At 38.7% G+C, this 54,580-nt stretch overlaps 4 protein-coding genes across 7 annotated transcripts; 1 reads left to right on the top strand and 3 right to left on the bottom strand.

The window, feature by feature from the left end:
• Positions 1-11,980: 11,980 nt before the first annotated feature.
• On the bottom strand, positions 11,981-13,273 carry LOC115680850 (uncharacterized). Its single transcript, XM_030604692.2, has 2 exons — positions 12,936-13,273; positions 11,981-12,436 (listed from the first exon to the last, which is right to left on the bottom strand). Exons 1-2 carry the CDS (start codon positions 13,102-13,104, stop codon positions 12,204-12,206), a joined length of 402 nt encoding a protein of 133 aa, XP_030460552.1. The 5' UTR covers positions 13,105-13,273; the 3' UTR covers positions 11,981-12,203.
• Positions 13,274-24,836: 11,563 nt separating this feature from the next.
• LOC115680803 (uncharacterized) lies at positions 24,837-25,951 on the bottom strand. The gene is made up of 2 exons (XM_030604639.2): positions 25,686-25,951; positions 24,837-25,263 (listed from the first exon to the last, which is right to left on the bottom strand). The coding sequence occupies exons 1-2, from the start codon at positions 25,852-25,854 to the stop codon at positions 25,031-25,033; spliced, it is 402 nt and encodes a 133-aa protein (XP_030460499.1). The 5' UTR covers positions 25,855-25,951; the 3' UTR covers positions 24,837-25,030.
• Positions 25,952-34,699: 8,748 nt separating this feature from the next.
• LOC115680799 (L10-interacting MYB domain-containing protein-like) lies at positions 34,700-38,216 on the top strand. Of its 4 annotated transcripts, none has more exons than XM_056311251.1 (3): positions 34,789-35,188; positions 36,613-36,930; positions 37,011-37,936. In XM_056311251.1, exons 2-3 carry the CDS (start codon positions 36,613-36,615, stop codon positions 37,614-37,616), a joined length of 924 nt encoding a protein of 307 aa, XP_056167226.1. In that variant the 5' UTR covers positions 34,789-35,188; the 3' UTR covers positions 37,617-37,936. The 4 variants fall into 4 exon arrangements, 2 of the variants coding, with proteins under 2 accessions (XP_056167226.1, XP_056167227.1); XM_056311252.1 differs by having other exon boundaries at positions 36,610-36,930; XR_008816542.1 differs by lacking the exon at positions 36,613-36,930 and having other exon boundaries at positions 34,700-35,188; positions 37,891-38,216.
• Positions 38,217-47,031: 8,815 nt separating this feature from the next.
• Positions 47,032-48,286, bottom strand: LOC115680802 (uncharacterized). Its single transcript, XM_030604637.2, has 2 exons — positions 47,969-48,286; positions 47,032-47,447 (listed from the first exon to the last, which is right to left on the bottom strand). The coding sequence occupies exons 1-2, from the start codon at positions 48,135-48,137 to the stop codon at positions 47,215-47,217; spliced, it is 402 nt and encodes a 133-aa protein (XP_030460497.1). The 5' UTR covers positions 48,138-48,286; the 3' UTR covers positions 47,032-47,214.
• Between the last annotated feature and the right edge of the window lie 6,294 nt (positions 48,287-54,580).

The following is a 54,580-nucleotide window of genomic DNA, read 5'->3' as shown; positions in this document are numbered from 1 at the left end:
CATGTCATCTTCATTTCTATCTTTAACATCCTAATATCACTTGCGACCTCAACTACCTCTCTTCTTCTTCTTTTCTGTTTGTGTCTACCAGGCTTCATTCTTGTTGGAAGTGGTTCAAGTGTCTTTTCCCAAAAAATTTCTCCTTGAATGGGCCGCATCATGTTTTGATATGTAGCTAAGAGCTTGGTTTTTTTTATAACACTCATCCACATAGTCATATGTATCCTCTTCTCTGTGATTTAAAGTAGAAATGGCATAAGGACAAGGGATGCTAGTCAGCTGCCACCTCCTACAGGTACTCTCTCTCAAGAACTCATCTACCACATATTTGTCACCCTAATCCATCACCTCATAACCAGTATCACCATTCCATATCACCTTGCAATAAGTTGCACCAAGTTTATTTCCTTCCAACTTTCTTACAATTCTTGGATCACAGTCCTTCTCCACCTAGCACATACATCACTTTGTGTATGCATCATTATCATCAACATTGGCCTCATTTCCTCCAACATACTCTAAATGGACTTACACATGGCATCTCTTATTCTTTCATTAAATGCCTCGTATAAGTTGTTGTCAATTATGTCACATTTGACATCAGTAGTGAAGAAAACCCAGTATTAGTGCTTTGGCTTAGTTTGAACCAAGTCATAATATACAACATGACTGATTTTCTTCGATGCCTGAGAATGTTCGTCATAGTACTGCTCATAGTACACTTCCAAAATAGTCTTTACATCTATATCTCTTTATACTTCTTGCCCCAATTGGCATAGATGTGTTTGGCACATATCCTATGCTTAGCTACATGCAACAAGTTAGTCACAGCTTGTATAAGGCCCTGCAAAAAATGATTTCCAAATGCAAATCATACACTACGTGTGCTATTGGAACTTACCGTTTGCTTGCCACTGATTATGACCCAACATTGTCCATATGTGTTTATAATTTGGAGGTCCAACTTCAAATTCATGAAGAACCAGGTCTAGATTTCTGTATTCTCAACTGTAAATATTGCCTAAGTAATTGGATACATATGATTGTTTGCATCATTTCCAATAACACAACATCTTCTGTTTAAGAAGCAACCATCTAGCCCCATAACTTTCCTACATCCGTCAAGGAAGCCTTTCTTACATGTAACAAAACATAGTTACATTCTCTCAAATAACGCCTTAAATTGCATATCATGTTTTTGAACATTCACTCAAATAGTACTTCTTGAATTTGTCTCCCTAAGCTCATCTGCATAATCCCACAACTTTGCATATTCCTTCCTATAGTTTCCCATCAAAACTCTATAGGCAAGCAACTTAGCTTTTGTACCTTGATCCATAATTACATTTAAGGCCAACTGCTCCTCGAAAAGATCTTTCAAAGTAAGAATTTTAATAGTTGGCATTACTCTGATTGTAGCAAGATAGTGATTTGCCAACCAAGAACTTGTCATCTTCTTATTTTTGAAGCTAATGGTACATGTATGTTCATCATAGTTCGTCTTCACGTGGAATGATCTAGTTCTAACATCAAAGAATGCATAGATCTTCCGATGACAAATTTTATCAACACATTTTGCCTTGATATATTTCTTTTCATTCTTGATAAATTTTATCTCTTTACGCTCAATCGCCGAATATTTTATGAGAGCATCTTTGAATTGTCTATCATCATCAAGCCTCGTAATGTAATAAACATAGGCACTGCACGATCAAGATCATACCTTGGAAACCTGCTTCTCCTTCTTGTAACAACATCCGCTTCTTCACCTATGTCAAATCCCAAGTTTTCATCTACATTAGTTTCATAGTATTCTGTCTGGTAATCGGCTTCAACAATAACCATATCAGATTGCTGGGAATTAGATGATTCAACTTTTGATTGTTAGGATGGTACAAATCCCATGAATGATTCCTGATTTGAGCTTTTGTGACCCTCATGTCAAATTCTCTGATATTCTTCTTTTCTTCCATAAGGTCCACATCATTGTTATCATCATCATCAATCAAGATTCGTACATCGATTTCTATATCATCATCAGTCACTACCTCATTACCTAAACCAATACCCTCACCCTGACCAACACCCTCACTAATGCCGTCATCCTAACCAACACACTCACCAGCACCCTTACCAATGCTAGCTCTCTAACTAATACCCTCACCAGTACTCTGATCATCACATTGACCAGTTTCGTCACCCACCTCATCGTCAACATATTCTTTATATACTTCAACCAACCCATGATGCAGATAATAGAAAACTAGATCAATAACAGTGCTATCATTCCATATGTAGCTCAACCCATCTTCTGGACATTTTCTAGGAAATTTAAAATAAACTTTTCGAATTTACCATTTATCCCATTCTCAAGATCTCTAATGAACACTTCATAGCTAAGTGGTTTGATATCTATGTGTACTAAGTCCATATTCTCCCAACATATTCTGACATTGAGCGGCAGACAAATTTTTCACCATGGAAAATGCAAACCAATGATGTGTTGTCGCTCATCTCGACCCTACACAAAAAAGGCATAATGTAGATGCATAATGTAGGGACAACATAATAACACACATGAAAATAACAAGCAATGACACAAAAAAATCTAATATGAGTATGACTCCAAGCAATGGATCTGCGAAGATGATTTTCATGTGGTCAAATTAAAGTTCCTTCTATATTGTTTCCCACAAAATTTTGGATTATTCCCGTGCTCCAAACCCATTTCAATTGCCTCCAATTTTACATATTCTCCTAAACAAAGCCTTAATGCTGAAAGACAAAATTCACTTTACAGCTTTAGTGAAGTTTTCAAGCATATATTCATCTTGACATGTATTTTTAAGTATCTGCATTCCACTTTTACACCAAGAGGGTCTTCTAGAGATAAGGAAAGAACTTTTTAGGGAAGAGTATGATGAATGAGCTTTTGTATTAGGTATCTTATGTTCTTATCTATAATGTGTTGCATTTGCTAGTTGTCTTAACCTAAGCTTTGTCTGCTATAAGTCTGTGTATATTCTTATTTGTTAATAGAGGCTTAATGTCCCCACTCCTCTCACATTTTAATTCAGGTCGACACAAAGAACATCTCAATGAAAGAGGCATGTTTTGATGATTAACTACATTTATGATCTGCCTGTTTGATCTGTCTTAGTATCCACCACAAACCAACCTACCAAATAGATTATACTTTCACGTTCAACAACCAATCAACCTCAAATGCCCACCAACATCTTCTCTCTCTAGTATTAAAAAAGCATTGAAGAAATTTCTCTTCGGGACCACGAGTCAAATGGATTATACTAGACACACTTAGTTCGGGACCATAAAAATATGCCTTTTTGTCATGTTTGCTAAGTGCCGACAACATAAGCAAATCGGGACCATAATATATCGTGTTTGCATCCAGGGATTTTTCTCCCGTTAATGTATTATAATATGGAATCTCGAGGTCGAATTGGTTCTCGAAGGGGTATGGGTGAATCGGGTTTTTGTGTCGAATTGGATCTCAATGGGTACGTGATAGGAATGTGTTTTGAGTGATAATATGATTTTTGATACATTATAATCACCACCAAGGCAAAAGTACAAGCCACCAGCCAAGGATAAAAATTGGAATAGATGAAGTTCACCACCAAGACCTAAAGAAATATCACCAGCGAATGATAAAGGACTTCAGACAAATGAACTTAATCACTAAGGCATATAAAGAACAAGCCATTAGTCAAGGATAAAAGACTTTGAAATCAGAAAAGTTCGTGACCAAAGCCTAAAGGAAACCCACTAGCTAAGAATAAATGACTTCTTGGTTCACCACCAAGGAACTTGAATAAAGAACCGAGATTAAAATTCGCTCACTTGAGTAAATCTCACGTATTTATCAAATTGAAGTGTTGTCTGTTGTACAAATGAGATTATACCTCTATATGTAGAGGGATTCCACTAAACAAAAGAAAGTGACTCTTGAAATCCTAGAAACTGAAATCGCTCTTGGAGCATTCATATAATCAAGACTTTTGAAACTGACATCATAATAAAGACTCATAAAACCAAAAATTGAGGTGCTTAATAATTAGGACTAAATACATTTAACTAAGATTAGATGTATTGTAACATGACCCTCCAAATTTATCAACAGGTCTAGGCAGTCGAAGAGCCACCTTGGAAGATTGACAAATAGCCATGGAAGATCAGAACAACCTCTAATCATTAGGTAGTTGATCAACAGCTTTAAAGTCGACGACAAACTTGTAAACCGTTATCTTGGTACTCGATCGACAACCATGAAATCCACAATTAGTTTTGCAAGTTGACAACAAGCACGTAGACTTGACATCTTTAAACTTGAACCTATCGAATCAAATTGTAGTTGAAATTAGTATTTGCTTGCAAGAATAAGGATTGGGTTGGATCAATCGATAAGAATTGTTGAGCTTGAGAGTTGATCGATAAAATTGGAGGCTCTACATCAACCTCTCTAGGTTAATTGAGATTTGACCTCCTCATTTTCGAAATAAGGAGAAAGGTCTCATATATTGAAAGTTGCCGAGATACCATATTTTCTTAGGAGATCAACTCTGTACACATTATCGCTAATTCTCTTGAGTACTTTGAATAGGCCATTAGTTCTAGGCATGAGCTTGATCTTTCACCGAAATGGAAAGCTCTCTCCTTTCAAGTGTATCCACACAAAATCACTTGGTTGAAACTGAGCCTTCTCCTATGCTTGTTTGCTTTCTTTTTATAATAGTCATTTGCCGATTCTCTCGAGTACTTTGAATAGGCCATGAGTTCTAGGAATGAGCTTGATCGTTTGTCGAAATGGAAACCTCTCTCCTTTCTCAAGTGTACCCACACAAGATCACTTGGTTAAAACTGAACCTTCTTCCTATGCTTGTTTGCTTTCTTTTATAATACTCATTTGTCTTTTTTATCTTGAATCGAATATACTTAGGAAACTTCTTTATCGCTTTAGCTCTTTCTTTAGCTTCATAGTTGACTTGCGAGTTGGATGGAATGAGAATCAAGTCGATAGGTATGAGGGGGTTGGTTCTTTACACAACTTCAAAAGGTGATTGAGCAATTGTATAACTTGGTGATCGATTACAAGCAAATTTAGCATGCGCAAGTTTTAAGTCCCAATCCTTCATAGTCTTACTCATAAAACCTCGAAGGATAGTAGTGAGAGTGTGGTTGGTTACCCTAGTTTGATCATCTGTATATGTATGACAAGTTCTATTGAATAGGATTTTAGTGCCAAACATTCTCTATAGGGTCTTCCAAAAGTAACTCAGGAATTTGGAATCTTGATCCGACATAATGGTCTTAGGAACCCCATATAGACGAACAATCTCCTTGAAATATAGCTTGGCCACGGGAGAAGCATCATCCATCTTATGACAAGAAATGGAATGTGCCATCTTCAAAAATCGATCAACAACCACCATAATGTCGTCTTTCTTCCTGTGAGTTCTTGAAAATGCCACAATAAAATCTATACTCACATCTTCCAAGGGTGTGTTGGAACTAGAAGTGGAGCATAAAGCCCTTGATGGAAATGACTTTTTGCATTTTAGCACGTTGAACATCTGGAAATGATTTCATGTACATCTCCATTCACCTTCGACTAATAAAAATTCTCTTGAAGGATTTCAAGAGTTTTGTTGATTCCAAAGTGGCCCGTCAGTCCTCCACCATGAGCTTCTCGAATTAATAGCTCTCTAAAGGAACTCTTTGGTTTATGGAGTTTGCTTCCCTTAAAGATAAATCCACCCTGGATCGAACAAGCATCATGAACGTCATGTTTGTAGTTGTCAATGATGGGCGAGAATTTTGGATCTTTAGCATACAATTCTCTCATCGTATTGAAGCCAAGGACCCTAGAGTCCAGAACAACGATCATTGACTACCTTCTCGATAGCGCATTTGCTACAACATTAGTCTTGTCAGGTTTATATTTCTAGACAAAGGGAAATTTTTTTTGAAGGAATTCCATCTATTTGGCGTGTCTCGAGTTGGGTTTGTGCTGGCCGCTAATATACTTCTGAGCCTCATTATTGGAATGGAGAACAAATGGCTTAGGCCTTAAATAGTGACTCCAATGATTGAGTACTCTCACAATTGCATAAAACTCCTTATCATAGGTAGAATAATTCTTTCTTGACTCTGTCAGCTTTTCACTGAAAACATGCTAGAGGTCTTTGGGCTTGGGTGAGAATAACCCCGATGCCAACTCCACATGCATCACATTCATCCCCAAACACTTTATTAAAGTCCGGAAGGGTAAGGACATGAGACTCACAAAAACTTTTATTTTATGAATTTAGAAGTATTGTGGACAGCCTTAGTCCATTTGGAAAGTTCCCTTTTCATGCATTCCGCAATTGAAGCCATGACGGTACTTAAATTCTTTACAAAATGTCGATAGAAAAATTAAGTCCATAGAAGCTCCTTACATCGGTAATCAATTTTGGAACCGGCCAATTCTTGATTGCTTGCATTTCGGACCAATCGACAGAGATCTCATCCTTATAAACTACATAAGCCAAGAATATGATGCTTGCAAAAAGACTGGCATTTCTCTAATTTTGCATAAAGCTTATGCTTTTTCGAGACTTCAAAGACTTATAAATGGATACATGCTCCTCCTCATTCCTGCCATAAACAAGAGTGTCATCGAAATAAACAATAACAAATCAACCATAAAGGAACAATGGGCTCCTCCATGAGTCTCGCAAGGTGTTGGGAGCATTCAACAAACCGAATGACATGACTAGCCACTTATGAAGGCCTCCGTTAGTCTTGGAAGCCATTTTCAATTTATCTTCTTATTTCATCCAGATCTAATAGTAACCACTCCTCAGACTGATTTTGGAGAACACTGTCGATTCATGCAACTCATTGAGCATGTTGCCAAGTCTAGGTATGGGGTACCTATATTTTTTTTCGGCCGAAATGGAATTCCTATACTTGATTGTGATATTTTTTGATGGCTTGACTTTGACACACATTCTGAAGGAACCATCCTTCTTAGGCACGAGTAGGGCTAGAACCGAGTAAAGACTCATGTTTTCTCGTACATATCCTCTAGCAATTAACTCATCAACTTGTCATTACAATTCCTTAGTTTCCTCTGGGTTGCCTTGATTAGCGGCTTTGTTAGGTAAAGAGGCACCAGGAATCAAATCGATTCGATGCTCAATTCCTCTTATGGGAGGCAATCCAGGTGGCAAATTTGCCAGAAAAATATCTTCAAACTCCTCCATCAGGGGTAGCCATTTGGGTGTTAGAGTTTCTCTATCTTACTTTTTCCAATTTCAACCATAAACAAAGCAAAAACATTCTTTTGTTTGCAAATAACTCTCTTCACCCATGTTTCATTCAAGAACACATTTTCCTTCAGAGGGTGATGTTGAGCAAAAAATTGCAGTGACTTAGCCCAATACTCCTACTAGAGATGGCAAATGGGCCAAGTCAATCCTGGCACGACTTGGTTCCATGCGGCATGTTATGGGCTAATCCAATAGAGAATGACCTAACTCATGTTGGGCCGATTGGACCCCGTTACCCAACTTTTGGCCAAAATCATAATGCTACGGAAATCATCAAGACTATAAGGGAGAATATATGCAATTTATTTCATCTTAATAAGGTCTGGCATTCCCCACCCAACCCAACCCAACCCAACCCAAGAGGATTGTCTAGGAATCACTAACTCAAATCAACCCAACCCAAGAGGATTAACATGTTTTTATTATTAAAATGATTTGTTGAAACTCTTTTTATGACGCAACAATAGCATACTCTCCTTGAATATCCATCGGGAAATCACTAAAAAAGTTCTAACCCTATTGTATGGATCCAATTTAGTATTAAAACTTTCAATTTGACCAATTGAGTCCTAAACCTGTTAATAATTTTCCAATATAATCTTTCCAGCCAATTTTTTCTGGCAATCATTGATGTGGACGCCAACCGTTTTACTTAGCACAACCGATGCTAATATGGACGGTTTTTAAATTTTTTCATAATTTTTTTCTTATCTTTTTTTTTCCTTCTTCCATGGCCAGCAACTAGCCGTAGGCGAGGGTCAGCCTCCAGAACCTCGAGCGAGTCTCAAACTCGTCAGCCATCACAAGGGCTTAGTGACCAGTGGAGGAAGAAGGAAAAAAAAAATAGAAAGAAAAGAAAAAAAATAAAAATCTCAAAAAAGTAGAAAAAATTAAGAAAAAAACAAATTCAAAAAAATTGTCCAACATTAGCACCGGTTGCGCCACATAGGACAACCAATTTCTACATCAGTGATCACTGACAAATATTGGTCAGAAGGATTACATTGGCAAATCAGCAAATGTTTTGGACTTAATTGGCCAGATTGAAAAGTTTTGGATAAATTGGCATTCGTACAATAAATTTAAGATGTTTTTTTTTGGTAATTATCCCATTATCAATTGATTGTTGTGGCGTTTCAATATCTTCTTTGAATTAGTAAATTTTTTAACAGATATGATGGTTACAGAAAATTTTCAGACCTACTATGCATATAATGAATGAAAGATTACAAAATATTTGGCAGAAATTCCCCTTGGTATTTGTTGCCTGCGGTGATGGATCCTACAACCCAATTACATTTGGTAAGTTTTGTTTTGGAAGCATACTATGAGAATTTAGTATTCGTTGATAATCCAAGGGATGGGTGTAGAGACCCGACTAGCTATAAATCATGAAATACCCTACAATTTACATGAATGAGTTTAGTCAAGTCATTTGGCCTGTGTAGATGACCCTAACTCAAAATAATTTGCATATAATTGGTAACATTCGAATGGGTGACCTTCAGCTCCTAAGATGAAAATCCCCCAATGCTCAACAAGCTGATCAAACCTTGGGGTTGGACAGATAGTTCTTTAAGAATAGTCATTGTAGCTCCACCAATGTGCAGTGGATTTGAAAACGTTGTCCCTTTGCAAGATTAAAAAGTCTAAATGACTTGAATGACCGGCAAAAGAACAATTACTTAGAGTTTGTTTGGTATAACTGCAGCTTAATTGTAGTTTTATCGTGATGTGACTGTGCTACATAGTGTCAAGACTTTTATATTTAGTGAAACACGTTCTAAAACCCCACGAGAACTGTTTAGAATGGTTTATTAACTCCGGCAATTATTGAGGTGCGAGCTTGCCAAACATCTTATAAAAACTATATTACCCCTTTCAAGTTTTATGGATAAGCCGTATCAGATAAACTCTCAGGAGTTAGTCATTTGTCTTCCGCAGTGTTCATCTCTTTGAACATTACTTTCTAAAACATTTATTATCCATAACGCATGAAGACATGAATCCCACATACTTATACTGAAACATATAAAAAACTGCCAAGTTCAATAAAAGAATATTACAACTTTGAATTTGATTTGTTAGGATTAATTGACATTACACGTAGAAGAGGATATTAATTAGAAAAATAGGGACTATTTTCATTAGCTAAATAAACTAATAGTAATAATTTTTTTTTTCAATATAAATGACTCTACTTTAATATAACAGTTATTTTCTTCACGATTGATAGTAGGGCGCGCATGGTAACATTTCTGTTACAAAAATCAATTTATGGCCAGAAATAAATTTTTCTATTTCTATTTCGTGGACGAGTTTCTGAGCAAAAATGCGTGTTTGATAATGACACAAAATTTATGTTTCCGAAATAGAAATTCGTTTGATAACGACACAAAATTTCTCCCTTCCGGGTGGCCGGTGGAGGACGGCAAGTGGCGGCGAGGGGCGGAGGTCGGTGGCCAGTGGTGGGAGGTTGCCGGCCGGCGGTAGCGGATGACGGCGGCCGGCGGCGATTGGCACCGGGTGGCGGCCGGCGTCGGGTGGTGGAGCACGGCGGCGGAAGGCGACTGGAGGCGGCCGGCGTCGGGCGGTGGAGCACGACGGCTGGCGGCGGAGGACGGCGGTCGGTGGTGGGTGGCCGCCGGCCACATGATGAGCGGTTGGCGGCAGGAGGCGACCGACGGTGGAGGGCGGTCGACGGTAGGAGGCGGCCGACGACGGAGGGCGGCCAGTGCTGGGTGGCGGCCGGCGTCGGGCGGTGGAGCACGGCAGCCGGCGGTGGAGGACGGTTGCTGGTGGAGGCCGGCATCGGACAGTGGAGGACGGTGGTCAATGGCAAGACGCGGCCGATGGGCGGGAGGCGAGCGGTGGCGGGAGTCGGCTGGCAGGTGGCGGCGAAGGACGCGGGAGGCGGCGGTGGGTGGGTTGCGGCCGGTGTTGGGCGGTGGCGAACGACGGAAGATGGCAGTGGGAGGAGGCGGTCGGCGAAGGACATCGGCGGTAGGCGGTCGACGGCAGGAGGCGGCCGGCGGTGGCAGGAGGCGTCCGGCGGCAATAGTGAGAGACAAGGGGGTGGCCGGCTAGTAGCGAGGACGAGCGATAAGAAGAGTTTTTATTTCTCATTTCTGTTTCAGAAATAGAAAAGTAAATTTTTTTTACTTCTGATTTCTATTTCAAACCTATTTCTGAAATAGAAATTTGTTTCGGAAATAGAAAAATGAAATTGCGTTACCAAACGGATTTCTGTTCCAAACCTATTCCTGGGAACAGAAAAATAGAAAAATAGAGAAACAGAAATGATTTCATGCGCGCCCTAAATAAACATTGCGTAGAAATATCTGTAAATGAATCAATATATGTTTCGTTTCCTCAAGTCAACTTTTATTTCTTTCAATATAAAATATATTACGTACGACGAAAACAACACTAAAATAAAAAAAATTAAGTGAGCTTAGCATCAGTTGTATTTATTATAATGACATAATAAGTTGTGAAAGTAAGTGAAAATAAAATGCTAATAACAAGACTTACTTTTATTAATAGAACAGAATTGTTCGCAGTGGATATATTCTCAAAGAAACTACGTATGAAATGGGACTTTGGGAGGACACATGTCATTCGCTCTATCCTTTCCTTCACTTCTCTTAATTCGTATTTTACTAAAATTTCCTTGCAGATGACTCCTTCCTTCCTTAATCCTTTCCTGTTCCTTTTATATTTCTCTCTCATTATAGATTTACCTTATTAAATTTTTTGGCATATACTGTACTTTCTATCTCTTAAAATTATTTCGTTCTCATGATTCTTTCTTTCTCTTTTAAATAATAAAAATGAATCCTACTTGAAAAGAATTATTAGTTTTGTATATAAATTTATTGAATCATGAGAGGACAATGTCGTTTCTTTTTTTTTTTGTACTAGCAAAAATGTACGTGCATTGTGTGTATGAAAAAAATTGATATTTAAAAGATTTTGCAAAATTTCCTTATTAGAAAATTTGTAAATTTTTAATGAATAAAATATTTGAATTATTAATCAGTGGGATGAAATTGTTGACACGATATGAAGAAATTAGAAACATATTTATGAAAAGAAAAATATATGAAAATTTGAACTGTTTTGGATGAACTCATTTATTATATAGAAAATATTCAAGTCTTAAAACTGAAGTACGCGAGAGCCAATATAGAGTTATTAATGTACGCAACTGTCCATGATAGAAGATAGTATAGAATAACTGATCAAAATAGTCTAAGGATGAAAAAACAATTGTGATCCCGTCAAAAGTAGGAAGTATTCTTTGTTTTATAAAATAAAAATATATATGTCACATCTCAAGTAGGAAGAGTTCTATGTTATGCACACTTCAATTATTTTATTCAACACTGTTTTATGATGAGATCATTAAGGTACAATATAGATTTTATTGTGTTGTATTAGATTTGCTCCATTAAAATCAATAGAATTATGAGGTAATCAAGGTGATTTATATATCCTAAAAGTTACACACTTCAATTTAATTTTTTCAATTCATGATATGACTTATATTTATAATGTAATTATTATGTTATGTTTAAAAGTTTTCATTAAAAATGAAATTAATGAATTATTATTTTAGAATAATTCTATTTTGTGTCCGATTATATGGAAGAAATGAAATTTATTCATAATAAAATTATATTCCGCGGCGAACCATGGATGACACACTAGTAATAGAAGAAACAACAAAATACCTTCAGCACATACAATTTATTTTCACCCATGACCTCTCCGGGATCAGTCACACTTTATTCAATTTCTATAATCGCGCAAACCTAATCAAATATCACCAGCTAGCAGAACCGGTCCGATTCTTCATCCCAATCACTTCCAATGCGGAAGCGGCATGGCAAAGAACTTCATCAAGCCATCGGAGCAGTCCTTGTCGTTAGAGGAAGCAAAGTAGTAGAGCCTCCATTGGTCCAGCACGACCTCGAACCCTTCTTCGGTGCCTTCTGGCGCACCGGCGAGAAGCTTCGCACCCTTGAAGTCACACTTGAGGTAGCTATACAGGTTGGGCAGCAAGTACACGTTGTGGGGTGCATCAAATTTGAACACTAGCCAAGAAAAAAAAATAGTTAAGCTTAGGTTATTCAGTTTGATGGTTCATAGTGGCATCGACATCAATTCTTAAATAAAAGAAACTTGAAAGGGTTCTTGATTTCATCCGCAATCCACATATAGCGTCACCTTCCCTCCTAGATCCTGTGTTTATATCACATTAGATCTCATTCAAAGTAATCTGAGGATCACACTCACCGTCATGTTGTGGAGCCTTAGCTGATGCGCATTGTTGAGTTGATTAAGATTCTATTATAGTCGAAAAATCAAATATCCTATACCATCTAAGAGAAGAAAATTGATGTGGCTCTCCAACAAGATAATCGGCATATATTGGAACCATCAGTGACTACTTGTCACGTCTTTTTTCTGAATGATGACCAATTTTTAGGTAAAACTTTCTCAATTATGGGCATTCCTCTATGCAAGCTTCAGCAGCATTAGAGGAAGTAAAACTTCCTAGGCTGAAACTAAAAGTTGGTTGGTCGCACTCACCAAGTTTGTCGCTAATAGAGACGGGACTGCTCTTAAGAGCCCAGTCCGTGTAGTTGTAGCCGAAACGCCAGTTCTCAGATCCACCAACGACGATAGTCCTGGCCTCGGTCATTGCCATGGTCGCCGCTATCACCAGCAACACCATTCCTGCATACCTCAGTCCTGCCATTTCGCTAATATATTCTCAAAAGATCTCTCTAGCGAACTGAAAAACAGTGAAGTTGAATTGTTTTGGCAGTTGAAGTGAGTTCCAAGATTCATCAATGGGGGTTTATATACCCAATTTCTGGCAACAATAGTCGGAGCTGAATTTTCTCAACTTGGTGGCAACAGAGATTGGATTCAAGAATGAAGAGAACACGTTTTTTCCAAGATTTTGAATCGGTAAACTCATACAAAATGCTTCTAGATTACTGCTTTTGGTTCCTGAAATTCTTTTCTCATTCGCCACTTACCTTAGAGCCATCCCACACCTCATTTTGCAGTCATTTTGTTGAAGACTGAACTGACTCTAAGGAAAATGGGTAGCATTAGAATTTCGAAATTTGACTGAGTCCATTGGTCTTCTTCGTTTTGGCACTTATCCACTTGGAGAAGGAAAGGAGGGAAAGGTAATGATTGCGAAGCCATTGAAGTCCATCCCAACTGATGGGTTTTCTTTGTGAATGATGGGCCGCTCATGATGGGCTAACCCAGCCCATGAAAGGAAATAACTGCACTTGGCAGTTATTATCTAGACACAAAAAGTGAGAACACACATAATAGTGTGTGTGGGTTTGCATTTTTATGATCAGAAACTTATTCTCACAAAAGGACAAAAGTAGAAGGGATTTTGTTCAACGATCTAAGGATTGTTCTCTCTCTCGACGTTGCAAAAGGAACATTTAATCCGTGGAAAATAAGGTACGTCCCTCTTGGTGATGTACTTTAACGATCGGTGATTCAAGTTTATACTGGGTACGTTTTTTCGTATACGATTTTTGGGCGATACTCGTTAGTTTGAGTTTTATGTCGTTTAGGAATTTGTTTCCGTCTTTCCGCATTTCTTGGAATCTGTTTCCTTTCATTGGTATCAGAGCGAGTGTTCTTGTTTCCTGATCGTTGCAAGTGTGCATAACACGGAATATTGGCCGGAATTCGTGAAACGGCGCCGACGAACGCTTGGGTACGAAATACCGACACCCGACTGTACTGGTCCGCATTGTTTTTCGAAATTCCGTGCGGTAAAATTAAAATTTAAAACTGTAGGGTCGTAGTACTCGTCGAAACGAGAATTTTGATGGGTGGCACGCCGCAGGGAGGAGCCGCACGCGCCCACACGCGCCGCCGCAAGTGGCGGTCTCGCCGGCACGTGCGTGACGGTTCCTCCCCGCGCGCGTGCACCCTACGCGCCATGAGGGCGTGTGCGGCGTGGCTGACATCACGCTGACGTCAGCCATGCGGTTGCTCAACCGGGTTTTTCAGACCCGACCCGTCCCGGATCCGACTTGACCCGATAGTCCACCCGACCCGTAGATTTGACCCGTTGACCATTGACCGGCGTTGACCACCGTTGACCGGCGTTGACCAGCGTTGACCGCGAAAAAAAATAATAATAATAATAATAATTGTACCTTGGATTATGAGTAATCCTTTTATTTTTCTGCATTTGTTGCAAGAATAATGGTACGAAGATATCGAACCCCTATTATCCCTAGAACCGCGGCTCAAAAGAAGAAGCTTAAGAAACTAAGAATCAAGCTGGCTCTTTACCGGTGGGATGCTGATGATGACATGATGACACACATCATCAAGGTCAACCAAATGATACAAGATATCATTTGGAACGATTTCGTAATGCCAGGGTATGTGATGGTCGGAGCCCTCAAATGCACAATTCCTGATGAGTTGAGAAGAATGATTGATAGGGTTTGGGACACCTTAGAAAGTCCGAGCTATAAGATGATTGTGGAGCAATTCATGATAGAGTACATACGGGTCGGGGCAAGATGGACGTCAACCCTTGCATTGAATCGGTCTCGGCGCAATACGTTGCCCGAATCTAGGGGTTTTTCCGGGTGCCTCCATTTGGATGCCAAAGAAAATAGAATTTTCTGAGAATTTTCATGAGTCATTTCCGGTTTATAGAAAGAAGATCACCACCTGATTGTGTTTATCTATTTTTCGTAAGTTCTTATGGATATGTTCACTATAGGTTGGTGTTAAATATCTTGGGTGGATAGTTCTTTTTATGTTGGTGTTTATGTTTATTTCCTTAGATGGATTCATTCCTTTTGTACATAGTGTTAGGTAAATGAATGTTGATGGATATTCATGTTGTGAATAGTTTATAGTACTATTCTGTTTTAATATTTATCTTATTAGTATCATATGGAGTTGAGTGGGAGTTCTAAAAGTTTTAGTAACTTTAAAGAACATAATTTTACCTTAATGATTACATTAACAGTAATTTCACATTAGTTTTTTTTTATGATGATTGGGAACATAGTGAACTTTCGAATCTAAAGCCTATGTGAAATTATTCATTAATATAATCAATTTGTGTAAAATTGATGCATAAATGAGTGGCATTAATAATTCATGCTATATGTCTGAAATGTTCAGATACCATGGCTTCAGCAACTAAGAACATAGTGGCTGAATTGAACAAATGAGAGAAATTGAACGGCGAGAATTATGAAATATGGCATATGAAAATCCAATATGTGCTGGAAGAGTAAGAGGCTCTTGAAGCTCTTAACCTGGTTATGGTAGAGCCTGAAGACGGAAACATTGCACAACATAAGAGAGATAAGGATGCATTTGCTGTATGGAAAAGGAAGAACTCCCTTGCTCGCATCACGTTGCTGAGTAGCATGAAAAATGATGTCATGCGAGAGTTTAGGCGTTTTGAAAATGCTAAGGAGATGTGGGGAGCATTGGCAGCAAGGTTTGGTCATACATCTGTAACCAAGCTTAGACAGCTCACTATAAGATTTGACTCATATAAGAAGCCACATGGTCAGTCCATGAAACAACATTTAAGGAAAATGTCAAACATGATTAATGAGCTGAAGGATGCTGGCCATGTTCTGACTGATGAGCAGCAAGTGCAAGCAGAGATTCGTTCTTTGCCTCAAAGTTGGGAGCATATGAAGTTGCACCTAACTCACAATGAGAACATCAAAACCTTTGAGGATGCAGTGCGCCACTTAGAGCTAGAGGAGGACCGTCTCCTGGCGGATAAGCCGGTAATTGACATTTACTATGCAGGTTCTAGCTCACAAGGGCCTTCGAGCTCTACGCGCAAGCGTCCTGATTCGTTCAGAAGGTGGAGAGGTAAGAGAGCGAGTTCTTCGGGGAAGAAACCAAGAGATGAACAACACCAAAGAGGAAAGCGTCCTCATGAGAAAAAGATGTCAAGAGTGAAGTGCTACAACTGTAGCAAGAAAGGCCACTTTGCTCGCGATTGTCGTGAGCCAAAGAAGGTTAACTCATCTTGTATTATTGAGAACTTTGTTTATGTATCAAGTTCTATATTTCTAACTGAATCAAATCCTTTGTGGACTGTAGATTCGGGAGCAACAGACCATGTAGCGAAGGATAGAGAAGCCTTCGTAGAATTCCGACGAGTTCCAACGGGAACTAAATGGATTTATGTAGGGAACAACTCCAGAGCTGAGGTTAAAGGAATTGGCACCTGCCAGTTAATTATGCGTGGTGGACGCACTTTGTTCCTACATGATGTATTATATGCTCCGGAAATTCGTCGGAACTTAGTGTCTGTTTTAGTGTTGATTCGACTTAGTTTTAATTTGAACTTCCATAATAATGGTGTACACTTGTATTTAGGTATGAGTTATTATGGTTGTGGTTATTTTCTAGATGGTTTTATTGTACTGGATGTTGATTCTGTAAATGTCAATGTTTGTTATTCCCACTTCACGTCTTCTACTTCGTGTGATAATGATGTGAACGTATGGCATGCTAGGCTTGGCCATATAGGCCAACAACGAATGAATAGATTAGCCAAAGAAGGCTTAATGGGCAATATTGAAAAAGTCGATTTGCCCACTTGTGAACACTGCCTAGTTGGGAAAACAACAAGGAAACCATTTGGAAAAGGAACAAGAGCTGAGTTCCCTTTGCAGTTAATCCATTCTGACATTTGTGGTCCAATGAATGTGAGGGCTAGACATGGGGCTGTTTATTTTATCACATTTATTGATGATTATACTCGATTCGGATATGTCTATTTGATTTCTCATAAATCTAAGGCTTTTAGTTGTTTCAAGATATTTATGAACTTGGTGGAAAATCAATTAGATAAGAAAATAAAAGCATTAAGATCCGATCGAGGTCGAGAATATCTATCTGATGAGTTCAGAAATTTGTGTGATGAAAAGGGAATAGAAAGACAGTTGTCTATTTCCTATACTCCTCAACAAAATGGTGTTGTGGAAAGGAGAAACAGAACCCTACTAGAAATGGTTAGGTCCATGATGGCGTAGGCTAACTTACTAATCACCTTTTGGGGTGACGCTTTATTAACTGCTGCCTACATACTTAACCGTGTGCCTTCTAAATCAGTTATTTCCACTCCGTATGAGTTATGGACAAGTAGAAAACCCGTTTTGAGTTTTCTGAAACCTAGGGGTTGTGCCGCTTATACACATGAATCTTCTCATAAGTATGGGAAATTAGGTCCTAGAGGTAAGAAGAGTATCTTCATAAGGTATTCGGAAACCTCAAAAGGATATGTATTTATAGGTGAGTAAGAAAGTGGGAGTATAACTGAATTTGAATCACGAGATGTCACATTCTTAGAGAATGAGTTTCCTAAGAAGGGCGAAATAGGTGAGAACTACTCACTATTTGAAACCTTGGATCCTGATAGTGAAATCGATAAAGTTCGTCCAAGTGGAAGCAATGTGAGAAGTGAGGAATTGAATTCGACTCAATCTCAATTGCAACCTTTTGATGAGACGATTCCGTCATTATCTAATCCAAGTGGGAGCATAATGGAGAATGATATACCATGTGTACAATCTCCCATACGGCGAACAAGTCGCAAAAGTATTCCCCGACGAGTGTTAACATTGAAGGGGAAACTTTCATGATCGCTCCACAAAATGAAGACGAGCCAAGGAATGTAAATGAGGCTCTAAATTGCCCTAACAAAGAAAAATGGATGATTGCAATGAAAGAAGAAATGGAGTCAATAAAGTCAAACCATGTTTGGGAACTGGTTAATCTTCCAGAAGGACGCAAAGCTATTGGGAATAAATGGGTTCTCAAAATAAAACGCAAATCCGATGGCTCAATAGAAAGATATAAAGCTCGCCTAGTGGCGAAAGGGTATAATCAACATGAAGGAATTGATTATGAAGAAACTTTCTCTCCTGTAGTGAGATTTACCTCAATTCGCCTTATTCTGGCAATAGTGACAAGCATGGATCTTGAATTACATCAAATGGATGTAAAGACTGCTTTTCTAAATGGAGAATTAGAAGAAGAAATTTACATGGAGCAGCCAGTAGGCTTCGTTGTGAAAGGCCAAGAACAAAAAGTATGTCGACTTCTAAGATCGATATATGGCCTTAAGCAGTTTTCGAGACAATGGTATATACGTTTTCATAATGCCATAGTGGCGTTTGATTTTACAATGATTGATGAAGATCATTGTGTGTATATCAAAAGATCCAAAGATCAATTTGTGATTTTATCATTATATGTTGATGATATACTGATTGCCGGAAGCAATATGGAGTTGGTTAATACTATTAAGAGTTGGTTATCGTCCAATTTTGAGATGAAAGATATGGGTGAGGCTGCATATATTCTTGGAGTTAAGATTTCAAGAGATCGTTCCAAGAGATTATTGTCTCTTTCGCAAGAGACTTATATAAATAAAGTTCTTGAACGATTTTGTATGCAAGACTATAAACCCATGGATACTCCTATTGCAAAAGGTGAAGGATTGAGCCATAGGTTGTGTCCTAAGACTCCACAAGAGAAGGAACAAATGAAACGTGTTCCTTATGCTAGTGCTATTGGAAGTTTAATGTACGCTATGATGTGTACAAGACCTGACATATGTTTTGCAGTTGGGATGGTAAGTAGGTACCAATCCAATCCAGGTCAAGCACATTGGAAAGCCGTAAAAAGAATCATGAGGTATCTAAAGGGTACTGCTAATTATTCACTGAGTTATCAAGGCAAGGATCTGCGACTTGAAGGCTACTCAGATGCTGATTGGGGAGGAGATTTAGATGAAACGAAATCTACCTCTGGTTTTGTTTACTTACTGAATAATGGCGCCATATCTTGGAGCAGTAAGAAACAAACATGTATAGCATTGTCCACGATGGAAGCTGAGTTCGTGGCGTTGTCAGGAGCAATACAAGAAGGTGTTTGGCTTAAGAGATTTTTGGATCATTTAGGTGTTGCTAAGAATGATGAAAACTCATTGTTAGTCAATAGTGATAGTCAAGCAGCGATAGCATACACCAAGGATCCGAAATATCATGACAAGACCAAACATATAGATACCAAGTATAACTTTGTCAAGGATATGGTTGCACGAAAAGATGTGAACTTGCAGTACATATCTACGCATAGAATCATAGCAGATCCTATGACGAAGCCAATTCCAAGAGACGTTTTCTATGGTCATGTAAAATCTCTAGGACTGCGTAGATGCTGATGTACTGAATATTGTAATTTCCCTAAATGTTCACATTTAAATGAAATTGTTATATCATTGTTAATGCCTATGATTTTTTTTTATTTATGCATCTTAATACTTAGTGTATTATGTCAAGAAAGTATATCGGACAGATAAGATTAACCTACTCACACGAGTAATCGCCTCTATTTACTATGTGATAAATAGAGATGAGACAATTTTAAGCTTATTATTATCTAGGTGATAATCGAGAGCTCAAGCTTAAAATATAAATGTCGCCTTAGCTAAATTGTAAGATGAGGACATAACATTTACTATGTCCGAAAGTAAAATAGTCCACGTATTTTACTTTATCTGTCTTTGATGCCAGATATGAGTTCTAATGGATTCTTTAGAAGTAGATACGTGAACTCAAGTTTAGACATTGAGTATGTTTGAACTATCATCTGTACGGTATTGAATGTAAAGACATACGCTCCATGGGAAAGGAGTTAATACTGTAATACGTATTTCATACTATGTATGCATGAGACGACCGATAAGAGTGGCAAAAGTTCTTGATCTCAACTTTATGCCGTGTGAGACTCTTGAGGATACAGAGTTCCTCATTTAGTACCCTCACGACTCTGACTTATTCTCAAAGTTTTTATTCAAGTGTTCGCTATCTTAGGGTGTTGCCAATGGTCATGAATGATTCGATCTAATGGGGCATTTCTAGAAAAGCGTGCTTGGATCGAAATAGAGAGGTTTAAGAAAAGAGGAAGATCAATTTATTTATGATGTCACATTCTATTTTTGTATTCATAGGTCGACCAATTATGATTTTAAGTAAATTATAGTTGTGAATACAATATACGAGATACTAAAAGAGATCAAGAGAGATATAAATGTGACTGATTGATCTAGGGTATTGCATACTATATCTACTCAATAACGTAATGCCCAATTTGAGCTGCTATGTGTTCCTAACAGATGCATAGCAACGAGCTCTCGAAGTATGCTGGTCGCACGGATTATTTGTTGATATGAACATTGCATAAAAGAGAGAGTTAATGTTTAGCCCACCATGTGCGAGTGGGAGATGATGGGTTTTCTTTGTGAATGATGGGCCGCTCATGATGGGCTAACCCAGCCCATGAAAGGAAATAACTGCACTTGGCAGTTATTGTCTAGACACAAAAAGTGAGAACACACATAAGAGTGTGTGTGGGTTTGCATTTTTATGATCAGAAACTTATTCTCACAAAAGGACAAAAGTAGAAGGGATTTTGTTCAACGATCTAAGGATTGTTCTCTCTCTCGACGTTGCAAAAGGAACATTTAATCCGTGGAAAACAAGGTACGTCCCTCTTGGTGATGTACTTTAACGATCGGTGATTCAAGTTTATACTGGGTACGTTTTTCGTATACGATTTTTGGGCGATACTCGTTAGTTCGAGTTTTATGTCGTTTAGGAATTTGTTTCCGTCTTTCCGCATTTCTTGGAATCTGTTTCCTTTCACCAACAAAGGGTATGAGCGTTGGTGTGCACGTTTTTCGTATTTCTGCTTTCTGCACTGAGTGAAGAACTTTTCTAGACAAGCAAAAAGAGAACTTTGACAAAAACGGGTTTTACTCTTTATACTTTTAGGAAGAGTAAAATGCCAAGTCAACTTTATTTTTAACTATATGTATCTATTAATGAGAGAAATCTCTTTAGAAATTAAAATAAAACATGAAGTCGTTATTGTTGGCTATATATCCCAAAGCAACCATGTAATAGTTACATGTTAGGAATTTCAATTGTTTAATGGAAAAGGCGTATTTATTTATTGTCCTACTTATATGAATGATTCCTTAAAATCAATTGCGTATGAATCTATTCTTAAGGTGTCAGAGAATATGTATGATAGGCTTACAATTGAGTCTTTATATTGTTTCCGTTGATGGATCATTGAGTAGATATTATAATCATATTGAGACCAGTGTGTTCTTAAGCTTCACCATTAAGCATTAGATACCAAAGAGAATGATGAGTAACAAGTTATTGGGTATTATGATACCCGAGCTATAACACATATGCTTGTATCGGACAAGTTCACTGAACATGACATGTACAGAACGATTAGCAACATGGAAGCTTTTAAGCGGGGTCAATTACTAATCGTTCATGCTCTGGTTCTGTGAAAATAATCCTTAAACCTGAGGCACGATGTTAACTTGTATGTTGGATGGCTATGGTTCACAAGCGCGAATATTGACGCTTACAAAGTTACAGTTACAAAGTTAATGCCTAGAATAAAACTTTGTAACAGCTACATAATTAATGCTTAGATTATTGTTTTGAAACCGTTTCAAAATCAATGTTCAAATTCAGACTTAACGGCTAAATTAATACTCCGTAACGGTTACAAAGTTAATGTGCAAAATAATACTCTGTAACAGTTACATGATTAATGTCCAGATTATTATTTTGAAATGGTTTCAGAATCAATATTCAGATTTAGTCTTTGAAACTGGTTCAGACTCAATGCCAAATTCATTCAAATAAATTGACTCTGAGACTGATAAAGAGAGTGACTATTCGAAAATGCTCAACACACACAAAACAATTGAAGTAGTGAACTCTCTTGAATTCTCTCCAATGTTCGACGTGTGATTGGTGGTGTATCTAAACTAAAGGCCCAACGTTTGTGGGGCTAGAACTGAAGACCATCAAAACCAAAATCATTGAAACTAAAGAACATCAAAACCAAATTCATTTGAATTGAAGAACTTCATAACCAAATTCGCTGCAACTGAAGAACATCATAACCAAATTGAATTAGGCACGGTACAAGGGTAATGTGATTAGCCCTCCTCTTCGTTTCTACGTGCTTCTTATTAAAATACACGAACAATGCTTTGGAGATACACGAAATGGGTTTTTGCTTCCCCTACCATTTTTGAATTATCTTTACCTATACATGTTTTCGCATAAAATCCCAACAACTATTTCTCATTAAGGACCTCTTTCTTTGGAGTTATAGAAAAGCAAAAAGTGTTTTGCCGCCCAAATTTAACAGATTCAACTTTCAGAAAACAACGAAAATATATATATGTAAATTTACCTGTCAATTTACGTGTGAGGTAATCTTTGTTGATCGTATGGTACCTATAGGACATTGGATTTGTTATAGCAACTCAGGGTAAAATATATCCAAAACCCGGCCCACATTCCTCAGTCCGGAAAGCCTTGGGTCGGGATTCAGACCCAATCCTATTATACAATTCGGGTCGGGTCGGGTCAATCTTATTCAGGCTTGATTGTATGTAGCCCGAAATGGCTTGGTCCAGCCCAAATTAAAGTTTGCCTACATAGTGTAATATTTTGGGTGTGTTGCGTTGAAGAAAAGTCGAATTGCTCCGAGAAAAAAATAAAAAATAGTAGTCTTACCAAACGAAAAGTAACAATTTCAATAGTAATCATTCTCAATCCACAACCACCGATATAGGATGACAAATTCTTCCTCTTTATAAATCAACAAGACGCACATCTCACATCTTTATGAGAAAATCAATGAATTTCAGTTGCACATCCTCTAAGCTCCTGAGCAAGTAAGCACACATTTATTAGTTCCATAGAGTTGTTCAACTACATATTTATCTTTGAAGTTTGTAGCAGTGATAATAAAGTTGATCTAGAACGACAAAGTCGATAACTCTGCTCATCCCTCAAATCCCTCTACTTTTAGTCTTGATTTTTGTCTGCTCTTGAGCTCATCCTCAAGTTCTCGTACTCTTGATAGTACTCCTTTCAATGACTCATGAGATATCTGCCTCCATTTCTTCAAGTCAGTCGTCCGACAAACCGCCTTGTGCTATCAATTGATCCTCATCCTCCTCAACCAATGAAGGCAATCTATCATGAAGTAAACCCAGTTGTTTCATATTTTTCGAGTATACATTTGGAGATAAAAGATAAATTTTGGCAGCTTTACCTCATCTTTCAGGGTTCTGCGCTCAATTTAGATTGGCGAGCTGCTTATTTCTCTCGTGCTTTCCGAGACACATATAGAAGCATTGGGATTTTTTTATTCATACAACATTATCTAACTAAAAAGTACTACTATATTGACCGAAGCAGGACTGGACTTTGGCCTTTAAACCACTTGATACAAAAGGAGACAACCAAATTTTGCAGCAATAGCATGAAGAATTACGTGCCTCTCAATTGTGGATGAAAATGGATGATTCACGAGGGTCGCAAGTACCGTGAGCGATATAGCAGCATGCCTTGAATAGTAAAAGGGGTACATGGGATTTCTTCTCGTCTCGCAGGCATCGCCGAAGTACTCGTCGAAATCAGCTTCCTCCGCTGTTTAAGGTTAGGCGACGGCAGTGATTCTTGTGCTTAATTGTTTCAAGAAAAGAGAACGGTGAACAATGGATGCAAAACGCGCAAAGGCATCGAGGAACGACGCATGCATAGACTGGGGAATTGCAACTTGGTAGTGGGTCCCAATTTTTTCGCGGACATTGCATGTCATAAGAGAGTCACTGAACTTTATGGGGTCAAAGGGTAAAATAAGATGATCGGGGTGCTGAATCTTCGCAACGGGTCCAATTTTGTTCATCATTAACAGACTTAGTCTTTGACTGTAATGCCGTAAAACTTGGGTAGTGTTTCTTCCTTCCCTGAGTCCATGGAGGCACCTCTTCCCTCTCGATCATTCTCGTACTCCTCAACTAGTGAAGGTAGCGCTAGTCGAAAATTGGGAACCGGTCCCTACGGTCCAATTCCCGATTTCAGGGTGGGACCAGACAGGACCGGTTCTCCTCTTCGAACGGCGAACCATTGTCTGGAAATTGGGCACCGGTCCGGTTCCCGGTTCTAAGGTGGGACCAAAGCCGACCAGGAACCGATCACCCCTAGGTGGAGAGGGGGCTGCAACATCACCAGAGGTAACTTCGCGCACTTGGGATGTGATCATTAAGGTAAAATATTATTTTTGTTATGTTGTATTCAGGTTTACTGCATTAATGTCTATAACATTTTGAGGGAATCAGGGTGACTTTTCTTTTTTCTCAAGACCCTTATTATATGTTACATCCAAAAAAGTTATACACTTCAATTAAATTATTCGATCATTATATTAACTTAAATATCTATTGAAATTATTGTAATGTATCTGGACATTGTATTTATTTAAATTAGATTAATTTACAATTATTTTCTGTGTCAGATTGTACAAAAGAATAACAAAATTTAGTCATAGTAAAGTTCAATTCTGGAGTGAACTGCATATTATAAATTAGTAATAGAAGAAACAACAAAATACCCTAACCACATATGTTTATTTCAATCACGACCTCTCCAAGATCAGTCACTTTTTATTCAAATTCTATAATTGCATAAACATAATCAAATATCACTAGCTAAAGGAGCTGGTAGGATTCTTCGTCCCAATCACTGCCAACGCGGAAGCGGCATGGCGAAGAACTTCATCAAGCCGTCGGAGCAGTCCTTGTTGTTAGAGGAAGCAAAGTAGTAGAGCCTCCATTGGTTCAGCACGACCTCGAACCCTTCTCCAGCGCCATTTGGGGCACTGGCGAGAAGCTTCGCACCCCCGAAGTCGCACTTGAGGTAGCTATACAGGTTGGGCAGCAAGTACACGTTGTGGGGTGCATCAAACTTGAACACTACCCAAGAAAATAAAAATAATTAAGCATGGGTTATTCAGTTTTATGGTTCATATTCTTGAAGAAATGAAACTTAAAAAGGATTCTTGATTTCGTGCGCAATCCTCATACAATGTCACCTTCCCTCCTAGATCCTGTGTTTATATCATATTATCTCTCTAATTCATGAGATTTTATTTGAGTCGAAAGTTCTAATATCCTATATCATCCATCTAAAAGAAAAAAATTGATGCGGCTCTCGAACTAGATAATAGGCATATATTGGGACCATTAGTGACTACTTGTCACGTCTTTCCCTGAATGATGAACAATTTTTCAGTAAAAATTTCTCAATCACGGGCACTCCTCTATGCAAATTTCAGCAGCATCAGAAGAAGTAAAATTTCCCAGGCTAAAACTAAAAGTTAGTTGGTTACACTCACCAAGTTTGTCGTTGATGTAGAAGGGACTGTTCTTAAGAGCCCAGTCCGTGTAGTTGTAGCCGAAACGCCAGTTCTCAGATCCACCAACAACGATAGTCCTAGCCTCGGTCATTGCCATGGTTGCTGCTATCACCAGCAACACCATTCCTGCATACCTCAGTCCTGCCATTTCGCTAATATATTCTCGAAAGATCTCTCTAGCAAACTGGTAAAACAATGAAGTTTAAATTGTTTTGGCAGTTGAAGTGAGTTCCAAGGTTCATCAGTGGGGGTTTATATACCCAATTTCTGGCAACAATAGTCGGACTGAATTTTCTCAACTTGGTTGGCAACACAGAATGGATTCAAGAATGAAGAGAACACGTTTTTTCCAAGATTTTGAATCAGTAAACTCATACAAAATGCTTCTAGATTACGGCTTTTGGTTCCTGAAATGATTTTCTCATTTGCCACTTACCTAAGAGCCATCCCACACCTCATTTGGCAGTCATTTTGTTGAAGACTGAACTGACTCTAAGGAAAATGGGCAGCATTAGAATTTCGAAATTTGACCGAGTCCATTGGTCTTCTTCGTTTTGGCACTAACCCACTTGGAGAAGAAAAGAGGGAAAGGTGATGATTGTGAAGCCATTGAAGTCCATCTTAACAAAGGGAATGTGGGTTGGTGGGGACGTTTTTTGAGTCCCTCTATAGATGGAGCTTTTTAGGGTCAACCTTCGATACTCTATTCTTTATTATTCGAAAAATTCAAGTCTTCCTTGGCTAGTTTGAATCCTTCTTTAAAGAGAGTGACGTTTCCCATTGTTGAATTTTTATTGCATTCTCGGAGTGTTATTTCAACAAGTTGCCCATGACTTTACCAAAAAAAAAAAAGTTGCCCATGATCAGATGATGCCCCTTGTTAAGGTAACTTTTGGATTTCTACTTTCTGCACTAACTGAAGAACTATTCTAGACAAGCTATAACAAAACTTTGACAAAAATGGGTTTTACTCTTTAACTTTTAGGAAGAGAACTTTAGCTTTAACTATATTTGTCGATTGATGAGAGAAATCTCTTAGAAATGAAAATAAAACATGATTTCAATATATCACATTAAGGACCTGTTTGGACTTAGAAAAAAGCAAAAGGGGCTTGCCGCCAAAATTTAACATATTATTTAAATTTGAGAAAATAACAAAAAAATCATATGTGAATTTACTTGTCAATATTTGTGTAAGGCAAGCTTTGTTGATCGTATGGTACACATAAGATTTTCGATTTGGTTATTACAATCGAGGCAAATAAAAATCCAAAACCCGGCCCGCAATTTCCTAGTTCGAAAAGCCTTGGGCTGGGATTTGGGCCTAATTTTAATATACAATTCGGTCAGGCGAGGTTTGTTCAGGCTTGATTGTGTGTAGCCCGAAATGGCCTGGCCCAGCCCAAAATGAAGCTTTCTTACATAGTGAAATATTTCCGTTGTTTTGTTTTGAATACCAAAAAAAACTCCAAATTTGTACACTATGACAAATTTACCCCAAATTAATTTTTTGAACACAAAAAACCCTAAACTGATACACCTATGATAGATTCATCCAAAACTAATTTTTTGATCACAAAAAATCTTAAACTGGTACATTTGTGATAAATTAACCCTTTGTTAATTTCCATTAAATTGGATTAATACCACGAAAAATCACAAACTGATACACCTGTGACAAACGGAGGGTAAAACTCCAAACTGTTATACCCGTCAACTGCCACGTGTCATACAACTTAGTAATTTGATGGAAAAATTTAACGGAAACTAACGGATGGTAAATTTATCACAAGTGTATCAGTTTGGGGGTTTTTTGTGGTCAAAAAATTAGTTTGGAGTGAATTTGTTACATGTGTACTAATTTGAGGTTTTTCATGGTATTAACCCTTGAATAAAAGTCAAATTGCTCAGAGTAAAAAAAAAAAAATAGAAGTCTTCCCAAACCAAAAGTAATAATTTCAATAGTGCTCATTCTCAATCCACAACCACCGATAACAATTCTTCCATAGTCTTTACAAATCAAGAAATGGACATCTTACAATCTTTGTGAAAAAATTATTGTATTTCAGTAGCACATCCTTTGAGTTCCCGAGCAGTATGCACGCATTTATTAGTTTCATACAAATTATTCGACTACTTATTTATTTTTGAAGTTTGTATTAGTGATAATAAAGTGGATCCAGAACGACAAAGTCGATCACCTTGCTCATCTCTTAACTTCCTCTACTTCTAGTAATAGTAGTTGTCTGCCCTTGAGCTCATCCTTAAGTTCTTGTACTCTTGAAAGTACTCCTTTCAATGACCGGAGCGATGAGATCTCTGCGAACATTTCCTCAAGCCGTTGTCTGATGAACCGGCTTGTGCTATCAATTAATCCTCGTACTCCTTAAGCATTGAAGGCAATACCTATCGTGAAGTAAACGCAAACATCAAACTGTTTGTGAGTTTGTCTACATCCATCCAGTGTCCCATCCAAATTCATTCAATGGCTAGTAATAGCATGCAAGTCCATTGTTGATACCAAAATTTTGGCCATCATATTTAGTCATTTACTGCATAAAAAAATTTAGGGATTGGTCCGACCCCTAAACAAAAATATTAATATAGCATTGGTCTCATTTGTCATTCTTTCCGTGTTTCTTTGCACTTAGTTACTAAAACTATTTTTGATTAATGCGTTTGTATCGAGCTTGAGACGGTGGCTTGGTCAGCCATGGACGTTTGGAAAATCTGGATCTTGAACTTTCGAGTTTGATGGGATAAAGATTGCAACGGCAGTGTGTGTGGGAGAATACGGCGATTTTGAAAAATTTTAAAGGGAGCGGTTTGCTGAGGAAAAGATGAGAAAATCAAATGAAGATCAAGGTGAGCAACCACCAAAAAATTTAATTGTGGAGATGGCGAATCAATTTGGTGGGTTCTTGGAAGAATACAAGTTTGAAAATACATGGGACAGAAAATCTCATCTCCGGAGGACACGTCCCACGCATGCAGAACTTCCCATTGGCGCTCAGTTCTAATGGATGATGCCTCGAGCCGATCCTGTGACGACAAACCACCGTGATGTTGCTGCTTGATGAACCGTGAAGCCACTTGGTCGATCATCACTAGTCATCGTGGCCCTGTTGCTGTGCCACAAACCCCCTGACGGGCTGCTTGATAACATATCGCCCTAAAATCTTTTAGGATAATTTTCTCGTTTTGAATTTAAAATTCTTTCCTCAATTTGAGGATACTTTCCTTGATTTAAGGAATCAATTTTGCCCTCATCATATAACTATGTATCTATTTAAACGTATTCTGCACATCAATAGAAGAACAAGGAAAATCAAAAAAATCAAAGCTTCTTTTACTTTTTTTATGGTATCAGAGCATTTTGCGTAATAACATTGTTTGTGATCCTGCTTCTTCTTCCTCATGGCTACCTCCAACAATTCTGAAGCTACTAGCGCTATCAATACCCCAGTTCAATCCCCACCTATTGCGATTTCAAACATTTCTAGCCTTATCCCAATCAAACTGAATGCCTCCAATTATCTCCTTTGGAAATCCTTGTTCATGCCTATTTTGCATGGTCATCGCCTGATGCATCATGTTGATGGCTCTGTTCCTCCACCTTCATATGATGATCCCACATATCCAACTTGGTTTGAAAAAGACCAGCTGTTGTTATCATGGATCAATGCCACATTAAGCGACTTTGCTCTTCCATATATCGTCAGACTTACTTCTGCCAAGCAAGCATGCGATCTGCTCAATAATAGATATGCCTCTATACCACATGCCCATGTAATGTCCCTCAAACGGTTGCTTATTCGATTCAAGAAGGGCACTCAATCTACGGCTGATTATTTCTAGCAATTTAAGGTCATTTGACCAGCTGGCAGCCTGTGGCTCTCCCTTAAGCGAGGATGATTTGCTTATTCACATCCTCGATGGGCTGCCACCATCATATCACAATTATGTTCCTCGGTTCGTATTCGCACCAAGACATCGACCCTATCTATTGAAGAACTTCATACCCTGTTAATCTGTGAGGATCTCTCTTTGACTGAAGATACACCGCCTGCGGTTTCAGCTCATTCTACTGCATTGGTGGCTTCCAAACCTTTCAGGCCCAACAACTCTCATCAATTCTCTTAGGGCCGCAGCCATGCACCATCTCGTGGAACATTTCCTCCACCTCCTCTGGATCGGTGCAACAACGACCATCACCCCAAGGTCAATAAAAATCTCAAAATTTGGGTGTTCGTTCATAATGTCATATTTGCAATCGTATGGGTGATACTACCATCAACTGTTATCACTGAATGGACTACACCTATCAAGGCCGCCATCCACTGGAAAAACTTGCAGCAATGGCTGCCACTGCCTCGTCCCCACCCAACACTTGGTACACTGACACCGGAGCCACTCATCATCTCACCCCGGAACTCGAAAATCTCCAAATTTCAACTGCATATGATGGTAATGACACTGTTGAGATACGTAATGGCCACGGTATGCCCATTGCACATGTTGGTTCCACTACCCTTTCATTCTCTTCATCACCTCTTTACCTCAAATTTATATTTCATTGTCTCACAGCTTCACACAATTTACTCTCTGTTTACCGGTTTTCCAAATATAACAATTGTCTCTTTAATTTCGATGCCTGTGGTTTTTGTATTAAGGACAAGGCCACGGGGAGGATACTATATCAAGGGCCAGTTGAGAACGGCTTGTACCCACTTCGCACTCCACCATCATCCACCGCCCCAAAAGCTCATTACAGTTCCTCCATCACCACTGACCAATGGCATGCTCGTCTTGGCCATCCCTCTCATGACATTCAATGGGCCATTTTCTCAGTCGCTTCTATTTCCATTGAATCGGGATCTTGCATTTGTTCTTCATGTCAGCAGGCAAAGAGTCACAAGCTTCCTTTTTCCAAGTCTTATTCTACCTCTAGTCGTCCTTTAGAATTATTACATTGTGATGTATGGGATCCTACTCCCACATTATCTTGTTCTAATTAGTCATATTACGTTCTCTTTGTCGATGATTTTTCTAAATATTCATGGTTATTTCCTATGAGATTAAAATCCGACTTTTATGACATCTTTGTTAGTTTTAAAAAGCAAGCTGAAAATCTCTCGTGTCACACCATCACCACATTTCGCTCGGACGGTGGTGGCGAATTCACCAGTAATACCTGCAACAATTTTCTTCAATCATATGACATTACACATGAATATTCTTGCCCCCACACTCCAGAAGAAAATGGTATTGTGGAGCGCAAACACCGCCACATCATCAAAACTGGCTTAGCTATGATGGCCCATGCTCATATGCCTTCTAAATTTTGGTTGGAAGCCTTCACCACAGCTATTTATTTGATTAATCGCATGAGCATACTTCAACATCACACAAGCATTATTTCATACCCCTCCTGATTATTCACACTTACGAACCTTTGGTTCTCTTTGTTTCCCATGGCTCCAACCTTACAAGGCTAACAAATTGGAACTTCGATCGACCCCCTGCTGTTTTATAGGCTATAGCCCCAGTCATAAAGGGCATCGTTATATGGATCTCTCATCTGGTTAAGTATATATTTCTCGTCATATGGTCTTTGATGAAACTAAGTTTCCTCACTCCCATATCACTCCCACTCATTCTTCACATCTTCCACCTCATAGTCTCGATTCTTTTGGAGTCATTCAAACCGAGCATGTTCATTGTGATCCCTCCACCACTTCAATGGTCGTTCTCACATCCAACAACACCTCCCCGGTATCTTCTTCATCAACTACCGAACCTATCATGCAGACTTCTGGCCAACCCCTTCCTCCACCTATTGATAATCAACCTATCCCTTCTTCTTCCACTCACCCAATGCAAACAAGATCTAAGTCTGGTATTACCAAACGAAAGGCCTTTTCCCATACCCTTCAACCACTTCCGATTGCACTTACTGCTAACCATATCTCCGAACCAACATGTTACTCCCAAGCAGTTAAGGAACCTCTATAGAGTCATGCCATGGATCAAGAATTTACCTCTCTTCAACAACAACAAACATGGTATTTGGTCCCTTATGATCCTACTATGAACGTAGTGGGATGCAAATGAGTGTTTTGAGTTAAACGAAATCCATATGGCTCTATTAGCCGCTACAAGGCTCGCCTTGTTGCTAAAGGTTTCCATCAACAACCAAGTGTTGACTCTATTGAGACCTTCAGTCCTGTGGTGAAACCTACCACCATTCGAATTATTTTATCTCTTGCGGTCTCTCACAATTGGCCACTTCAACAATTGGATGTCGAATGTGCATTTTTACATGGTGATTTGCAGGAAACAGTATTCATGTCCCAGCCTCCAGGCTATGTGGATCCGAGCAAATCTAATCATGTCTGTCACATGAAGAAATCCATTTATGGCCTCCGTCAAGCCCCTCGAGCCTAGTATGAAAAGTTTAACTCAAAACTTCATGATTTTGAATTCACCGTCTCCAACTCCGATCCATCATTATTCATCTTCCACCAAGGGCATATAACCGTATATCTCCTCTTGTACATTGATGATATCATACTCACTGGCAATAATACTTCAGCGTTGCAGCAATTGATCTCACATCTTGGCCATCATTTCCGTATGAAGGACCTCGGACCTCTTTCTCATTTTCTTAATGTTCAAATGACACGTAATTTGGAAGGCATACAACTTAATCAGTTGAAGTAATTTATGGATGTTCTAAAGCGTGCAAATATAGATAGATGTAAACCAATCCTAACGCATGATGTGTCTCAAAAACTTGGCCACAGTGATGGCCCTCCATTATCGGATCCCACTCTTTATCGGAGTCTTGTTGGAGCACCGCGGTATGTTACTTTGACGCGTCCTGACATTTCCTTTGCCGTCAATCAAGTTTGCCAGCTCCTAAAGTCTCCCACTGAGGATCATCTTGTGGCGGTCAAACGAATTTTGTGTTATTTGAAAGGCACAATTACTCACAATCTTCACTTTCGTCCAGGCCAACACTAGCTCACTGCTTATTGCGATGCTGACTGGGCAGGTTGCCCCATTGATCGACGCTCTACTGGCGGGTTCTGTGTTTTCTTCGGTTCTAACCCCATTTCCTAGAGTGTAAAGAAACAAGCCACGGTGGCACGTTCTTCATCTGAAGCTGAGTACCAGTGTCCAGCTCACACTGCAGCTGAATTAGTTTGGCGATGTTCCTTGTTACGTGAATTGCATTGCCCACTCCTTACGCCACCCACCATCTGGTGTAATAACGTTTCCACAATCTCTCTCGCCTACAATCCAGTTTTCCATTCAAGAACGAAACATGTCGCTATCGATTTTCATTATGTCAGGGAACTAGTTGGGCGTAAGATTCTCACTGTTCCAGCAAAGATCAAATTGCAGATTTTTTCACAAAAGGTCTAAGTTCTAATCGCATCGGATTTTTGCAAAGCAAGCTTCACCTTCAGCCAATCGTGCTAAGCTTGAGGGGGATGATAACATCTCGTCTTAAAATCTTTGAGGATAATTTCCTCGATTTGAATTTAAAATTCTTTCCTCAATTTGAGGATACTTTCCTTGATTTAAGGAATCAATTTTGCCCTTATCATGTAACTATGTACTATTTAAATGTATTCTGTACATCAATAGAAGAACAAGGAAAATAAAAAAATTCAGAGTTTCTTTTACTTTGTTTACTGCTGCCCGAGCCGACAGCATCTCTAGTCCCTCCCGTGGTTGAGCCCTTGGCCGCGCTCCATCTGAATTATCCCAGCTGAGTCCACCACGAGCGATACTGTCATCCAGCCATACACCGAGCCGTCCAACTGGATCATCACGAGAGAACACCTCGCTATGGCCGAGAAGTTTCTTTGCCATCCAGCTTCCAACGGCGTTTTTTCTAGCTCCTCGCATCCACCAGTTGTCAAGGCGTGGCTACCCAATACAGAGTTGCCCAATTTTCTGGACTTGGTTGAAGCTGTTCATATTGGCGAAACCCACATGTTTTGTTTCCCCTGCTTTGCAACACATCCATCCACTTGAAATCTCACCTGCTGCGGCGTGAGGTCCACCAAATTTGTTGCCGTCGCCTTTGTGCAAACCCATTATTGTTGCTGTTTTGGCCTAGCCGTGACTAGCAACTTCGGCCGAGCACCCTCCCCCCCCCCCCCCTGGTTCACCGAGTCGCCCTCTTCGACGAACATCACCAGCCGGTGGCTGCAAGTCACCATGAGCACCACCGTGATTCACCACTGCCAATCCCGAGCCATCCGTTGAGATCAAATTTGAAAGCCAATCTACAAATTAGGTAACGATACTATTCGTGTTAATTATTTCATTATCTGAATTAATGGATATAGTTATCTAATTGAGTCATCAAGTGTTGATGCATATCTCCAAGATTTTCCGATGTCCTTAAATTAGGAAGCTTCTCTAATTCGACAATGTGCGCATGGTCGATGGTCTGATCTCATGCTCGAGATACGACTTGCGATCGCACGGAAAATCGGCTGTCCGATCCCATGTCTAGGATACAATTCGCCGGTTTTATCAGTTACCAAATTTGAATAGATTGTGTTTGTATTCAAATATTTTGATGCGATTTCTACGGATAATGTCTGATGTTGATTTGATTGCCATGCATGTTTATCTATAGTTATAGAAAGCATTCGGATAATATTTTTCCTAAATTCAAAAATACCAAAAAGATTTAAAGTGGTAGTTTAGGATAAAGTTAAATTTTAAATTTTTCCTGATAGGATAGAATAATTATGGATATGATTCTTGTTTAAATTTTCCTAATAGATAGAATAGGATAATTCTAGTTAGAATTTGCATCCTAGGATATTATCCATAGTTAAGATAAGATTTTGATTTAAATTGTCATTAAGATAGGTTAATACCTAGTTTAAGTTAAATAATATCCAATTATAGATAATTAATCCTCATTAATTTTTAATTTCGAATTTTTAATTGATAAAGGCCCCGTTTGGTTCAGCTTTGGGAAGGGGCTTTCGGCCTCGAAAGCCCCTTCCCAAAATGCTGAACCGTTTGGCAATTGCTTTTAAGATACCGAAAGCCCAAAGCTAGCATTTGGGATGCTGAAAGCCCAAAGCAGGTGGGGAGGTGCTTTGGGCTTTTCAGCATTTTCGGGATGCAACTTCCACCATTTAATGAATTTTTGTCAGTTGCCTATTTTGCCCTCAAAATTTTGTTGAAAGTCCAATTTTGCCCATTTTAAAAAACAAAACCCAGCAGTCTCTAGCATTCTGCTTCTTCGCTCTCCCATTTGCCTTTTGTCACTCTCAATTGTTGACTCACTCTTGCGCGGAACTGCTCGCCTCTCTCGCTCGCTTTGGTTGCTTCACTTTCCTTCGGACGGATCGCTCGCTTTGGTTGCTTCGCTCTCCTTCAGACGGATCGCTCGCTCGTTCGCTTCGGTGGTTCGCTTCGCTCGTTCCCTCGCACAACTACAGGTTCGTCTCTCTCTCTCCCCGGTGGATGTGCTTTTGATTGATTAGATCTGCGCATTTTGTGGCCATCCTTGAGGTTTTATCCTTTCTTCCATGGTGAAATCACCATGGAATTTGTGCATTTCGTGATTTTTGTGCTTGTATAGTCTTAAATATGTTTTTAGGGTTTTCCGTTTTGTTGTGCGTAAGAGGTAATTTGAGGCAATGGATTACGGAAATTTTTTCCTCTGTTCTTAAGTGGGGAACAATTGGGCTCTGGGCTCCATATGTTTTACAGAAATTTTTGCATTTTGTTGTTCCTTTGTTTTGCTTAAGAGGTAACTTGTTGCGGCATTTTGGTGCTTGTATAGTCCTTTTCATCAGTCGGTTCTTGGTGGACCAAGAACAACTTCCCTTTGACATTCCTCTCGAAGGTCGAAGAAGCCACCTCCGACTCGCTTTTTAGCGAATGGTGGTCCTTCCTTCGTGGTAAAAGGGGCTGGGCAAGATTACTCACCAAGGTGGCCTTATCCTTCAAGAATGCCCAATTATGATTCGAGGGATGAGATGAAGACTACGAACATAGACATAGGCTTCTTACATTCTGCCATTTCGTGTTTTTATCTGACAATCCTATCAGGTCTAATATCATTTTGTCTTCCTAGCTCTAAAACCTTTGGCTGAACACGCAACCCAAGTCCAAAAATTGTTCTAGCTTTCTTTCATTTTTTTTCTTTTAGGATCTGGTTGTAAGATTTGACCGTTCCGTAATCCATTGTTGTTCTATTTGGAAGAAGTTGCAGAATTCCTCTATTCTAATTGCGAACTTGTTGCCACCCAAATTTTTTCCTCTGTTCTTTTTTGCTTTTTGTGAATTGATCTAGGTTTTTGTTTTCAATCTCCATGATGACTCGGCTCTCTGAACAGAGCATGGGCCTTACTTAGAGCATGCACTTGGGGGTATATCTAGTGGATGTATAGTGGCTTGTTTCTCGCATTTCCTAGATTAGGGCAGTTATGTTGTACCACCCAGATTTTGTCTTCTATTTCTTTTGCTAATTGATCCAGGTTTTTATTATCAAAGTTCATAATGACTCGACTCTCATAACACAACATGTTGGGTTGTACTCATAATAGAGCAAATTCAATACGTGTAAATTTGTCGAAAAGTATGATTGTTTTTTTTTTTTGTGATTTACAGTTGCATTCATTACAGTTGGATTCATAGCGGGAGTAATCCTTTGAGTATGAATAACACAGTATGTTGCCTTTTTTTTGTTCAATTGGTTATGTTATTCACTAATTATGTTCAATTGGTTATGTAATGAACATATGTGAGTTGATTGGTTATCTGTGTGTTAAGAAATGCATGTCTTCATTCGAATTTGTTCATGGTTAATCTTGTTTGTTTTTGCTTCCCAAATTTGTTCATGTTACTATACTAGTAGATGGCAAGTTCATCGAAGGAAAAGGCATTTTGGAGCTCGGAAGATGTAGAAACCTTTTGTAAGTTGTGCATTGAACAAATTGAAAAAGGCAATCGTCCTGCAAGCAACAAAAGAGATGGATGGGCAGTCATAATTAGCAAGTTTGAGGAGCTAACAGGAAAAAAGTATGATAAGAATAAAATGAAGAGTAAGTGGGATAATCTCAAGGAAGAATGGAAAAGATGGAGGTCATTGCTTTATAATGAAACAGGACTAGGTTGGGATTCAAGGAAGAAAACCATTGATGCGAGTGACGAATGGTGGGAGAGTAAAATTCAGGTTTTCATCACTTCTGTTTTTAACTTTTGTGCTGGATCATCTTCAAGGATACAACTTACACAAATGCTTTATGATAACAGGTCAATCCAAAGTTTAAGGCTTTTAGGATGAAAGGCATACATCCTGATCTTGGAGAGAAGTTAGACATGATGTTTAGAGATACAGTTGCTACTGGAGGAGTCACGTGGAATCCTGGGCAAGGCTTATGTATTAATAATGATGTTGAGGTCACACAACCTGGCATCGATGATGTTGCAGGATCTACTGATGAAAATTTGGAGGGTCATGTAGATGCAACCATTGGTGAACCAATTGGAGCTCAAAGCCGGAAAAGAGCCGCTCAAACTTCAACAAGGCAAGCTCGAGGAAAAAAAGATAAGAAATTGAGCACAAGAGAAGAGCTTGGGACGCAAATTAACAGGCTAGTTGCAGCTGTTGAAAGTAGGAGCAATGCCACTGCGACATCTCAAGCAACCACCAATGTAGTCGGTCCTTACAAGGACCTCATAGATATATTGGATACCATACCTGAGATTGTGGAAGACGAAATGTTGTACTATTTTGCAATCTCTCATTTGAAGGAAAAGATAGACAATAGACAGGTTTTTATGAGCTTAAAGGATGATGCAAAAAAAGTCAAGTATCTCAAGTATGAGTTTGGAAAAGAGTCACGTCTTCATAGATAGGTTGTTAGCATCTTATTGTTTTCATGTTTGAAGGGAGTCATGCTACTTTTATTCCTGTTTGAAGAGAGTGATGTTGCTTTGTTTCTGTTGATGGATCTTTATTTGCATTCCTGTGAACCCAATTTCTATTAATGTTTTAATGTAAGAATTGTTTCCAGTTGGTGTTCTCTTTATGTGATTAAGTTTGCATATATATGATGGTTATTACATTGTTTGATGATCAAGCTTATTCATTATTTCTCTTACAACCTTTATATTTTGTTATTTGAAACAGTTATGGATGATTCACATGCAAGGGAAAATCGTGAACAAGAGGAAAATGACTATTGGGATCTTGTGTCAATCACAGGAGTTGCAATTTTTTATCAAGCAACATACCTTTGCAGACAACTTTGCATGACCTCAACTTATACAGGTTATGCATGGTTAAAAGAGTTGATGGACGAAGATGCGAATCCTATAAGGTGCTATAATATGTTTAGAATGCATAAGGTTGTATTTAATAATTTAACCCGTGACTTAGTAGCATGCTATGGTCTTGAAGGGTCTAGAAATACTGATGTTGCAAAAATGGTTGGTATGTTTCTTCATATTTTGGGACACGGTATAGGCAATAGGTTAGCACAAGAGCGCTTTCAGCGCTCCGGGGAAACCATAAGTAGGCACTTTAGCTTAGTTTTAGATAAAGTATGTGATATGGGAAAAGATTTGATCCAGCCAACCGATCGAGAATATAGCGCTTTCAGCGCTCCGGGGAAACCATAAGTAGGCACTTTAGCTTAGTTTTAGATAAAGTATGTGATATGGGAAAAGATTTGATCCAGCCAACCGATCGAGAATATAGGGAAGTTCCCGAGAAAATCAAGAAAGATCGACGATTTTTTTCCATATTTTAAGGATTGCATTGGAGCTATTGATGGTACACATATCCCAGCGATGGTACCTACGTACGATCAAATTCGTTTTATTGGTCGAAAAGGAACGACAACTCAAAATGTGATAGCCATATGTAATTTTAATATGGAATTTGTCTATGTTTAGGCCGGTTGGGAGGGACAAGCTCATGATACACGTATCTTCTATGAAGCCATTGGAAGACCTGATACACATTTTCCCCATCCTCCTCCAGGTTCGTTATTTAATGGTTTAGTTACATCCATATATCTATGTGGCATATGTTGATTAGATTTACAATATATTGGTGTAGGTAAATATTACTTGGTAGATGCTGGATATCCAAATCATATGGGTTATTTGGGGCCATATAAAGAAGTTAGATATCATTTACCAGAATTTCGAGAAGGTTCTTCGCCTACTGGTTATCGAGAAGTATTCAATCGTGCCCATTCCTCACTACGCTCAACAATTGAGCGAGCCTTTGGAGTATTAAAACAGAAGTGGGGAATTCTAACTCGTATGCCTAGTTATCCATATGAAAAGCAAATGCAAATTGTCGTGGCGACAATGACTTTGCACAATTATATACGAAGAAATGCCGTGACTGATATGGATTTTGAACAAGCAGAATTGGATCCCGATTATGGATATTCAGTTGACAATGATGATTCAAGTGAGGGGGTTAGTGCTTCAAATAATAATGCATTTTCCGACATGACACGTTTACGTGATGAAATAGCCATGAGCTTACAAAGTCGTTGAGGAGGTTTGTAATATTAAGGATAGCATGCTTCTTTTTTGCGGACATATGTGATCATATTTATTATTGTGAAATGACAACCTCTCAAGAATGTTAGATATCATCCTCTTAAGAATTGGCAACAACCTGCTAAACTACCTCCTTGGTGAAGGGATACCAGTAGCGCATGCCAAGAAAATCATTTGCAGACATGTTCTTTGCTTCCAAAGCCCCTTTGAGTTACAGAAAAAGTGCGACATAACATTCACACTAGCTATGTAAACTAAAGATATCATTTTAATGCAATATATATAGAAAGAAGAAAGTAGATAACATCTTTGAAATAGATATTAGGCACATAAAAAGACTGAAAAATGTCAAGCCCAACTCAAAGTTACGGTCATTGTTTCTTTTTTTCAATTTTAAAAATATTAAAATTAAAAATTTAATTTGGTCACACCAAAGAGCTTTCTAAATTTATGTTTACCAAACAGTCTAGCATTTCCCCAAAGCACTTTTCAGTTATATTTTACCAAACAGTCTTGCATTTTCCCAAAGTCCTTTAGTCCAAAGGTATTTGCATTCCCCCAATGGCATTCCCCAGATGCCGAACCAAACGGGGCCAAAGAAAAAATATAATAAAAAAATCCCTTGCATGTCATTTAGTTTATTACATATCTTAAGCTAACTTAATTAGATCGCCTATCATGTTAGAATAGGTCATGTAGATTATAATTTAGAATTAGGTTCGCATATCATGCATTGCATATAGCCTAGTTTTACTAAAAATCAAGAAAACCAAATAAATATTTGTTTAGAAACCATGGTTAAGATAGGTTTAGTCTTTATTTCATCAATTTCTATTTGGGTGTCTGAATTATTGTTTTGGTGTAATTTATTTAAATGCTTTGGTTTATTAAGTGTTTATTTAACATCTGTGCACATGTATGAACACCTCACATGTTTGGAAATAGGTGTTAAAATCAATTCAAGCTACTTGCAAACATTTTTTTTTATAAAAGAGAAAAGTTCCGAAAGGGCATTAGAGTAATCTAGCGTAACCAAGTCGCCAAATCCATAATCTCTGGTTCGTAGGAGTAAAGTAATTCTCCCGACACTTTACTTGGGTTTCTAATCGACCCACCAAAAATATATTAGTGGCGACTCCCAAATAAAATTGATTTACATGTTAAATAACTTGAACCTAAGTTGCAAATTAGTATGGGTTTATGAGAGCCTGAGTTAAGTCTAGGCTTAATAATCCATTAGCTGTCGCGACCTACTCGAGGGTACACCATCTAGGGGTTTAGCTAATAGATTACTAAACCTAAACTTAGCTCGGACTCTCCCAAGACCCTACCAATTCGCAACTTAAGTTCTAATTCTTAACATGCAAATGATTTCAATTAGGAGTCATCACTAATCTATTTTTTATGGGTCAATTAGAAACTCACTTTATTCCTACGAACCAGAGATTATGGGTACGGGAACTTGTTTACACTAACATCTAACGCCCTTTCAATACTTTTCTCTTTTATTTCAGGAAAAATGTTTGTCAAGCAGCTTGGATTGATTTTAAACCTATTTACAAACATGTGAAATGATCTTGCATGTGCGCAATCATGAAAAAAACACTCAATAAACCAAAGCATTTAAATTAATGGCATCAAAGTAATAATTCAAACATCTAGATAGAAATTGATGAAATAAAGACTAAACCTATCTTAACCATGATTTCTAAACAAATCTTTTATTTGGTTTTCTTGATTTTTAATTACAACTAGGCTATATGCAATGCATGATATGCGAACCTAATTTTAAATATAGTCTACATGACCTATTCTAACATGGCATGCGATCTAATTAAGTTAACTTGAGATATATAATTAACTAAATGACATGCAAGGGGTATTTTGGGTATTTTCATTTATTAATTAAATATTCGAAATTAAAATTGATGAGGATAAATTATCTATAGTTAGATATTATTTAATTCAAACTAGGAGTTAATATATCTTAATCCCAATTTAAATTTAAATCTTATCTTAACTATGGATAATATCCTAGATGCTAGAATTATCCTGTTCTATCTATCAAGAGAGTTTAAACTAGAAACCTATCCAGGATTGCTTTATCCTATAAGGAAAATTTTAAAATCCAACTTAATCCTAAACTGCCACTTTAAATCTTTTTTGTATTTTCAAGTTTAGGAAAAATATTATCCTAATACTATCTATTACTATGCAATCAAACCAACATCAGACATCATCCATAGCAATCAGATCGCATCAAAATATTTGAAAACCCGCACAATCTATTCAAATTTGGTAACTAATAAAACCGGCGAATCGTATCCCGGGCAGGGGATCGGATTAGCCGATTTTCCGTACGGTCGGGAGTCGTATCTTGGGCATAAGATCGGACCGTCGACTATGTGCACGTTGTCGAATTAGGGAAGCTTCCTAATACCTGAAAATCTTGGAGAAATGCATCAACACTTGATGACTCAATTAGATAACGATATCCATTAATTCGGATAATGAAATAATTAATATAGATAGAATCGCTACCTAATTTGTAGATTGGCTTTCAAATTCGATCTCAACGGATGACTTGGATTGGCGGTGGCAAGGCTTGGTATCGAGCTCGCGGTGGGTCACGATTGGCTCGTCGACGTCGCGGTGAGGTAACAAAGCGGCAACTCGCTGGACAGCACCTTGCGATTCTCTATTCACTGATCAAGCTCTCTTTTACTTTGACCATGCAACCCACCGCCTTGGCTCACGGTTTTCTCTTTCACCTCTCTCGGTTGGATGCCTATTTCTTTGACCACCGAATTACTCTAAGTTGGGTTGGACTTCCTGCGAAACTAAAATCGTCACGACTCGGCTTGGCGGTGGCGCCCCAAGGGTGTGGATCGGAGGACCACAGCAGAGTTGTCTGGAATTCGCTACTTCCCAGCTCATGGGCAGAAGAAGAATGGCAGTGGCTTCAGGGGGCGACGTTGATGAACAGCAGCAACTCTGTCGTCAGGGGCAGCGGCTCAGCAGAGCAGAAAGCAGCGGCCAGCAAGCAATGCCGATCGTCGCGGGAACTCGTCGGGAAACAACAGGCGCCTCGGAGGAAAATCGCTGGTGTCAATGGGTTCGGCTCGTCTCCATGAATATAAGGCTTCGTCATTGAGGCTCGGATCATATTGGACTTCGCCGAAGGGGCTCCAAGAGTGACGTGCTGCTCGTCACCACGTGGGAAGCGGTAGTAACACACGCATAGTGGCAATCGTGGAGCTTGATGGCCACATGCAACGAACTACAGGAGGAGAGGAAATCTCTCTATTGTTTTTTTTTTAACCCTCTCTCTGTATTGCGTATGTGGAACTCTCAAATCCCCCCATGTGATGATCGGCGAAGGAGGTATTTGTAGCCTTCATAAGTCTAGTTAAAATCAGGGATAAGTGTATTCAAAGTCCTAAAACTTGTCACGAAAGTGCAGTTGAGTCCTAAAACTTTCAAAAAGTGCAAACAAGTCCTAAAACTTGTCACGAAAGTGCACTCGAGTCCTAAAACTTTAAAAAAGTGCAAACAAGTCCTAAAACTTATCACGAAAGTGCAAACAAGTCCTAAAACTTGTCAAATTGGTTCAATCAAGTCCTTCCATTGATTGTACTTTTTGAAAGTTTTAGGACTTGTTTGCACTTTTGTGACAAGTTTTAGGACTTATTTGCACTTTCGTGACAAGTTTTAGGACTTATTTGCACTTTTTGAAAGTTTTAGGACTCAAGTGCACTTTCGTGACAAGTTTTATGACTTGTTTGCACTTTTTGAAAGTTTTAGGACTCAATTGCACGTTTGTGATAAGTTTTAGGACTTCTAGTGCACATATCCCTTAAAATCAGGATCAATGATAGACTGATTAGAGTTCGAATGGATTTGGAAAGGGATAATGACACAAACAGTCCCTGAACTTTGGTTCAATGTGCAATTTTGTCCCTAAACTTTTAATTTATTTAATGTAGTCCCTGAACTTTAACCCAGTGTTTAATGTGGTCCCTAAACTTTCAATTTGTTCAATATAGTCCCTAAACTATATGAAAATGTACAATATAGTCCTTGAACTTGAATTGATGGAAGGAGTACATTGAACATCTTTATAAAGTTCATGAACTATATTAAACATGTACCAAAAGTTCAGGGACCACATTGAACAAATTGAAAGTTCAGGGATCACATTGAACATTGGGTCAAAGTTCAGAGATTACATTGAATAAATTAAAAGTTCAGGGATCAAATTGCACATTGAGTCAAAGTTGAGGGACTGTTTATGTCATTTTTCCATTTGGAAATTATCCTCAAAAGTTTGACCCGTTTTGGTTAATATCTCTTACGCGGGGATCGGATTGACGACCAAGATTCAGAGCCAATAGATAACGTGGTCATTCAAGAACGAAAGACATCAATATTTTCATAACAACCCGCAGAGATAAACTCTATCATGCGAGAGCGAGTGTACCCAATTGACAGCTCTCTCTGCATGGCGTGAAAAGTGGTGTCCAAGAAGAGGGGCAAGCATTCTCGTGCCCTCAAATCAGCATTATCAATGCTTCTTGTAGATGAGACCAAAAAACGTATCTTTTGTTTAAATTCATCCCACTCTTATCTCTACTTTTGAATGTTCCCCTCCACTTCTTCACCAAATACTTTCACCGCCGAACCTACACTCACCAAGTCACATGTTCTCTTGAATCCGAAGTCCTTATCCGAATCGAAATAGACACGAAGTAGCCGGACATGTGGAATTATTGTCCGACGTGCATACGATCAGTGGAGATGTGAATATCTCATTTCAAGCTCGCCTCTCCCTATACAATCACCAATCCTTTATCACGTCATTTATTGAGCTCACCTTAGGCTTCCTGAAAGATGCTTGATGCAAATGGGTAATGCTATTGATACTAAAATGCATTATGTCAAATATTTTTGTTAAGGGGTCAGACCAATCCCTAATTTTTGTGAGATAAAGAATTAAATATGATAGCCAAAATTTAAGTGTCAATAACAGGAAATGGCACAGACTGAATGCCAGTTGTTTCACATTTTTTTAGGGTAAATTTGGAGATGAAAGATAAATTTTGGCAACTTTACCTCATCTTTCAGGGGCCTACGCTATATTTAGATTGACGAGTTGCTTTTTCCTCTCATGCTTTCCAAGAAACATATTGGAGAATTGCGAAGTTAATTCATACAACATTATCTAACTGTTTCACCAAAATTTCTCCTGCGACGAAATACCCGTCACCGAAAATAGTTCTTTAGTTTTTAATCGAAGGAGACGAGTTTTGTAGTGACTCCGGACAATTTATATCATAGGTAAATAAGGAAATCAACAACTTCACTTCTGATAGAACTAATAGAAGTGTACAAACAAATTGTGCCAGAATTTAATTGACGACGAGATTTGAAAATATAGACTCTACAATGGGACCTAACGTAAACAAACTCTGCAGGAATTTAATTGATGGCAAAGCTTAAGAACGCAAAGATGTTACACCAGAATTTAATCAATAACGCGGATCTGGGAAATATAGCTAAGAAACACACGAAAATTTAATCGTCCATGCTAGTCTGAAAGATAAAAGTACAGTGTAGGAAAGTAGAGATAATCGAAAGATAGTGTTTGATTTGTGGGGGGAGGGGGATCTCTGAAGAGTATAATGTGGTTATTCAACGCCTATAATTGATGGTTATCAACGGAGGTTACAAACAGTTACATCAACGGTTTCATTGTCTTCACTACCTTGATAGGTTTCTTCGACTTCACTATCTTGATGGTTGTTTTATTCCACTATGTTAATGGTTAATCCTTTGATTTCTTTATTCCACTACTTTGACGGTTACTTCCTTGACGGTTATTGCTGACTCCACTTTTTTTGTCGATTCCTTCAAGATTTTGATTCTTCAAGCCGTCGATAATTCTGTTCATAAATGACCAAATTTTACTCTCATCAACTAAGTCTACTGCATGTCGATAATAACCAAAATTAATCATTTTTTGGTGCAATCAAATGCCCCCTTTAAAAAATTAAATGAATCATTAACCATTCGATTCTTTTAAAATTAAATAATCAAGAGTCCTCATGTGCACCCTTGTCAAGCCGAACCAAACGCACCCAAAGTCTTCAGTCAAGCCGGACACTTCTTGGTAAAGGGAAGTTGATGATGGTGAATGTTATCAGACCAAACAGTTTTAGGTATGGTATACGTGGGAGCGCCACAGTGAATATGGACCGCATCCGAGAATTAGGAAAAGTACCAAAAAAGTCCTAAACCTATTGCATTGGTACCAATTCAGTCATAAACCTTTTAATTGGACCAATTTGTCCTAAACCATTTCATATTTGTACCAATTCAATCCATCTGGCCAATTTGGGCCGAAACTCACTGACGTGGACGCCAGTAGTCCTACGTAGCACTGCCAGCGCTGATGTGGATAAAATTTATAATATTTTAATAATTTTTTAGATTTTTTTAATGTTGTTTCTGTTTTTCTCTTTTTTTTCTTTTCCCAGAACTAGTGGGCCGGCGAGGTTGCCGGCCAACCATCACCAGCCACAGGCTAGTCTGGGCAAGGGCCGATGACTGGTGAGGGCGCGGTAGCCACACGCCCTCGCCCAGATCCAGGCAAGGGCCGCCGCACCCTCGCCGACCACAGGCGAAGGCGTCCGGCCCTTGCCCAAATCCAGGCGAGGGCCGAAACCCTCGTCTACGAGTAAGGGCCGCAATGCCCTCAGCTAGTCACTCACCTAGATCTGAGCGAGGGCCAATGCCCTCACCCTTGGCTAATGAGGGCACGGCGGCCCTTGCCCGTGGCAGGCGAGGGCGCGAGGGCCCTCGCCCAGATTAGGCGAGGGTCGCCGGCCCACGCTTATGGCCGGCGATGGTCGACCGGCAACTTCACTGGTCAACCACTTCTAGGAAAGGAAAAAAAAAAAGAGAAAAAAAGAAAAAAAACATTAAAAAAATCTGAAAAAATAATTATAAAATTATAAAATTTGTCAATGTCAGTGCTGGCGGTGCCACGTAGGACCGCCGACTTCCACGTGAACGATTTCCTACCTAAATTGGCTGAATGGATTGAATTGGTACCAATGTGAAAAAGTTTAAAATTAAATTGGTCCAATTGAAAAGTTTAGACTGAATTGTACCAATGCAATAGGTTTAGGGTTTTTTTTTTTACTTGTCCCTCCAGGAACTAGGCAAACAAAAACAGGAATCCTTTCGGATTGAAAGCCACAGAAATTGCATTTACGATTATGGCGGGAAGGGTTATCCCCGAAGAGAAGAAGAAGGCGGTTGTCAGGATGTGGAAGGACTAAGATCGGACGCAAGGAAGCACATCTGTAATCGAGGTTGAGGTCGCACGAGAAGAATCGGCACAAGCAGCAGCTGACGGTCAGGTCTAGACACAGAGAGCAGCATAACTGTTCCTGATTTTCCATCACACCGGATCGGAAGGAGAGAGGGTGTTGCGACGTCAACTCTGCGCACAGACCATGAGATCCTTAAGGTAAAATATTGTTTTTGTTATGTTGTATTTAGGTTTGCTGCATTAAAAATCTATAAAATTATGAAGAAAAATCCGAAAAAGTCATCCACTTCAATTTAATTATTTCGATCAATGATATGACTTAAATTGCTATCGCAATTATTATTTTATAACTGGACGTTGTGCTCATTAAAAATAGAATAAATGAAAAGATAACACAATTTAGTCACAGTAAAATTTCATTATCGGCAAACTGCGGGTAATACATGAATAATAGAAGAAACGATAAAATTCCCTCACCACATGTTTATTTCAACCACGACCTTTCCAGGATCAGTCGCTCTTTATTCAAATTCTATAATTGCATAAACATAATCAAATATCCCTAGCAAACGGAACCAGCATGATTCTTAGTCCCGATCACTGCCAACGTGGAAGCGGCATGGCGAAGAACTTCATCAAGCCATCAGAGCAGTCCTTGTCGTTTGAGGAAGCAAAGTAGTAGAGCCTCCATTGGTTCAGCACGACCTCGAACCCTTTTCCATCCCCTTTTGGCGCACTCGCAAGAAGCGTCGCACCCCTGAAGTCACACTTGATGTAGCTATACAGGTTGGGCAGCAAGTACACGTTGTGGGGTGCATCAAACTTGAACACTATCCAAGCAAATAAAAACAGTTAAGCATAGGTAATTCAGTTTGATGGTTCATAATGATATTGGCGTCGATTCTTGAAGAAAGGAAACTTGAAAGGGTTCTTGATTTAGTCCGCGAGCTGCATCACTCGACGTGTGTATCGTAAGTCAATCAATTGCATTTTAAAAAACAAATGTCACCTTCCCTCCTAGATCCTATGTCCATTATATCATCTCTCACTCATAGTAACCTTGAGGGTCACCCTCACAATCACTTTGTGAATGAGGTGGTTACATGTATATTTATCATATTTTATGCTAATTGAAAATTCAAATATCCTATATCATCTAGAAGAAGAAAATTGATGTGGCTTTCGAACTAGATAATTCGCATATGTTGGAACCATTAGTCACTACTTGTCACCGTCTTTTCCTGATTGATGACCAATTGTAGGTGAAACTTTCTCAATTATGCAAATTCAGCATAATCAGAGGAAGTAAAACTTCCTAGGCTAAAACTAAAAGTTACTTGGTTACACTCACCAAGTTTGTCGTTGATGTAGAAGGGACTGTTCTTAAGAGTCCAGTCCGTGTAGTTGTAGCCGAAACGCCAGTTCTCAGATCCACCAACAACAATGGTCCTGGCCTCGGTGATCGCCATGGTTGTGGCTATCACTAGCAAAACAATTCCTGCGTACCTCAATCCTGCCATTTCACTAATATATATTCTCAGAAGATCTCTCTAGTTAACTGAAAAACAATGAAGTTTAAATTGTTTTAGCAGTTGAAGTGAGTTCCAAGGTTCATCAATGGGGGTTTATATACCCAATTTCTGGCAACAATGGTCAAAAGCTAAATTTTCTCGACTTGGTTGGCTAGAGAAAAAAAGATCGAATCAAGAATATGGATAAGACGTTTTGTCCAAGATTTTAAATGAGTTAATTCACACAACATGCTTCTAGATTACGGCTTTTGGCTCCTGAAAATTCTTTTCTCATCAGCCACTTACGTCAGACCCATTCCACTTTCTCATTTTGCAGTCATTTCGTGGAAGAATGAACTGACGCTAAGGGAATGGGTTGCATTGGAATTTGGTGGTCCGACTGAGTCCATTGGCCTTTCGTTTTGGCACTCATCCACTTAAAGAAGAAAAAGAGGGAAAGGTAATGATTGTGGAGCCATTGAAGTCCATCTCCGCAAAGGGAATGGGGGTTGGTGTGGACGTTTTTTGTGTCCCCCTGCAGATAGAGCTTCGTATGGTCAACCAGTGGCATTCTGTTTTTCTCCTGGTCGCAAAAAGTTAAGTCTTCTTTGGCTAGCTTGAATCCTTCTCTAAAGAGGAGTGACGTTTCCCATGGTTGGATTTTTATTACATTCTCGGAGAGTAATTGCAACAAGCTGCTGACGATCGGGTGATGCCACTTGTTAAGGTAACTTGAGAATTTCTGCTTTCCGCACTAAGTAAAGAAATTGAGTTAATACCACGAAAAACTCCAAACTGGTACACTTTTGACAAATTTACCCAAAACTAATTTTTTTTATCACGAAAAACCCCAAATTGGTACACCCGCGACAAATTTATCAAAAACTAATTTTTTAACAGCAAAGGACCCCAAATTGGTATACCCTTGACAACTTTTCCCTAAACTAATTTTTTAACTACTAAAAACTCCAAACTAGTACGCCTGTGACAAATTTACCCTCCGTTAGCTTCTGTCAAATTTTACCATTAAATTTGCTGATGTGAATGACACATGGTGACCTGGTATGGTGACGTGGCAAGTCCATGCGGAATCCATAAGGTAAATACCACGAAAAACCATAAACTAGTCCGCTAACAGATGGTAAATTTATCATATGTGTACCAATTTGGGGTTTTTTATGGTCAAAATATTAGTTTGGGGTAAATTTGTTACAAATATACCAGTTTGGAGTTTTTTGGGGTCAAAAAATTAATATGGGATAAATTTGTCATTAGTGTACCAATTTGGTGTTTTTCATGGTTAAAAAATTAGTTTAAGGTAAGAGTTTTTCCCGGTAAAAAAATTAGTTTTTGGTAAATTTGTCACAAGCGCATCTGTTTTGAGTTTTTCATGGTATTAACCCAAAGAACTTTTCTAGACGAGCTTTGTTGATCGTACGGTACATATAGGATTTTGGATTTGGTTATTGCAACTCGAGGAAAAATAAAGATCCACAAAACTGGATCAAACTTCCCCAGGCCTGATTCTATTTTATAATTCGGGCCAGGCTGGGTTTATCCAGGTTTGATCGCATTTAGTTCAAGACGGTCTGGCCTTACCTGAAATGGAGTTTGCTTACATATTGGAATATTTCGGGCATTGTGTGTTGAATAAAAATCAAATGGTGCGAGTAAAAAAATTAAATTTCCAAACAAAAAATAATAATTTTGATGGTACTTATTCTCAATCCACAATCGCAGATAAGGATGACAGTTCTTCCTTTATATAAGTTAAGAATAAGTGGAAAAGAGAATTGGAGAATTTCTATATATTTCTCTATACATATTACTGATCATACATAAGCCTATTTATAGGCTATCCTAGATAACTATCTAAAGTAATAAAAAATTATAATATTAAATACAATAAATTAGAATCAATCTAGGAAGATAATAATATCTCTAGAAGATAACATATCAATCTAGGATGATAACAATATCTCTGGAAGATAACAATTTCCCTAACATCCCCCCTCAAACTCAAGGTGACGTAGAAGAGGTCAACTAGAGTTTAGAGAAAAGATCTTGAAAATGTCCAAGTGGATGTGCCTTAGTGAAAACATCAGCCGTCTGATGAATCATTGAAGTGGGAACAAGACGAATAGTACCATGTACAACGTGAGAGCGTATGAAATGACAATCTATTTTAATATGCTTGGTACGCTCATGAAAAACATCATTATGTGCTATTTGGCTAGCACTCTGGTTATCGCAATAAATGACCGTTCCACCATCATGACGGACTACCATGTCTTCTAATAACCACTACAACCATAGTAATTATGAAGTTGTATCAGCAAGAGTACGGTATTCTGATTTTGTACTAGATTGAGCAATAGTAGTATGTTTCTTGCTTCGCCAAGAAATAAGGGAGTTTCCTAGGAAGAAACAGTAGTCTGTAGTAGAGCGACAATCAAAAGAGTTACCAGCCCAGTCAACATCAGAATAAGCCATCAACTCGAATGTTGAGTTAGTAGAAAAGTGAAGACCATGAAATAAGGTGCCCTTGATGTATCGAAGAATTCAAAGAACAACAACAAAGTGAGTCATTCGCGGCACCTTCATGAATTGCTTTACAATGTGAACAGCATAAGCAATGTCAGGACGAGCAACAGTGAGGTAAACAAGACTGCCAACCAGTTATCGATAAAGTGTAGCATTCGAAAGAGGAATCCCATCTTTGTCATCAAATTCGGCATTAGTTTCAATGGGAGTTGTAGTAACCTTGTTATCAGTAACTCCGACTTGAGAAAGGATATCCATGGCATATTTCGCTTGAGAAAGATAATAGCCAAAGAAATCTAAAGCAACCTCCAAGCTGAGAAAATAACTGAGTCTTTCGAGATTTTTCATTTCAAACTGTTGACTCAAATACTATTGTAGTTTCGTAATACCAATATGATCGTCTCTAGTAATAACTATGTCATCCACATATAAGAGTAGAAGAATATACCCACGAGGTGTTCGTTGAACAAAGAGAGCATTGTCATAGGGACTAGACGAAAATCCAAGACGTTCCATGGTAGAACTAAACTTAGAATACCATCCACGAGGAGCCTGCTTTAGTCCATATGATGCTCGACGTAGAGGACACGCTTTATTAGGAGCGTGAGTGTATCCAGGAGGAAGCTCCATATAAACTTCTTTAGTGAGATCCCCATTAAGGAATGCATTTTTGACATCCATCTAAAACAGAGGCTATCGCTTAATAGCAGCAACAACAAGGAGACTGCGAACAAAAGTAAGATGTGCAACTGGAGCAAACGTCATATCATAATCAATGCCATACTCCTAAGTGAAGCCTTTTGCTACAAGCCTAGCTTTGTAGCATTCCACTGTACCATTTGCCTTTGTTTTGATCTTGTACACCCATTTACAACCTATAGCCGACTTTTCAGAAAGCAAATCAACCAAATCCCAAGTATGAGATTATGCTAACGCTTGCAACTCATTCGCCATTGCTTGCTCTAAAAGAGGATTGGTATGAGCTTCTCTATATGTGCAAGGCTCGTGAAAGGAAGCAATAGTAGAATAACAGTGAAAATCACGAAGCCGAACATAAGGTTGACTTACACGAGTAGAATGACAAACAGGAGATGAAGGTTCATCCATGAGTGAAGAATTCGTAGATGGTGTAGACATATCTGGAGCTGCCGAAGTGGGATTACCAGAGATACCTGTATCAATATTAGGAGGGGACAATTCCAAAGAGGAAGATTCAAGTGTGTCATCTTTTGGAAATAGATTGACAGAGGGATCGGTAAAGAAGTGAACAATTGGAGAGGATTCAAATGGACAGAGAGACGAGAATGTTTTATGTTCCCAGAAGGTAACATGATGAGATACGCGAAGTTGATTAGAGACAGGATCCCAAAATCTATATCCTTTATGCTCAATACCATATCCACGGAAGCAACATAGACGAGCACGAGGATCTAACTTCGTGCGTTCGTTAGGGAGAAGATGCACAAAACATGCACTACCAAGGACTCGAAGTAGACTATAATTAGGAACACTATCATATAAGTGCTCATAAGGAGAAATGTTACATATAGTAAGTTACGGAATACGGTTCATATTATATACAGCAGTATGAAAGGCCTTTCCCCAAAACTATTCTGGACAAGATGCTGAGATTAGAAGAGTGCATAAAATATCTAAGATATGCATGTGTTTATGCTTTGCTCGACCATTTTGTTGGGAAGTTCCTGGACAAAAACGATGAATGATAGTACCATTCTGAGAAAGAATTCTAAGGAACTCTCTGTCTCTATATTCCATGGCATTATCAGTGCGAAAAATCTTGATATCTCGAGAAAATTGTGTTTTGATCAATGGCAACAAAATTACTATAGATTTGAGTAATTTCATATCGATTCTTCATAAGGTAAAGCCATGTATATCGGGAATGATCATCCACAAAAATCACAATAGAACGAGATCCTCCCATGGTGGGAGTAGGAGATGGTCCCCATATACCATAATGAATTAGATCAAAGGGAGCATGAAAGATAGATTCACTAATATTGAATGGTACAGCATGATGTTTTCCCAACTTACAAAGCAAGCAATCAAAATTTTTATTGTCAATGGAACCTAAATGACCACTTAGAATCAGAGGACCTAATCTAGAGAAAGAAGAATGACCTAAACGAGAATGCCAAGTTTTAGATGATACGGTGGCAACACAACTAGTGAAGGAGTTTAGAAGCTTTACAAGCTCAAACAAGCGTCCCACTTTACTGCATGTCCCAATTGTTTGTCCTGTTCGTAGATCCTACACACGACAACCATTAGAAAAACAATGAATGTCAAAATCAAGTTCGCATGACTGTCCCACATATATCAAGTTTAATGAGAGTTTGGGAACCATAAATGTATCAGGTAAGGACAATTTGGATGTCAAAATGTTCCATGTATAACTAACTATCATCTGAGAGTTATCAGCCGTATGAATAATAGGTGCTTGTGAAGTGTATGATTTTGACTTGAATAAATTGGAATTGGAGGTCATGTCATTACAGCAGGCAGAATCAAAGAACCACGAATCAGAAGTACCTGGATTAACTAACAGAGCAAAAGAGTTAGGTACAGAGGAGCTAGAAGTACCATATTCTTGAAAAATGGAACCGACCGTGTATCGAAGATCCTCTAATGATAGAGTAACTGATGAACAGTTGGAGGAATCGTCAATGGTAGCAGCAATAGTGGATGAGCGCACATGCGAACCTCTGAACTGAGATCGGTTGTTTGTTCCCATAGGTTGCTTAGGTTGTAGCTAATAACAATTGGATGCATGATGACCAGGTTGGCGACAATGCATACAGTAACGCTTGCGCCATGAGGAAGAACCAGAAGCGGCGAGTACTGCATCTGCAGGAGTGGAGACTAATAGAGTAGCGCGTTGTGCCTTTAAAGTAGCTAGTCGAGTCTCTTCGGTCAACAATTGTGAGACAACTACTTCAAGATGAGGTAAAGGATTTCGATAAAGAGGTGAAGCTCGCACAGGTTCAAACTCATCATTAAGTGCCATCAGAAATTGTATTACATCCATACGATTGCAATATTTTTGCAAACATGTGGGCATCAGTAGTCGACTCCCATTTAGGCTCAGATAAGGCTAGCTGATCCCATATAGCATGCATCGAAAATAAAAAGTCGTTAATAGACTGACCTGTCTCCTAATGCATGCAATGTAAATTCCCTAACAAATGATATTGATGAGCAATGTCTGATATGAAATAACGACCGACAAGAAGATCCCAAGCTTCCTTTGTTGTATCTAGGCGACCAAATTGAAGTTCGATAGATGAAATCAAGTGTTTCGAATCCACGTGAGTATCTGATGATTCTTGACATGGTATGGAAATAAAAGTCCGTTTTTTTACACACAATATTATAATTGTCCACAACTAAACTAACATGTACGTGGGTGATAAGATGGATAATAACATTGAGCCCCTAAGCAGGCATCAACTCAAGTTGCTTCCTTTATATATTGAAGATCTTCTTAAGGTAGAAGAAGGTGGAAGTGATTATCAAAGGATGTTCGCATTGATAGATGAGGTCTGAAAATGGAAATGCAACTATTAATACTATTTTTACCGAATGTAAACACAGACGTTAATCCTCTAATTATTAGGGGTGATGCCTATGCAACTATTAATACTATTTTTACCGAATGTAAACACAGACGTTAATCCTCTAATTATTAGGGGTGATGCCTGGACTCGAGAACCAAACCAATAAGGACCTGTTTGGTTCCAGAGCCGATCGGTCTGATTTTCAGGAACCGGGATTAAACACATCTGTCCAACTATGTAAAGCAGGTAGCATGTCTTTTTCCTTTTTTATCGATGAGGGACACCTGTTTAGGATGACTAAAAGTGAAAATAATTGGATAGAGCCCAAGT

Source organism: Syzygium oleosum, unplaced genomic scaffold (genome assembly GCF_021117445.2).
Source record: "Syzygium oleosum isolate NSW1041296 unplaced genomic scaffold, Sole_v2.1 Sole_v2.05, whole genome shotgun sequence".
In the NCBI taxonomy this organism is placed as follows: Eukaryota; Viridiplantae; Streptophyta; class Magnoliopsida; order Myrtales; family Myrtaceae; genus Syzygium; species Syzygium oleosum.
Note: the sequence above shows the minus strand (reverse complement) of the source record. Positions and strands in the feature narration are given on the sequence as shown.

Coding starts and splice junctions, on each gene's coding strand:
- LOC115680850 (XM_030604692.2), bottom strand. CDS start 13,104: ATGGCAGGACTGAGGTATGCAGGAATGGTGTTGCTGGTGATAGCGGCG. Junction 12,437..12,935: donor CTCTATTAGCGACAAACTTG/GTGAGTGCGACC, acceptor TTTCTTGGCTAG/TGTTCAAATTTGATGCACCC.
- LOC115680803 (XM_030604639.2), bottom strand. CDS start 25,854: ATGGCAGGACTGAGGTATGCAGGAATGGTGTTGCTGGTGATAGCAGCA. Junction 25,264..25,685: donor CTACATCAACGACAAACTTG/GTGAGTGTAACC, acceptor TTTCTTGGGTAG/TGTTCAAGTTTGATGCACCC.
- LOC115680799 (XM_056311251.1), top strand. CDS start 36,613: ATGGCAAGTTCATCGAAGGAAAAGGCATTTTGGAGCTCGGAAGATGTA. Junction 36,931..37,010: donor GGTGGGAGAGTAAAATTCAG/GTTTTCATCACT, acceptor TTATGATAACAG/GTCAATCCAAAGTTTAAGGC.
- LOC115680802 (XM_030604637.2), bottom strand. CDS start 48,137: ATGGCAGGATTGAGGTACGCAGGAATTGTTTTGCTAGTGATAGCCACA. Junction 47,448..47,968: donor CTACATCAACGACAAACTTG/GTGAGTGTAACC, acceptor TTGCTTGGATAG/TGTTCAAGTTTGATGCACCC.